The sequence below is a fragment of the Callithrix jacchus genome, chromosome 1 (genome assembly GCF_049354715.1).
Source record: "Callithrix jacchus isolate 240 chromosome 1, calJac240_pri, whole genome shotgun sequence".
Taxonomy (NCBI): Eukaryota; Metazoa; Chordata; class Mammalia; order Primates; family Cebidae; genus Callithrix; species Callithrix jacchus.
This window is the reverse complement of record NC_133502.1, coordinates 31,867,855-31,939,943: the sequence shown is the minus strand read 5'-3', so window position 1 is coordinate 31,939,943 and position 72,089 is coordinate 31,867,855.

The following is a 72,089-nucleotide window of genomic DNA, read 5'->3' as shown; positions in this document are numbered from 1 at the left end:
ATTGCAATATCTAAGTGAGATTATCTTTGTATCTATTTTTCTTATGATGAAGATGTAGTGATTTTTATATCTCTGACAAGATAGCTCATCAATACTTATGAAGTGTTCTTTTTATCTCTTCCCATTCTGGGACTCTAATTAGATAGATATTAGATCTTTGCAGCATAATTTCTATATCTCATAGATTTTTTTCTTCTTTTAAAAATATCTGCTTCAGTCCACTAATGTTTTCCTAGTCAATTAATACTCTGCTCATCTATGTAAAATATTCTATAATTCATGTCAATCACTTTATTTTTAATATCTAGGATTTCAATGACTTTGATTTATTTTCAGATAACTGCCTGTTCTCTGGGAAAATTTTTATACTGTCTTCCATTTCTCCTGAAAATGTTGATCAAAGCTATTTTAAAGTACTTATCTCAGGCTGGGCGCCGTGGCTCACTCCTGTAATTTCAGCGCTTTGGGAGGCCGAGGCGGGTGGATCACGAGGTCAAGAGATAGAGACCATCCTGGTCAACATGGTGAAAACCCATCTCTACTAAAAATACAAAAAATTAGCTGGGCACAGTGGCGTGTGCCTGTAATCCCAGCTACTCAGGAGGCTGAGGCAGGAAAATTGCCTGAACCCGGGAGGCAGAGGTTGCCGTGAGCTGAGATCGCGCCATTGCACTCCAGCCTGGGTAACAAGAGTGAAACTCCGTCTCAAAAAAAAAAAAAAAAAAAAAAAAAAAAAAAGTACTTAACTCTTAAAATGCGGTCTTATACAACTCCGCTTATATTGTCTAATTTGAATTTACTGATTGTTGATGACTTTTTGAATGGAATGCCCAGAAATTTTTTGTAAGAAATTTTAGAGGTAGTAGAGGATATTTTTCTTAAGAACCCCATGCTTTAACAGGTATATAAAATAGGTATATACAATACAATTTCTTAATCTCATGCTTTAATAGGTATATACAATAGCAGGCCGATCTCAATTCAGTCAGAGACTGAACGTGTTTCAATTTTTAAAGACTGATGCTTTTTCTGATTGGCCTTCACTAATAGTATGTAATCTTTAAAGAATCTCAACAGAGAATATATGGTGTTTACCCCTGCTTCTGCTTTTTAGAAGTTTTTGAACTCAATTGTTCTCTCTCCCCAACAAGGTGGGAGACTTCCAAAAATTTCATTACATTTATTTTTACATTTCTTAGCAATCACTTCTGGGAAGATCATGGATACAGAAATAATTGGTATATAAGAGAAGCAAAGAATGGACAACATACTTCTTTTTCCTTTGTTTCTCTTTAAAATATTAGTTCATCAAACCCTTGCTGCTTAACAGGCTCATAGTCAATTTTTTAATGCCTTATCATCTTATGAGTCGCCAGGACTGCCTTTCATTGAATAGCTACTCTCTCAATCTGTAAATTCCCCAATGCCTCCAATCAAATGTGTTTTGTATTAATTCTTCTTGGATAAATACAGATTCAGAAGGATATGTCTTTCATATGGTGAATATCACTGTACTATACTTTCTTCCTTGATATATTACCATATTATAGTTTTGATGTCATGTCATTCCATGATGAAATGGTGCTGAATTTAGGCAATAAGACTATGACAATAATTATGAATTAATATCACAGAGTTGGGAAGAGTTTTATGATGTCTTTGTAATGATAGTCTACCAATGTACCTTAGGAAGTATTATTTTTAGGTTTCAGGACACAGAAATAGTTTAAATTGTTTCTTTTGTACTGGCAAATAGTAAAGAGTGATTAGAAACATCATATTAGTATCTAGTTGCATAATTTATATTTCAAATTAGAAATATAACTGAAAATTTTAAAAAGTAAGTAAAATATTTGTTTTATGTGGGTATAAGTGAGTTTTATAAGTAACAGTTCAGTGAATTCATCTGAAGCTTTAGTTCAGGTTGCTTCTCAGGATGTTGTTGCCTTGACATACTTTTATATTTTATTCCAGAAACCTAGAAACCAGCTTTAAAAATGTACAGGAAGAAGCAAACAGAAATGTTGAACTTCATACTGAAGTTGCTTTTGATATCCAAGTCATTTCCTGGGTGCAGGAAACAGTGCTATCTATAATTAAAGGAATGATGTCCATCACTCCCTCTGACCTGAAAAAAATTCACTGTTAAAAAAATCAAACAGCTACACTTCAAAAAATAACCTGCAACATGTTTTAAGGCAGTTAACAATATTATATTGGTAAAACTTTCACCAATAGGTCCAGTGCATTCAAAGCAACTACCTTCATGCCTCACACTCACCTCACCTCAAAAACTTAACAGAACAGAACAAAACAAAATAAAATTAACCTCAAACCCCATTCTTTTACCCTGCATTCTCCAGGCTGACTTGTAGATGTGATGCATAATAACATTTTATTATGCAGAATCTTAACATCTTATCTGTGCAGAATACAAATCCACATAACTTTCAATGTGCAAAATGCATGCCAACATGTCCTTCAAGGAAATTGTAGGGAGATTCTTGGTGGGAAACAAAACTGATGAGAGAAAGAACAACAAAAAATGTCTGTCTGTAGAGGCTTTATTTCCTCTAGTCTTCCTACTGCTTGGTATGTTATCTGTAAAGAGAATACAACAGAAAGAGAGCATATTTTGACTAGATGCAATGGCTCATTTCTGTAATCTCAGTACTTTTGGGGGCCAAGGCAGGCAGATCACTTGAGGCCAGGAGTTCCAGACCAGCCTGGTCAACATGGTGAAACCCCATCGCTACTATAAATATAAAAAGTTTCCCATTATGGTGGTACATGCATGTAATCCCAGTGACTTGGGTGGCTGAGGCAGGAGAACTGCTTGAACCTGGGAGGCAGAGGTTGTGGTGAACCGAGATCACACCACTCTACTACAGCCTGGGCAACAGAGTGAGACTCTGTCTCAAAAAATGAGAGCATATTTTGTATACATCTAAGTGGTTACACGGGCTCTATTTCCTCCCAGTATTTATTTAAATATTGCTGACATAAGCACTTTATTACTCAACATACTTATTTGAATCCTATTCTATATAATACTACAACACAATGTGTTTTCATTCATTATAGCAGTTATTTTCTTTCCACAGTTTATCTCCTTGTTATGAAATGTTTAATTTCTATAACAATTCTCATTTTTACTTATAATGTCTCTGCTTCTCTGACTGAGCTCACACTGATACATTGATGATGATTTAGAAAATGGTGAAACTTTTGTGGAAGTATAAATAAATAGTAGTAGGATTTGTTGCAAGTTGAGCTGAATATCAACCATTGTGGATCTAGATGTTTTCATATTTTTATTTTTGAGATGGAGTCTTTCTCTGTCACCCAGGCTGGAGTGCAATGGTACGATTTCAACTCACTGCAACCTCTGCCTCCTGGGTTCAAGCTATTTTCCTGCCTCAGCCCCCCGAGTAGCCGAGATTACATGGCATGCCACCAGGCACAGCTAGTTTTTGTATTTTTAGTAGACATGGGTTTCACCATGTTGGCCAGTCTGGTCTCTAACTCCCGACCTCAGGTGATCCCCCCAACTCAGCCTGTCAAAGTACTGAGATTATAGGTGTGAACCACCCACCTAAGCCATGTATAAATTTTTAAATAAAACACATATAAAATAACTTAAAACTGCAACATATAGAATTTAATCTTAAGCAAGAAAACTACCACTAAAGACAGCAGAACAGGAACCTGATCTCCATATAAAAGAACCAATCTCCAATAAGATAAGTGTATCATATATTTGCCCAACAACATTTTAAAACTTAAGTTTCAAAATCACTTTCTAATACCAAGGATGGATTAATTTTTGCTCTGGTTGTTTAATAAGTAAGATTGATTCAAACACCAGTTTTTCAGAGTATGGCTTGATAAAATGCATTATTGGAAAATTATTTTAAAAACTTGAAAAGAGGCCCTGGGAGAAAAAGAAATAGTATTTTAGGTCACATTTTAGATCTAGATTGCTTAATGATAAACTATCTTCCTGTGTGTCTATTAAATATTCAGATGCTAAGGATATACAAAAACAAAATTACATTTCTCTTTGCCAACAAGAATAATGCATGGATCCATAATAGCTTTAGTTACACAATGGTTTCTTTGTGACAATAATTTCAGAAGTTTATGATTCATTGATTTCATTAAAGGTTAATAGAATAAAGCTTAGGACTCACAGTAACTTAGACACATTCTGGGGTTTTCAAAGAACATTGCCGCTGGTTAAGATAAAGGCACAGAATGTGCTGAGATCAATCTGAACCTCACTGGCACAAAATCAACAACATAACATGAACTCTTTCAGTGCAAATGTCCTTTCATGCTGGAAAAGTGAAATGCTGAAGGTTACTGGACCTGTTTTTCTGGCAGAGTATTTACATGAAAAATCCAACCAAATCAAATATATTTTCTTTATGATTATAAATTTCTCTATGCTTTCAGTAAAAGCATAACCAAAATTCATATTATTACATGGGACTTTCTGTGCTGAGGCAGGATCTCTGCTGACCAAGTAGAACTAATGAAGATGATATTCACAGTTGGGAGAATGGGAACTGGTTGCGGTCATTTCCAAACTGGTTCTGACTGTGGACAGAAGAAAGGGTAGGGGAGTCATTTCCTTCCTTAGAAAATCTTACTCATGCCTGTAAACCTAGCAATTTGGAAGGCCGAGATGGGAAGATCACCTGAGGTCAAGAGTTTGAGACCAGCCTGACCAACATTGTGAAACCCTATCTCTACTAAAAATACAAAATTAGCTGAGCATGGTGGCACATGCCTGTAATCTCAGTTACTTGGGAGGCTGAACCAGGAGAATTACTTGAAGCCAGGAGGCAGAGGTTGCAGTGAGCAGACAGAGATCACACCAACCTGGGAAACAAAAGCTAAACCCTCTCTCAAAAAAAAAAAAGAAATAAATAAAAAAGAAAATCTTACTTAACCTAGTAGAAGGAAGTTCTCATTCAAAGGACTCATTATTAACAAAGGATTGCAGTTTTCAAATGAAGGCACTGCTGGCACTCATAAGCAAACACTTTGTTCTCTATGCTATTATTAATAATATAAATAAAGTATTAATATTAATGACTTAGTAATAAATAGAATGCATGCCACGAAGTTGCAAATTATTATTGATCATGATATGGTAATATTTTCTCACATTTTTTCACATTAAAAGTTTAGTGAAGCCATATAAAACTCTAAGCCTCTCTTTACTCCACACAAAATAAAATGTCATAACAAAATGCATTTTGTAAAACTCCTTAGAGGATACATTAACTGGAGAATAGGGACAAATTAGATCTCACAACCTGCTGTATGGCTTATTTAAAGTGAGTCCAGGGTTAGTTTGCATACTGATTTAAAATTATTTTCCTCAAATCCAATGTAGAGACAGGTAATACCAAATCCCAATTTCCCTGTGGATCAAATGAGAAATGTTACTGTGAGAAACCTGTTCCTAGCCTGAAGGAGGAGAAGTGTGGTGAGTGCGTGTATGTGTGCATGTGAGCATGTGTGTGTGTTCCTTCCAATTAGCATTAAAGACAGATTTTAGGTGAGTTTAAACTTGCTTTTTATTCTTAGTTGTTTCCCTGTTCATACGTTCTGTACTTCTAGCCCATTCCCACAGAGCTCTTCCGAACATAGAACTGAGCCACAGGAATTTTTGATTATGTAAATGAAACACTTCATCAAAGCAGCTCCATGGAGAGAGAAAAGAGCAAAGGGGAAGATTCAGACATGAATTCAGCTAATAAAGCCTATGGGGAGTTCTGCTTATAGTTGGTTCTTGTATGGGACTAAAATTATTTCATTGGATGTGGAATATCATGCCTTAGTTGTAAATGAGTTGCACTCAGTTTCATATTTACTAGTGTTTGTATATGTGCATGTGTGTGAGGGTAGGGGTGTGTGGACCTTGGAGCTTAAATAGCTGTGTATTTTTCTTTCTTCTCCAATCATATTTTAGAAATGAAAAGGAGAATGTTTTAAAAAGACTCCTAGTAAAATACCTATTTTAAAATCAGTTATTGCTGTTTTCTATGTTCTGAAAATTCTTATCATTTACTGCATATTTTATAATGCAGAAACTTTTGCAGTAAATACTCACATTCTTTAACAGTTCCAATGTAGCCATATTCTTTCTTCTAGGACACATGCATGTAAGACCCTTTAGATTATATGTGGTAATATAAGACTGTTTCATGTATTTTTTTTTTTACTTTTAAAATTTAATCATTGGGTTCTAAGAAAAGTTAAAGTTAATACAGAATATGACTGATAAAAGTGATGAGATTAGGTATTGTCAGTCACAATGACTACTTTGCAATGTTAGCATGGGAGACCATCACAAGTGAATTTAATATACTTAGCTATCTACCAGGTGAACCATAATAAATAAGGCAAAGGATTCAAAACATTAGTCATTTTTACTTGGGTATTTACCATCATTTTATAAAAATTGTGGATAATGATGCATTAAAAATGGAATCACAAAATGAACATGCCTCATAATCTGTTTTCTTTTTTTTTTTAATTGTACTTCAGGTTCTGGGGTACATTTGCAGATCATGCAGTATTGTTGCATAGGTACATACATGAAAATGTGGATTGTTGCCTCCATGCCCCTGTCACCTATATCTGGCATTTCTCCCTATGTTATCCCTCCCCAACCTCCCCACCTTGCCACTGTCCCTGCCCTGCCTCCCCCAACAGACCCCAGTGTATGATACTCCCTTCCCAGTTTGCATGTGTTCTCCTTGTTCAACACCTTCCTGTGAGTAAGAACATGCAGTATTTGATTTCCTGTTCTTTTGTCACTTTTCTGAGAATCATGGTTTCCATTTCATCCATGTCCCTACAAAGGACACTAACTCATCATTTTTATGGCTGCATAGTATTCCATGGTTTATACATGCCACATTTTCTGGATCCAATCTGTCATTGATTGGCATTTGGATTGGTTCCAAGTCTTTGCTATTGTAAACAGTGCCACAATGAACACACATGTGCATGTGTCTTTATAATAGAACAATTTACAATCCTTTGGGTATATACCCAGTAACACGATTGCTGAGTTAAATGGAATTTCTATTTCTAAGTCCTTGAGCAAGCACCACACTCTCTTCCACAATGGTTGAAATAATTTACACTTCCACTGACAGTGTAAAAGTGTTCCTATTTCTTCACATCCTCTCCAGCATCTGTTGTCTCCAGATTTTTTAGTGATCGCCGTTCTAACTGGCATGAGATGGTATCTCAATGTGGTTTTGATTTGCATTTCTCTAATGACTAGTGATGATGAGCATTTTTTCATATGTTTCTTAGCCTCATATATGTCTTCTTTTGAAAAGTGTCTGTTCATATCCTTTGCCCACTTTTGAATGGGTTTGTATTTTTCTTGTAAAGCTGTTTTAGTTCTTTGTAGATTCTGTATATTAGCCCCTTGTCAGATGGGCAGGTTGCAAAAAAATTTCCCATTCTGTTGGTTGCCGGTTCACTATAATGATTGTTCCTTTAGCTGTACAGAAGCTCTGGAGTTTAATTACGTCCCATTCGTCTATTTTGGCTTTTGTTGCCACTGCTTTTGGTGTTTTAGTCATGAAGTCCTTGCATATGCCTGTGTCCTGAATGGTTTTGCCTGGGTTTTCTTCTAGGGCTTTTATGGTGTTAGGTTTCATGTTTAAGCCTTTAATCCATCTTGAGTTAATTTTAGTGTAAGGTGTCAGGAAGGGGTCCAGTCTCTGCTTTCTGCACATTTCATTCCACTTTGTTGCTACCAGGTATTTCATACTGATTTGGAGCTTTCTTATTCTTTTTTCTAAAGTCCTCTTATAATTAAAAATACTTTTTGAATTTTTTTTAGATGTTAGACTTACTAATGTTTGTTCTATATTTACATTTGTCTCTAGACAGTTGTCTTATAAAGTATTTTGAAATACATTGCATCTTGCAAAGAGGAAAAACCCCACATTTGTCTGACATATTCCATTAGCTTTTATTAATCTACCATGATTGTAAGTATATACACCATGGAATACTAGGGAGCCATAAAACGAAAAAGAGCATGTCCTTTGCAGGTATATGGATAGAGCTGGAAGCCATTGTCCTCAACAAACTAATGCAGGCACAGAAAACCAAACACAGCATGCTCTCACTTATAAGTGGGAACTAAATAATGAGAACACATGAACACATTGAGGGGAACAACACACACTGGGACCTTTGGAGGATGGAGGGTTGGAGGAGATGGAGGATCAGGAAAAATAACTGATGGGTACTAGGCTTAATACTTGAGCGATGAAATAATCTGCAGAACAAACTCCCATGACACAAAATTATGTATGTAACAAACCTGCACGTGTACCCCTAAACTTAAAATAGAAGTTTAAAATAAGGGATTTTGTTAGAGAAAAATTCATAGAATTCTACTGTATTACTTTGTTGTCCCTCCACACAAAAATGGCCCTTTCCCATTTAGCAAATATTACGTATCATGGGGGTGGGTTTGGGAGCCAAGTAAGGACTCAGGAGGAAAAGCCCCTTATTTTATTTCTATATTTAGACATTTGTGTGCCTCCTTGATTTAGAGAATCTAAATTAATTTAATCCCTCAAAATTGACCCTTAAAATCTCACATGCCCACCTCTTTTGCAATTGATTCTGAGAAGTTGCTTATATAGTTTTTGCAGCAGGGCATTAGCAGTGAAAATAGATCAGGCCCAGTGCGATTCTAAATGGTTTTTAAATTTTGACGGTATCAGGTAGAGAGAGAAAGGTAATCTTTGTTGTTTTGTCCAGGTTTTGTAAGCTTCAGACAGAATTACCAATGTTTTAAACAAAAAGGACATAAGCCCTGCCTAGGTCTGACCATGAAAAAAGAAGGAATGTCATAGGTAGCTAAATATTTAAATGATTCAGTATTAAGGCATAGAACAAATTGCATTACTTTATATAGAAGAAAATGTATTAAATTAGTTTTGTTTTTATATGAGGTTTTGCATTTTTGCATAGGCTGGAGTACCATGGCATGATGATGGCTCACTGTAGCCTCAACCTTCTGTGTTCAAGTGATGCTCCCACCTTAGCCCCTCAAGTCACCAGAACTACAGGCACATACAACCACACCTGGGTAATTTTAAAGAAAAAAATTTCATAGAGACATGATCTCATTATGTTGCCAGGGCTGATTCAAACTCCTGGCCTTAAGTAATTTTCCTGCCTCTGCCTCCTAAAGTACTGGGATTATGGGCATCAGGCATTGTACCTGGCCTATTACATGAGTATCTCTTCATACACAGGCCTGATCCAGTGTTCTGTGAAAGCAGTTTACTTTGACTGTCATCTTCCAGGTCTGAAGATGGGGCTTTGGTGAACTTGAATTTGGTGCCAGATACAAATGTTGACATTTAACAGTCAGTAGGAGTCAGTGTTCATTTTTAGATGAGATACGTGTACCCAGGAGTCAAAGCCCTGCAGATTCATAGCACAAGTATTAGTTAACAATATGTGAAACAGACTTTTTTTAAAATGAGGCTGGAGAGAATCTCCCAACTGATGTTTAGTCATCAGGCTGGAGGTGGTGATACTGGAGTTTATGACTTAGTTGGAAGCTGGAACTAACGATTACACAAAGTTTCATGAATAAAAGGAAATGACATATCTGATATTTACACAATATATCATAAAAACAGAAAGGCCTTGATTTCAAGGTCATAAAACTTACTTATAAAATTAAAATAAAAGAAGAAATCTTACTTGTAATTCCTCAGAGTACAGTTTTATATTCAGATAGCCAGTAAAGCAACTATCCATGACTCGATATTTTGTTATGTTGTGGATGAAACTGCAAATTAGAGTTTATTTTCCTTAAAATGAACTTTCCTAAACATTCAATCAATAAAAAATTCCTAATTCATTCACTTCATATAATATTATGATTCCTTTGATGAACTGGGATTAGAATTGTCAAGCAGCTGTACGTGTCAACATTATGAAACCATATGGTATCTAAGTGCTCACTGAGGTAGTCCACCTCACTGAGAGCTCAACAAAGCAAATTCAACAGCAACTTGAATTTCAAGAGATAAACACTTTAGTAAATTTCCACAATTACAGAGGCAATAAGATATTTCTTCTATACACTCTCTCAAGATACAAAAATGTAGCTGTTATATTACCATCACCTTATGTACTTAAAAGCTGAAGATGCCTTGTATGATATAAAATTGTCTAATTCTCTTTAAACTGTAAAATAAAACATTGGGAATACTTTTACTTATTTTAGTAAGATATTTTTAGATATCATTATCTCACTTTTATATGAATTTACTTTTAACAATAAATATTAGCATAATTTTGGATACCTTTCCTATTTCTGCCTATAAATGAGTTTAAGATTTACTCATTTTTAAGCAAAAACAATTCATTCTCTTTATATACACACAGACAAATACCATATCATCTTTAGCAACCCAATTTCTTTTAATTTTCCTTCAGAGGCATTTTCTTAAACATTCTATATGTGCTATGTCTACTCTCCAATGCAATGTTCATTTCTCAACTCATAGCAATATTCCATCTGCCCCTAAACCCAAAACAATTACTCTGCTAAAGGTCTCTAATGATGTATGGTGATCAAACAAGTGACTACATTACTAATCTTATTTTACTTAAACTTGACTTCACATTTAACACTGTTGATTTTTTTTTCTCTACTATCATTTCTTTCCTTTACTTCAAAACTGTGCTCAGCTGTTTCTTCTGTATTGATGGTCAATCCCATGCAAAGTTTTCCACTGGCCACGTTCTTTTTTTGCTGTGTCATAAAATTTTATAGTGCAAATGAATTCTTAGTTACCATTTTTCTCATAATACTCTTTTTTTAGGTTACTACTTATATGGTAGTAATTTCTTAGTTTATGTCTTCTCAGGGATTCAGATTTCATTTTTGTAGTAAAATCAACCATTTTCATAAAACATCTTTGGTCTCTTTGCTTTTCAAACTCTGTAAGTGATATTTAATAGTATTTCCACCAATAGGATGTGCAACTTCCTGTGTTCACTTATTGTTTTTACCCATTTGCACAAAATAGAAACCAAGTAATCATCTTTGTTTTTTTTAATTCTTGAATCTTGCTAGGTTCTGAATTATTTCCTTCTTCATGATAAATTTAATTCAGACTCCTATTACTTAGGTTATTAGAGTAACCTCATGTTTTATCTCCATTTTCTTTCTTCTTGAAGGTATCCCCCATACTTTTATAAAAAAACTGTATTCCCCGTCTTAATACCCTAGTTTAATACAAATTTTGCTCTTCAGAGCCTAATCAATAAACACTGAATTCTTTTTTTTTTTTTTATTTTTTGAGACGGAGTTTCACTTTTGTTACCCAGGCTGGAGTGCAATGGTGCGATCTCGGCTCACCGCAACCTCCGCCTCCTGGGTTCAGGCAATTCTCCTGCCTCAGCCTCCTGAGTAGCAGGGATTACAGGCATGCGCCACCATGCCCAGCTAATTTTTTGTATCTTTAGTAGAGACGGGGTTTCACCATTTTGACCAGGATGGTCTCGGTCTTATGACCTCGTGATCCACCCGCCTTGGCCTCCCAAAGTGCTGGGATTACAGGCTTGAGCCACCGCGCCTGGCCTGAGCCAAGATATTTTTAATCATCTTCAGCAAATTAACCACTACCTCCTCTTTCTGAGGACCATACTGCATATATTCTTAGCTATAAAACTATACTGCCAAAGTCATAGGTTAGACATTTGCAACTTAAGGTCCATGCATTATGCTTACTCATCTTTGTATTCTTCGTGCTTAATATATAACAGCTTCCAGCTGTTTCTTTTTTTTTTAATTGCATTTTAGGTTTTGGGGTACATGTGCAGAACATGCAAGACATTTGCATAGGTACACACATGGCAGTGTGTTTTGCTGCCTTCCTCCCCTTCACCCATATTTGGCATTTCTCCCCAGGCTATCCCTCCCCAGCTACCCCCCTCCACTGCTGTCCTGCCCCTCTTCCCCCCAGTAGATGCCAGTGTTTGGTACTCCCTTCCCTGTGTCCATGTGTTCTCATTTTTCATCACCCACCTATGAGTGAGAATATGCGGTATTTCATTTTCTGTTTTTGTGTCAGTTTGCTGAGAATGATGTTGTCCAGATTCTTCCATGTCCCTACAAACGACACAAACTCATCATTTTTGATTGCTGCATAATATTCCATGGTGTATATGTGCCACATTTTCCCAATCTCCAGTCTATCATTGATGGGCATTTGGGTTGGTTCCAGGTTTTTGCTATTGTAAACAGTGCTGCAATGAACATTCATGTGCATGTGTTCTTCTGGTAGAATGATTTATAGTCCTTTGGATATATACCCAGTAATGGGATTGCTGGGTCAATTGGAATTTCTATTTCTAAGGCCTTGAGGAATCGCCACACTGTCTTCCACAATGGTTGAACTAGTGTACACTCCCACCAACAGTGTAAAATTGTTCCTATTTCTCCACATCCTCTCCAGCATCTCTTGTCTCCAGATTTTTTAGTGATCGCCATTCTAACTGGAGTGAGATGGTATCTCAATGTAGTTTTGATTTGCATCTCTGTAATGACCAGTGATGATGAGCATTTTTTCATATGTTTGTTGGCCTCATGTATGTCTTCTTTTGTAAAGTGTCTGTTCATATCCTTTGCCCATTTTTGAATGGGCTTGTTTGTTTTTATTCTGTAAATCTGTTTGAGTTCTTTGTAAATTCTGGATATCAGCCCTTTGTCAGATGGGTAGACTGAAAAAATTGTTTCCCATTCTGTTGGTAGCCGATTCACTTTAATGACTGTTTCTTTTGCCATGCAGAAGCTGTGGAGTTTCATTAGGTCCCATTTGTCTATTTTGGCTTTTGTTGCCAATGATTTTGGTGTTTTAGTCATGAAGTCCTTGCCTACTCCTATGTCCTGAATGGTTTTGCCTAGATTTTCTTCTAGAGTTTTTATGGTGCCAGGTCTTATGTTTAAGTCTTTAATCCATCTGGAGTTAATTTTAGAGTAAGGTGTCAGGAAGGGGTCCAGTTTCTGCTTTCTGCACATGGCTAGCCAGTTTTCCCAACACCATTTATGAAACAGGGAATGCTTTCCCCATTGCTTGTTTTTGTCAGGTTTATCAAAGATTGTATGGTTGTAGATATGTTGTGTTGCTTCTGATGCCTATGTTCTGTTCCATTGGTCTCTATCTCTGTTTTGTTACCAGTACCATGCTGTTTTGATTACCGTAGCCTTGTAGTATAGTTTGAAATCCAGTAGTGTGATGCCCCCCGCTGTGTTCTTTTTGCTTAGGATTGACTTGGCTATGCGGGCTCTCTTTTGGTTCCATATGAAGTTCATGGTGGTTTTTTTCCATTTCTGTGAAGAAAGTCAATGGTAACTTGATGGGTATAGCATTGATTCTGTAAATTACTTTGGGCAGTATAGCCATTTTCATGATATTAATTCTTCCTAATCATGAACATGGAATGCTTCTCCATCTGTTTGTGTCCTCTCTTATTTCATTGAGCAGTGGTTTGTAGTTTTCCTTGAAGAGTTCCCTTACATTCCTTGTAAGTTTTATTCCTAGGTATTTTATTCTTTTTGTAGCAATCGTGAATGGCAGTTCGTTCTTGATTTGGCTCTCTTTAAGTCTGTTATTGGTGTGTAGGAATGCTTGTAATTTTTTCACATTGATTTTGTATGCTGAGACTGTGCTGAAGTTGCTTATCAGTTTCAGGAGTTTTTGGGCTGAGGCGATGGGGTCTTCTAGGTATACTATCATGTCGTCTGCAAATAGTGACAATTTGGCTTCCACCTTTCCTATTTGAATACCCTTTATTTCTTTTCCTTGCCTGATTGCTCTAGAACTTCCAGTAGTATATTGAATAGGAGTGGTGAAAGAGGGTATCCTTGTCTAGTGCTGGATTTCAAAGGGAATGCTTCCAGTTTTTGCCCATTCAGTATGATATTGGCTGTTGCTTTGTCGTAAATAGCTTTTATTACTTTGAGATACATTCCACCGATACCGAGTTTATTGAGGGTTTTTAGCATAAAGGGCTGTTGAATTTTGTCAAATGCCTTCTCTGCGTCAATTGAGTTAATCATGTGGGTGTTGTTTTTGGTTCTGTTTATGTGGTGAATTACGTTTATAGACTTGCGTATGTTGAACCAGCCTTGCATCCCTGGGATGAATCCTACTTGATCATGATGGATAAGTTTTTTGATGTGCTGTTGCAATTGCCTTGACAGTATTTTATTGAAGATTTTTGCATCTATGTTCATCATGAATATTGGCCTTAGGTTTTCTTTTCTTGTTGGGTCTCTGCCAGGTTTTGGTATCAGAATGATGTTGGTCTCATAAAATGATTTGGGAAGGATTCCCTCTTTTTGGATTATTTGGAATAGTTTCAGAAGGAATGGTACCAGCTCCTCTTTGTGTGTCTTGTAGAATTCGGCTGTGAACCCTTCTGGACCTGGACTTTTGTTGTGTGGTAGTCTCTTAATTTCTGCCTCAACTTCAGACCTTGTTATTGGTCTATTCATAGTTTTAGCTTCCTCCTGGTTTAGGCTTGGGAGAACACAGGAGTCCAGGAATTTATCCATTTCTTCCAGGTTTACTAGTTTATGCGCATAGACTTGTTTGTAATATTCTCTGATGATGGTTTGAATTTCTGTGGAATCTCTGGTGATTTCCCCTTTATCGTTTTTTTTTTTGCATTTATTTAGTTGTTCTCTCTTTTCTTTTTTATCAGTCTGGCTAGTGGTCTGTCTATTTTATTGATCTTTTCAAAAAACCAGCTCTTGGGTTTATTGATTTTTTGAAGGGTTTTTCATGTCTCTATCTCCTTCATTTCTGCTCTGATCTTAGTTATTTCTTGTCTTCTGCTAGGTTTTCAGTTTTTTTTTATCTTGCTCCTCTAGCTCTTTCAATTTTGATAATAGGGTGTCAATTTTCGATCTCTCCACTCTTCTCATATGGGCACTTATTGCTATATATTTTCCTCTAGAGACTGCTTTAAATGTGTCCCAGAGATTCTGGTATGTTGTGTCTTCGTTCTCATTGGTTTCGCAGAACTTCTTTATTTCTGCCTTCATTTCATTGTTTATCCAGTCAACATTCAAGAGTCAGTTGTTTAGTTTCCATGAAGCTGTGCGATTCTGGGTTAGTTTCCTAATTCTGAGTTCTAACTTGATTGCACTATGGTCTGAGAGACTGTTTGTTTTGATTTCAGTTGTTTTGCATTTGCTGAGGAGTGCTTTACTTCCAATTATGTGGTCAATTTTAGAGTAGGTGTGATATGGTGCTGAGAAGAATGTATATTCTGTGGATTTGGGGTGGAGAGTTCTGTATTTCTTGATAAACTAAGGAATACATGTTCTAAATCTTATACTTACAAGGTCTACACTTGATCTTAGCCAAAAGGCAGAGAAGCAATTACTTACATGTTCTAAGTGTATTAAAATATAAAATGCTTTTAAAAATTGACCAATTGTGATGGTTAATATTGAGTGTCAACTTGATCCAATTGATGGAATCAAAGCATTGTTCCTGGGTGTGTCTGTGAGGCTGTTGCCAAAGGAGATTTGAGTCAGTGGAATGGAAAAGGCAGACATACCCTCAATCTGGTGGGCACCATCTAATTAGCTCCCAGTGCAGCCAGAATAAAAGCAGGCAGAAAAATATGCCAAGACTAGATAGACTGGCTTAGTGTTCTGGCCTACACCTTACTCTAGTGTTGGATGCTTTCTGCCTTCAAACATAAGACTCCAAGTTATTAAGCTTTGGGATTTGGACTGGATTCCTTGCTCTTCAGCTTACAGATGGACTTTTGTGAGACCTCACCTTGTGATTATGTGAGTCAACATGCCTTAATTAACTTCCCCATATATATACATATATGAAGTGTTATGATCCAAGTGAATGCATTACTAATCTTATTTTATTCATCTTTGCATTCTCAGTGCTTAGTATATAACAGCTTCCATGATTAAGAAAATAGGATATATATGTTATATCCTGTTATTTCTGTCTTCTAGAAAGCCCTGTCTAATACACCAGTATATTTCAATGCTAAGTAGCAAATAGATTTAACAGCATATCACCGAAAATACAATAAAAGTAAAGTAAAATGGTAATTACGCTTCTCTTTGGAAAATAGGGACACAGACAAAAAACAATTTGACTTACTGTATTACATATACTTTTAAGAGGTATGTATAATATTCAAGTTACTTATTCAGTTAATGACAAAATAAAGTGATAACAAGAAGTCTGTATTTTTATATTTTTATAATTAAAATTATAAATACCTTCTGAATGACAGATGAGGGAGAATTGTGAAAATAGATGTGATAAACACATCATATTGCATGTATTTGCTTAATTTTCCATGTAAAATATTTCTTCTTTAATTAAGGTTATTTAAACTATTCAATTTTTTCTGTCTAAAATATTTTGTATATTTAGCTAAAACCCAAATATCAAATAAATAAAACTGTTAAGAATAATTCAAAAACAATTTCCCAAAATATTATAACAAATGAAGATATTTAAAGTTCTTCTAAAACTAATAAAGTGACTACATAAGAGGTATTGAGATCATTTTAAATCAATATTAAAACTATAGAGTATCATTTGCCTCCCTACTGTGAAAGACAAGAGTATTTACTCAACAACCTCTCTTTCCAATTACTGACAAAATCATTTTCATTTTTATATTGTAAACTTACATGTTATTAATCCCATCAAGACTCTTTGTCTATATGTTACTTTAAGTAAATATCACCTTTTACCTCATACTGTTTTATTTCTCAATTTTGACTCTATATTTTTTATTATACATTCTACCAAATTTAGCAAAGAAATCTAACATAGTGAAAAAATCAATGGTATAATCATTTGTGGTTTTAAAATATTTATCATCTTGTGTTTCTTTCCCTTTGGCTGTCTCTACATGACTGAGGACATTAATAATTATAATTATAATAAAAATTTCATAGCTGTAAAGGGAGTTAAAATCTGCCATTTGGTGGGTAGTGTTCTTGAATGTTAATACAAAATGCTCATTCATATCTTCACTCATTTTTCTTCTGTTAAATAGATCCGGCCTTTCTCCTTTAGGCTTAGCACAAACATCACTGATGATACATAAGCTTCTAAGGCTCTGTCTATAAATGCATTTGTGAGCACACAGACAGGTATCATATCCATATCTTAGGATATCACTCTCTATGCTGAGTCCCAGAATGGTTGCTCTCTTTTATTGATGCTACTAGGAATGAGATTTTATTGAGATATTGAGAAGAAATACTTTAGTCTCAGAAAGTCCAAACCCTGCAATAGGAATTTGTCTTTGATGCAGGCTAGTGGGTAAAATGTTAAATAGATATTTTTAAGAGCTCTTGAGAAAACTTTTACTTCCTGAAAAAAACACAGAATGCCAGAGTACTTCTACTCTTCCTGAGACATCTTTCTCTGTGCTAAATATGGTGTAGATATGTAGCATTTGTAGTTGCTGTAGCCACGCAGCTCTTTTGTGACCTTAAGGGAAAAGCCAAGCTACACACAGAGGGATATTCTGATTATCCCCTTCCTGATCTGCTAGAATACAACTAGCTGTTATCTACTAGCATCTAGCAATGTGAGCAAAGTAAAAATGTTTTGGATAAGTTTGTTGCAGTTTTTGCTACTTGCACATCAAGGTTTCTTTAATATTTAGTCATTCACTAAGCAATGTGATTTTTCCATATTAATCTGTTTATTGAATAACCAGGGAGTGGTACACTGTTGTTCAATTGTTCTATTTTGCCAGCTTAAGAACACAAATATGAAGTTCATGGTGGTTTTTTCCAGTTCTGTGAAGAAAGTCAATGGTAGCTATCCAGGACATAGGAGTAGGCAAGGACTTCATGAACAAAACACCAAAAGCATTGGCAACAAAAGCCAAAATAGACAAATGGGACCTAATGAAACTCCACAGCTTCTGCACGGCAAAAGAAACAGTCACTAGAGTGGATCGGCAACCAACAGAATGGGAAAAAATTTTCGCAGTCTACCCATCTGACAAAGGGCTGATATCCAGAATCTACAAAGAACTCAAACAGATTTACAGGAAAAAAACAAGCCCATTCAAAAGTAGGCAAAGGATATGAACAGATACTTTACGAAAGAAGACATATATGAGGCCAACAATCATATGAATAAATGCTCATCGTCACTGGTCATCAGAGAGATGCAAATCAAAACCACATTGAGATACCATCTCAAGCCAGTTAGAATGGCGATCATTAAAAAATCTGGAGACAACAGATGCTGGAGAGGATGTGGAGAAAAAGGAACACTTTTACACTGTTGGTGGGTGTGTAAATTAGTTCGACCATTGTGGAAGAGAGTGTGGCGATTCCTCAATGCCTTAGAAATAGAAATTCCATTTGACCCAGCAATCCCATTACTGGGTATATATCCAAAAGACTATAAATCGTTCTACTATAAGGACACATGTACACGAATGTTCATTGCAGCACTGTTTACAATAGCAAAGACCTGGAATCAACCCAAATGCCGTGGCACATATACACCATGGAATATTATGCAGCAATCAGAAATGATGAGTTTGTGTCATTTGTAGGGACATGGATGAATCTGGAGAACATCATCCTCAGCAAACTGACACAAGAACAGAAAATGAAACACCGCATATTCTCACTCATAGGCGGGTGATGAAAAATGAGAACACATGGACACAGAAAGGGGAGTACTAAACACTGGGGTCTATTGGGGGGTAAAGGGGAGGGTCAGTGGGAGGGGGAGGTGGGGAGGGATAGCCTGGGGAGAAATGCCAAATGTAGGTGAGGGGGAGAAGAAAAGCAAAGCACACTGCCATGTGTGTACCTACGCAACTGTCTTGCATGCTCTGCTCATGTACCCCAAAACCTAAAATCCAATAAAAAATTAAAAAAAAAAAAGAACACAAATAATGGGATTAAATAGCTAATCAAAAATATCACTATAACTCACATAGATCTCATGTAAAAAGATTAATCTGGCCAGGCATGGTGGCTTATGCCTATAATCCTAGCACTTTGGGAGACGTAGGTGGACTGATCACTTGAGTCCAGGAGTTTGACACCAGCCTGAGCAACAGAATGAGATCCTGTGTCCACATAAATTAGCAAATAAATAAAAGTAAAAATAGCTGGGCATGTTGGAGTGCATCTGTAGTCCAGTCTACTTAGGAGGCCGAGATGAGGGAATCCCCTGAACCCAGGAGGCAAAAGTTGCAGTGGAGTGAGATGGCACCACTGCACCCTAGCCTGGGCAGCAGAGCAAGACCCTTTCTCCAAAAAAATTACAAAATAAATAAAAAAGATCAATTCCATAATTAACTTAAATTTCAAAGGAGCCAAAGGATATAGTTGTGTGTGTGTCATCTGAGTTTATTACTCTAATAATTAAGCACAATTATCTTTCACCCTTTTGGAAATTTTAGAATCATATGTACAGCAACCACATCAGAGGTTAGCTGTGTGAAGCTCACTAAAATAGTACACAATGCATGCAGGGAATGGAAAATAGAATTTGGAATATTTTTGAAAATTCTCAATGATAATGATAATTCATACAGAAAGTCATAAATAATGCACTTTTAAAATAAAGTAGCAATGAATCAGTAGTATTTTTAAATTGTTATTTAAAATATAATGTTTCTTTTTTCTTTCTTATTTCTCCTTTTAATATATTCAAAATTATGCATATGGCATGGCATCATGTTATTCATAACCTGATGAGTTACCACAAATCATGAACAATCTGGAACACAAAGGATGTGGAAAATTCTAAAATGGAGTGATATTTTCAGTTGAATAACTGATTATGAAAGAAATTTGAGATGAATTAGATGAGTTTAATTTCAGATGAATTAGATGGGTTTAACTTCAGTTTAAATTCAGGGCAATTTCCTATTCTCTCCACCAAACACCATCAGTATTACAAAGTCACAGATTATGTATATTCCTGAAACTATCCTATCTCTTTCTTTACATTGGTTTATATCAACGTATATAAGCAGTAGTGACTTTTAATTTATTGTATGAATTATAATAAAATCATTGATGAAAAGTATTATATATATTTTCTTATAAAATGTGTACATCTCGTGTAATGTATGTGTGTGTGTGTGTGCGTGTGTGTAAATATGGTAATAAAAGGAAAACAGTTATATTAGATACTGGCTCTGAAATCACTTATGGTTAAAAAAAAAAACCTAAACCTTAGCATCTTATATCCATATCTGTCTATTTAAAGTTCTTATCCTCTCTGCTATGGTTTGAATGCTTTTCCCCTCCAAAACTTATATTGAAATTTAATTGCCAATGTAATTGTATTGGGAGGTGTGGCCTTAAAGACATTATTAGGCTGTGATGTCTTTGTGCTTACATGTAACTTTAACATCTTTAAAAACAAGTTTTCCTGGCGCAGGTTTTCTCCATATAATGACTTAGTTAGAAGACTTTGCAAGATGCTGGCACCTTGATATTGAGCTTCCTAGCCTCCAGAAATGTGACCCAATACCTTTTTGTGCATTGGAAATTACCCAGTCTGTAGTATTCTCCTATAGCAAACACAAAGTACACTAAACATATATCTAGAACATTCTCCTTGTAATCAATCTAATATTTAAAATTAGTATAGTAATTTAAATTACAGTCATGTACTACAAAATGACATTTTGGTCAATGAAAAAGTGCATATATGATGATGATCCTATAAGATTATAATGAAGTTGAAGGATTTTTATCACCTAGTAATGTCATACCCATCATAATGTCATCATATACATATTATCTAGTGTTTGTGGTGATGCCAGTGTAAACCTACTGTGCTGCCAGTCATGCAAAATTATACACATACAATTATGTCAAGTACATAAATATTGATAAATATGATAAATGACTATGTTACTGGTTTGTGCATTTACTATACTATGATTTTTATGTATGGATTATATATATATATGAATTTACATATACACACACTCATAGAATATCTTTAGGTGGAGATGTATATATATATATATTTAGGAGACTATCCTTACCAGTATGCATTTAATTTACTATACTATACTTTTTATTGTTACTTTAGAGTGTACTCCTTTTATGCACATGCACACACACACACACACACACACACACACTGCTAGAATACCTTCAGACTGTGTTCTACCATATAGTGACATAGTAAGAAGACCTTGCAAGATACTGGCACCTTGATATCAGACTTCCCAGCACCATGCATTTTGTTTCCTCTGAAAACCATCCAGTGGAACAAGGCAAGATGTGGTGACGGAAGACAGTGATATTAATGATCTTGACCCTGTGTAGGCCGCAGCTAATGTGGATGCATATGTCTTAGTTTCTAATAAAAAAGTTTAAAGGGTAAAAGGTTCACCTTATCTTGAATAAAATTATTGGACTATTTTTCATTGAACTATTCATATTTAACTAAATATGAGTAATGACTTGACCTATTTCACCAGCTAATAAGCTATTCCTTTAGGCATTATGTTATACTGCTTATAGCAGTGTGCAAATTTCATGCAGTATTGAAGTCATCTTGGGATGTTTGCAAGTGTCAAGAGTGCACATAGATGCATTAATGTAAATGTTTTCTCTGCTGTAAAGTTTAACTTGAAATTTCTGTAAAATCTTTCAACTCCTTCGTCTGGCAAATAATTAAAAATAAATTAGCACACCTTGTGCATAACTGTTTTTGTGAGATCAAGTTTAATAATGACAGAAACCCGGACATTATAAATTAAGTGCCTAAACCAAATTAAAAATTAAAAATATATAATCTTAACTGTATTTTATCTTACATTTATTCTTTAATCTTATTACCATTTTTATTTATTACAGTTATCTAATATGTAAAAAAAATTGAATATATATTTTTAAGATTGAGATGTTAAAAATGTAAATGATTGGCTGTGCACATTGGTAAAATTAGCCCATCTCACAGTTTCATTGTAAGGTATACCTGAAAAAATATAATTGTAAATATGTCTGTATATTGCTATATGTATAATATATTTATTATGTATTTATGTATTATTATATATATACATATTTATCCTGAAGATAAAGTTCTAAATTAAATAAAAATTTGGGGTCTACAAAAACATTATTTTTAACTTGCTTTTTCTTAAATTTGAAATTTAAGAAATTACACTGTATTATAACCAATTATAATATTGGTTATTACAAATACATATATATATATATATATATATATTTTTTTTTTTTTTTTTGAGATGGAGTTTTGCTTCCTTGCTCAGGCTGGAGTGCAATGGCACAATCTCGGCTCACCACAACCTCCGCCACCCTGGTTCAAGCAATTCTCTGCCTCAGCCTCCTGAGTAGCTGAGATTACAGGCACGCACCACCACACCCTGGCTAATTTTGTATTTTTAGTAGAGACAAGGTTTCTCCATGTTGGTCAGGCTGGTCTCGAGCTTCAACCTCATGGTGACCTGCCTGCCTCAGCCTCCCAAAGTGCTGGGATTACAGGCATGAGCCACCGTGCCTGGTCAGTTACTACAAATATTATAACTGCTGCTTGTATTATGTTATCAATTATGCTGGCTTAATTCTTAGAAGACTCCCCTTTTGCATATTGATTTACAATAAATCATTTTCTTCCCTTTGTAACCATAGACATCTTTCTATAGGAAAATCTTTGTAGACTTCTCCATTTCTGACATAGCTTTTAAGAATGAGATTGCTGGCCGGGTGCGGTGGCTCAAGCCTGTAATCCCAGCACTTTGGGAGGCCGAGGCGGGTGGATCACGAGGTCAACAGATCAAGACCATCCTGGTCAACATGGTGAAACCCCGTCTCTACTAAAAAATACAAAAAATTAGCTGGGCACAGTGGCGCGTGCCTGTAATCCCAGCTACTCAGGAGGCTGAGGCAGGAGAATTGCCTGAACCCAGGGGGCGGAGGTTGCCGTGAGCCGAGATTGCGCCATTGCACTCCAGCCTGGGTAACAAGAGCGAAACTCCGTCTCAAAAAAAAAAAAAAAATGAGATTGTTACCTCAGTAAATGCAAAACTTCTGCCATATATTTCTCCTGTTTATAGCTCTTGTAGAGATACAGAACATATACATCTATGACACATACATATTGAAAATTAGGACACTAATTTAAGTCAAGGATTAAACTATGAGAAAATAAAAAATTTTGTTTTATGTGCAACGATTCCCTTTCATTAGCCAGATATTTTTCTTATAAAATTACACAGCATCAGAGCTCTGAAATACATTTATTTCTTCAATTGACTTTTATATATTTCTCCATTTTCTATGTTGCCAAATGTATCATAGTCACACCCAGCCATTTTATATGACCAAACTTAAAAGGAACCGAAAAAAAATATGAATATAAAACTACTCAAATTCTCAAAAGGGAACTATCATCAGTATGCATCAGACCAACTAGAATTCTTTCTGTTTTTGAAAGAGAGATGAGGACACATAAATGAGTTACCACTTAAAATAAATTAGTATGAATGAAAGAGAAAATATTAAAGAGATTGATTAATAGCTTGCTATCAGGCTGTCTTACTGTTACATGTATGTTGTATGAACATAGAAATAATTACGCAGTAGTATACTAGGTGCTTTTGAACAAAAAGTTTCGCTATACATGGTTCATATTTTAAATTTTTCATTGGTGGGTGACATACGCAAAAATGTTAGTGCACAATTACTTTTAATTACAATCTATGCTACTCCACAAATAATTTACATTGAAAAACACAACTATTATCACACTGACATGCCTTAAATGGAGGAAGGTTTAATATCTTTTTAAAAATATTTTTTATTCCTCACAGGTATACCTATGGTAGATATATGAAATAAGATATAGAGGCTGGGCGTGGTGGCTCACGCCTGTAATCCCAGCACTTTGGGAGGCTGAGGCTGGTGGATCACGAGGTCAAGAGATCGAGGCCATCCTGGTCAGCATGGTGAAACCCTGTCTCTACTAAAAATGCAAAAAATTAGCTGGGCATGGTGGTGCATGCCTGTAATCCCAGCAACTCAGGAGGCTGAGGCAGGAGAATTGCCGGAACCCAGGAGGCGGAGGTTGTGGTGAGCCAAGATCGCGCCATTGCACTCCAGCCTGGGTAGCAAGAGCGAAACTCCGTCTCAATAAAAAAAGTAAATAAATAAAATAAAATAAAAAGAAAAGAAATAAGATATAGAAAATACATATATTTCAATCAAAAGCCTCAAAGAGAAATACAGGATGTGTTTGATGGGCATAATACGAGATAAGATTGCATTTGTTTTCAATGCTATGGGAGAAAAATTACCCCATTTAAAACTTAGGTCAAATATAATACTTATAGGAATAAATATCACAAAAAATATACTGAGCCCATATGAAAAAAATAAAGCAGCTCCCAAGATCTGGAAGAAGCTTAGAGTTAGTAGAGATTCACATCTGGTTTTACAAATATTGAAAATAAATTGACTCAAGAATCAGTGTTTTACTGTGATTCTAACCACATTAAACAATTTATTTTTAATAAAATGAAAGAAACACATATTGATTAAAGTTTTTTTTTAACTCCAAAAATAGGAGCTCTGAAGTTCATTTGTTAGCCCCACGGTCATTATAGATATAGCATCTTTATATAATTTTTCATCATCTTATAGCTTTTCTCTTGAATGGTTCCTCATAATGTAATCAAGGTGCTAAATCCAAGCTATCAAATCTGTATTTTCAGAGCATGAGGTTGAAAATTTTGAGGTCAGAATACACAAGCACACACACACACACACACACTCACATACCCACACACACCCACACCCCAACACACACCATTCCATTGCTCAGGCTTTGTTATTGAGTGGTACATCAAAATGAGTATACGGATGAGCAACTAAAGTCTTTCTAATTACAGATAATAAGAAGAAAATTGAAAGAAGAAGGAAATTCTCTTACTAGATGTTAAATCAGGGTTATGATTTCTGTAATCTAAACTGTGTAGTGTTTATATAAACATTAATAGAAGAATAAACTGAAGAGTATACCCTTGAAGGCTAATATAATACAAATTAGACTTTTCATTAAGAAGCAGAATTAATAAATTTAAAAACTAGTATTTATAATGAGAGTTCGGAGAAAAAAATTACTGAAGAAGCTCTTTCTATGGATAACAAAACTCTTGACCAAATACTAAGGCAGCTGCCTAACTATTTGAAAGATCAGGGGAATGAACAAAGACAGATTGTGGAGGACAGCCAAAATTTGGAACCGGCACATACAGAATAATATTCCTGTCTTTGAGATAATGTTCACAGTAAGGTTATCGTGACCAAAGACCAATAGAAAACGTGCTGTTTTTACAACCTGATACTAACAGATTCTGCACTGGCAATAGCTCCTGGGAAGTGAGGGGAAAATCCCAAAGGATGAGTACCCAAGAAAATGAGCCTCAGTACTATTTATAAACTCTGCAAGATTTCTGTTCATGTCTAAATAATATATGTGTGCAGCAGGGTGCAAACAGGATAGCTCAGGAAAGAGAGAGAAAAAGAAAAAGAATAGAACTGATATCTAAGAAAGATTGTCCTTCTGAAATAAAGAGTAAAACAGTGGTTAGCAGGGTCAGGGAGAAAGTGAAGAAATAAGCAGATGTAGGTCAAACGATACAAAGTAGAAAGTATGTAGAATGAACAAGTCAAAAGGTCCAGTGTAAAACGTAAGGGCTATATTAATAATAGTGTATCATATTCAGAACTTTTGCTAAATGGGTAGATTATAGCTTGTCTTGCCACAGGACAGGGAGTTAGGTGGTGGTGTGGGGATGAATGGGTAACTATGTGAGCTAATGAATATGTTAATTTGGTTTGCTATAGTACCATTTTCCTGTATATATGTATTTTATAACATCATATTATATACCTTCAATATACACAATAAAATTTATTTTATAAAGAAACAGAATTTATGTTTGGGTCTATCCAGGTGCATTGACTTACAGAAAGAAATAATACCCATTAGAGGAAAGTGAGAGAGCGAATTCCATTTCATAGCATTCACAATGTACAGGAGAAAGCACAACATAATAAGGCATGCAAAGACAAGAAACTGTGACTCATTTTAAAGAAAATGACCATAAACATGGTCAAAACATGAAATAACCCACATGCTGACATTTTCAAAAAGAAACCTAATATAGCTATTATAAATATGTTCAATTAGCTAAAGCATATTATTCTCATAATAATTGTAAGCATATGTCTCAGCAGAGAAATAACTGAAACCCTAAAACAGGCCAAAATGGAAATGTTTAAATAAAAAACAAATCTGAAACACAGTTCCTTTGGGATAAAAATGAAAAGCATCAGTGAACATGAAGGTATATATAGATGTAGATATCACCTGAGCCAAGGGAAAGAGAGATAGAAAGAATTGAAAAATAAGAAAAGAGGACTCTGATGATTTGTTGGAAGATATTGTAAAGGAAACATGCCAACCTATACTGTTTTGCGGTTATATTTACTGTTAGTAGACTGAGACATTTAAGAATACATTTTATAATCCTTCATACACCACTAAAAATAAAAATTAAAAAACAAATCGCAATGTAATGAAAGCTAAAATATAATTAAAAGCAAATTCTAAAAACATCAAAGCAATTATTAATAAAAGAGAGCAAGAAAAAAAGGAACAACAAAAGGGACAAAAGACAAAGAGAAAGAGAACACAATAAAAAATGGTAAAATTAAAATACAACTATACAGACGCTACATGTTAATGAACTGAATGCTCTAATGAAAATGCAGAATTATTTAAATAAAAAATAAAACATAACTGAACTCTCTGAGGCTTACAGAGAAGTGCTGTAAATATGAAGACCTCCATAGGTTGAAAGTAAATGCTAATGTGATATAAAGCATTGAACATAAAATCTTTAATATTAATACAGTAAAAGATAATCTTGGGGAAAAGTATTAGAGAAATAGAAGAAGTATACATAATGAGAACATATTCAATTCCTGAGAAAGAAAAAAGTTGCAAATGAGTATTTGTTTAATATCACAGCTGCAAAATACATGGAGTAAAATTAGATTTCGTTGAAGAAACAGAATTTCACAGGCATGATATAAGTGATAGCACCCCTCTCTCATCATTTCATAGAAAAAATAGACAAAAATCAGTGAATACTTGTAGATTCTTAACAACATTCTCAACCACACTGATCTAACTGACAATTTCTGGCACACTACTCCCAATATCTCTAGACTGACCATTCACTCTGGTGTTTATTCACCAAGCTAGAGCTTGCTGAGAAAAATAAAACAAACAAACAAACAAACAAACAAAAACGTTCTTTTATTTTAACTTCTAATGTAATATAAATAACATTTGAGGGAAGAAGATAAAATCTTACAAGAAAATTTTTAGTTTCATTTGCTTATACTAGAACAAGAAAGGTCTCAAATCAGTATCCTTGAAATTAGAAAAAGAGTAAAGGAATCATACACAAAAACAACAAAAAGAAAAGAGTAACGGTAAGAGTGAAAGTCAATGAAATGATAAAGAGACAATAATGTTTCCATGGTAATATTATTAAAATATGCTTCTAAGTTGTTAGCTGTGGGTAGGTCTTAGGTCCTTTTTGCTTGCTGGCTGGAGATATCAGTTTCTTGTTACAGAGGGTTCTACACAGAAGCTTTCCCCCCACAAATTAAGCATTCAAGGAGACAAACAGAGAGATAGAAGAAGAGAGAAGAAAGTTTTGTTGTAGCCTAGTCTCAGAAGTGACATTTTATTATTTTATGTTATTCTTTTCATTGTAAATGACTCACTACGTCCAGCCTACAATTGAGGGAAATGCTTCCTACTAATTCAAGAGTAATAGCAGGCAGAGATCGCTGGGAGCTATTTCAGAGGTTGCCTATCAGTCCATCTTCTGACCTGCCATGATTTATGTATCCCACATACAAAATACACTTCTTCCTTTCCCATGGTCCTAATCATCTTTTCCAATTACACCTGCAGTTTAAAATTGAGGATCGTTACCTCTAAATAAAATCAAGGTGTGGTCAAGCCTCCCTGGACATATTTCTTTTTCTTTTCTCTTTTTTTCTTTTTTTTTGAGACAGAGTGTCAGTCTGTCACCCAGAGCTGGAGTGCAGTGGCATAACCTCAGCTCACTGCAACCTCCACCTCCCAGGTTCAAGAGATTCTCCTGCCTCAGCCTCCTGAGTAGCTGGATCATGGGTGTGCACCATCACACGCAGCTAATTTTTAAGGGTATTTAGTGAGGATGGGGGTTTTACCATGTTGGCCAGGTTGGTCTCGAACTCCTGACCTCAGGTGATTCACCTGCCTCGGCCACCCAAAGTGCTGGGATTACAGGCATAAGACACCATGCTCAGCCACTCTGGGCATGTTTCTTGTGTGTAGTTTTTCAGATACAGTTCCTCTTATCATGAAACCAAAAATACAAATTATCTACCCATCTTCACAACCAAAATACAACGTCAGAACAGACATAGGGTGACCAACATAAGCATTTATTTCCCCAAAGGTGGAAAACTGAAGGCACGAAAGCAACATTGATTCATAGAAATCTTTTCGGGCAAATGTTATAAATATCATGATAAGATCTCAAGGCCTAGTCATGGCACTCCGTGGTTCTGAGCTCTGTTTTCTGCCTTTGGAATAAGTCTTCCTTTTCTATGAAATATAGTATATGTTGCGAGCTAAGTGATTTTCTCAGGCTGCTTTCTGCCAGTAAAATTTCTAGAGCTCAATAGTGTCTTAATTTCACATTGCCTCTGTCACTTTCATGCTAAACGAAGAATCTACTAATTAATATAATGATTACAAACACTTTATAAGGCACCTATGAATCTTACTGAAGTTGAGTCAATTAGGCAAAAGACACTCACACAAACATCTTTGCTTTAAGCCCTTCTTTTACCTTATGCTGCTCCTGAGATGGCTACTGGACAACAGCCTTAAGATTACTAGATGCCTTATTACTGAACTAAGAGTATCTTTGAGGCACATCCTTACTCTTTACAAATGTCTCTTTTTGTAGCAAAGTTATTTGGTAATAAAACCTTTGATTTTTCTGAAAAATAAAAAAAAACTGTAGAGTTATAGAATAACAGTCTTAGCTTCAATATAGAGCTCTTTCTCCAGACCATGACCTGGATTTCAATTTCACTCAGAACCAATTTGTTACTGTTACGATCTCCTGCCTGTTTGAGAGGCTCAACAATTTCAAAACCATCAAGTCCAGGTTCATTTAAAAAAAAAAGTCTTACATCAATGTATCTGTTTCCTTTCACATTTCACTACAAGCAGAAAGAAGAAATCTAATAACAATTTCAAAACTTAGCTAAGAAATCTTCTTAGCTGGATAACAAACTTCATTAAGTATATATGGTTTTCCATGTTACCAAACAAAATAGTATTGGCAAATTTTCTTTTACTATGTAAAAGCATCCCTTCTTCTGTTTCTCAATAACATATTCTTAACTTCCTTTTCAGGGTTTACTGGCAATATCCTCAAAGTCCAGGTTTCTAATAAACAATCCATTCATGGCAATTAAGGATTTTCATTCATTTCTTGGTTTCAAAGTCAGTCACAACTTTCAGATATTTTTATATAAATTTAAAAGGCAGTGGAAAGACAGACAGAAACCAACTCTAACATACATCTGTTGCAAAAGGACATATATCAGATTTTTTGAGTGTTTTATTATTTAATAGAAAAATATTATATATATTTGTAGTTACAGCATGAGGTTTTGAAATATATACATTGAATAATATCTACATTGAGCTAACTAACATATACATTATCTCTGAACGGTGCAAGTTTTGTTGCGAGGACACTTAAAATCTACCCTCAGAATTTTTTTTTTTCTTTTTTTTTTTTTTTGAGATGGAGTTTCACTCTGTCACCCAAGTTTGAGTACAGTGGCTCGATCTCAGCTCACTGCAATCGCTGCCTCCTGGTTTAAGAATTCTCCTGCTACCACCTCTCGAATAGCTGGGATGATAAGCGGGTGCAAGCCACCACACCTGGCTTTTTATTTTATTTTATTTTATTTTTAGAGATGGGGTTTCACCATGTTGCCCAGGCTCCTCTGGAAACTCCTGACCTCAACTGATCTGCCCAACTCAGCCTTCCAGAGTGCTGGGATTATAGGCATAAGTCACCTCCCCTGGACTACCCTAAGTATTTTTTAAGAATATAATACATTATCATTAACAAGGTCATCATATTGTAAATTAGATCTCTTGAATATATTCCTCCTGTCTAACTGAAATTGTGTATCTTTTCACCAACATTTCTCAAACGTCTACATCATCACTGCTGCCTAGCTCCTGATAACTGTAATTCTACTCTCTACATGTCTATGAATTCAACTTTTAAAAATTCTACATGTAAGTGAGATTAAAGTGAGATTATGAGGTATTTTTTTCTATGCCTGGATTATTTTACATAACATAATTCTCTATAGCTTTAAGCATATTGTTGCAAACCACAAGACTTCATTACTTTTTGTGGCTGAATAGTATTTCATTGTGTATACATACCACATTTTTTCATCCACTCATTCATCAGTAGAAATATAGACTGACTCCATATCTTGGTTATTGTGGATAATACTGTAATCAACATAGGAAGGCAAATATCTCAACGTTCTAATATTTTTTCCACTGGATATATACCCCATAGTGGATTTGGATATATATACCCAGTAGTAGATAGTATACCAAGTATAGTATTAAACATTCCAAAATACAATATTTTTACTTTTATTGTTTTCAGGAATTTCCATACTGTTCCACAATAGCTGTACTCATTTACTTTCCCACCAACAGTGTGCAAGGGTTCCCTTTGCTCCACATCCTCACCAACACTGGGTGATCTTCAATCTTTTGCTAATAGCCATTTCATCAGGTGTGAAGTGATATTGCTTTGTGGTTTTCATTTTTATTTTACTGATTATGTCCATTCTTTTGCATAAAACTTTTCAAAATCAATAAGACAAATAACCCAGTTTAAAAACGAGCTATAATTTTGACTAGATACATTACAAATAATATGAAATTGTTCATGAGCACATGGAAATATGTTCTAGATTACTAGACATGACATTATACTCCCATTGAAATAGCTAAGTAAAAACTCTGGTAATAACAACTGTTTGAAATGACATGGAAGATCTGGAACTTTCATAGACAGAGGGCAAAAAATAAGGTCTAGCTACTTCATAAAACCAGTTTGGCAATTTCTTAAATGGTAAAACAACATCTATAGTAAATTCTAACTATTTCACTCATAAGTATTGCTAAATAAAAAAGAAAATATATATCTACAAAAAGACATTTAAACTAATGTTCAGAGTAGAATTATTCATAATAATCAAAACATGGATATAGTCAAATATTTATCAATAGCTAATGGATATACAGAATTTTGTAAATCCATGCATTGGAATACTACTCTTCAATAAAAACATATAAACTAATCACAGCAGAAAAAAAAAAAAACATGGAGTGACCATCCCTCCCTATCCCCAAAAACATTGTTTTGACATCAAATAGACTACATGGGTCTACTGCAGACTACTTTCTGGAGTACCCATGAAACTCTTAAAGGTGATAGAAATGTTCTGTATCTTGATTGTGGTAATGGTCTCAAGCATATGTACATCAGATGTACATATTCTCTGCATTTTACACTCAAATGGATGTATTTTCATAGGTAAATTATACCTTTTTAAAGGTTGATAATTTTTGGAAAAACATTTTAGAAAAATTATTAACAAGGAATAGATGCATAATTTAGCAGCTAGTAGGAAAATTGACTAAATATTTGGAAATTAGTCATGTAATAATCAAGTGTATTACACTAAACTTTATTACAGAAACTTAGATTACAAAGACTAATATAAACATTAATATGTAAGCACAGGAGGGAGTAAGTTAAAAAGTTTGCAATTTCTAAGTTGAGAACAACTCTTCTAAGCATAAATACAGGAAAAAAAAAGAATAAAACCTAGGAATAGTAAACGACATGATAAAAATTTCAAATCACTCAAAATAGTAGAAACTATTTTCATTTATATGGAAAAAGCAGGCAAAGGACATGGCAAAAATAATTACAGTAGTACAATGTTAAACCAATAATCATAAAACAAAATTTCAAAAGCAATTAAGATTAAAATATGCTTTATTAATAATTATATGCTTTTTTAGAAAAATAATTATTTTCTCATAATTTTTAAAACTAATTTATAAATCTAACCAATTATCTTCAGTAAAAGGTATCTTTAAATTAAAAAAAATTAAAGAAACATGCTTAAAGTTGAAAAATTGGGAAAAATAGCATATAGCCTATTTTTCATTTAATCATAATTTGCAAGTAGTTTTTTTGTTTGTATAAATTTAATATAAAATAAATTATAAATAATTTTTTAAAGCTGTTAATACTTTAACAAACAACTTATAGTTTTCATTTGTGAATGGATTAAATTTTAAAATTAACAATTTTATGTTGTGAATTTGAAAATCTAAAGTCTTAGGGACTACTATGACCAAAATTTGATAGATATCCAAACTGTATATTCTACTCTAGTTCAGATTGGTCAATAGATTATCCATCTACTCCTCATTGTTTATTATTTTTACCACCTGTAGAATTTATTTCCATACTGATTATTGATAAGGACCACAGTAGCATCTTTAGCTTCTCAAAAATTATTTCTTCTTTTAGTCTGCAAGTAGAATTACAAAAAATTGAATATAATTATAATCTTATATCCCAAGAATTGTTTATTATTCTCATTCCCAGACCATATTCTAAAAAAGAATACTAAAGACTATACTAAATTCCTTCAGATAACAAAGGTGCAATAAATACCTCAGCTGTGTTGGGTATTGGGATAGGTGCTATGAATTCAGAGGCCCAAACGGAGAATTCTCCTGTAATAATGATTGAGTGCTTCCTGTTGTAGTGTGGACTTTCAGTGTTCTCTTTATATTTTACATCCTAGATCCAAAAACCGGAAGGAGAAATATGCCATTTGATATATTCAGGTTTCCCACGTGCTTACACATATCATGCATATACATACGTAAATATTACTTACATTGATCATGAATCTGAGTTTCCAAAAGTATCATATAAGTATTAATAACTTACGATGCCCAGGAAGAGTGGCGCACTATAGTACCTATCTTTGTACAATATAGCACCAAATGAAATTTAGAGATAACATTTTTACTCATGATTTTAATTTAATAATTACTACTTGTACTTTGGTTTCAAGGGGTACATGTGCAGATGTATTACATGGGTATATTGCATGATGTTAAAATTTGGGATACTATATATCCTATCACACAGCACAGTACCCAATAGTTAGTTTTTCAACCCTTGTCCCCTTCCTTCCCCCACCATGTAGTCCCCAGTGTCTATTGTTCCCATCTCTATGTCTATGTGTACCCATTGTGTAGGTCTCACTTGTAAGTAAGAACATACAATATCTGGTTTTCTGTCCCTGCATTAGTTTGCTTAGGATTATGACCTCCAGGTCCATCCGCGTTGCTGCAAAGGTCACGATCTCACTGCTTTTTATGGCTGCAGAGTACTCCGTGGTGTTTATGTACTACCTTTCCTTAAATTAACAGTGTTTCACGTCCTTCTGGGAATCTTATCCTAAGAGTAGCTTTCATACATAAATATATATAACATAAAGAAGTTGAACTGTTTAAAATTAAAGCTCAATTATTATGATAGTTTTAAAATTTAAAGTACATATAATATCTATTTCTATATCTTAAAGTATACAGGATATACAAAGATATTTTTTCACCTTTAATTTTAAGAAATTTTTCTTTATTTTTCCACTTCCTCTTTACATGTTGGTAAAATGACTATAGCTATATCTCAAGTTTTTAGGTTTAATTTACAAAAAAGACACCAGGATAACCATCTACTTTTCTAAAACTATATGATAGAAAATACAGTATCTTAATAAGATAGATCTTTTTATATAATCAAAAAATAAATGAGCTCCTTTCTCTATCTTGGTCAATATTAAGTCAGGATTTAACACCTTCTTGACTTTGTTCAGGTTTGTAAATCTTGTATTTTCTGACTCTATAGATCAGGACAGGACATGTTGTTACTGACAAGGCTTTAATTAGAATTAGTTTCATGGTCATGCACCTATTACTCAAAAGTGTTGCCTTTTAAAAATTATACCAGTAAGATACTGGCACGACTTCAAGTTCATTTCCCTGCAGTTATTGGAGTGACATAACCCAGAAACTAACCAGAGTGCTTGTCTCAAATCAAAATGCTTAGGCTGAATACCCACATGAAAATAAGGATTTAAGTTTTATTTTACACAGGTAAATATAAATCAGGAAAAGTGCACATTTAGCATATGTCAAAAGAGGTTTGACTTCAGCCAATATTAAAGAAATAATAAAAAACTATGAACGCTTCTTAATGGGTATAGAAATATCTAGTTTTCTTAATGTAAACTAACATATTAACATTTATCTCTAAATACGATAGTTGTAATTATTGATATCATGCTAAAATACTTTAAAATAGGTAAAAAATTGCCTATATATTCTGAACAACTTGAAATTTGGAAATAAATGGTTGGAATGTGCACATAAATCAATGCATCAAATTAAATATGTCTGTGAAAATACTCTAATGCAAGGAATTTTAAAACTCATTTAAAATAAACTCAAAAGATGTTACCTTTTAAAAAATCATTTTATTACATCTTGGTGTCAACTGAAATTTTAGAGACATACTGGTTGTGATGGTTAATTGTATGTGCCAACTTGACTGGACCAAGGGATGCTTGGACAATTGTCCAACATTATTTCTGGGTATGTCTGTATGGGTCTTTCTGTATGAGATTAACATTTCAATTTATAGACTGGTTGCTCTTCTTAATGTGGGTGGGCTCTTCCAGTCCACCAAAGGCCTGAATAGAATATAAACTGAGTAAAATAAAATTACCTTTCTGCCTTTCTGCTTGTCATTGAGCTGAAACATTGGTCTTCTTCTGCCTTCAGACTCTAACTTAGATTGGAATTTACACAATCAGCCTTTTGTTTCTCAGGCCATAGGACTGAGATTGAAAATACAACGTCTGCTCTCCTATTTACTGACTGTAGATCTTGAGACTTCTCAGCCTCCATAATTGCACCAGCCAATTCCTTACAGTAAATCTTTCTCTCCATAGAGAGAGAAAATATATATCGAAAGGAAGAGGACACACACACACACACACACACACCCCTCCTATTTGTCTACTGGTTCTATTTCTCTGAAGAACCTTGACTGACTTACTAGTCTTACCTCTCTTTTGAGGTAGAATGACACCCTACAGCATTTCTGAGAGGTATCTTTCCAGTTTGGCTGAACTTTTCTTCCCTCTTTCAGCATCATGCACACCATAACTCAGCTGGGAAATGTTTTACTTTTATACATCATTGGTTTTACACTCTTCTCTGACATTCCTGCACCCTGGCAGCATTTCACTACAGAGACCTTTGAGAAGAGTGCCTACTGTTTCCTAGCTGTGTATTAATAAACATCTATTCTGATGGCTTTACATATAATTTATTTAATTCTTATAATAAACCCTTGGGTGTATATAATTATAACTCTCATTTTTAAATAAAAGGAAATTGAGCATGGAGATGAGATTTACTCAAGGCACAGAACTAGTAAGTAGCAGACCTGAGATTTAAACTCAGGCACACTGTCTCCAATATCTATGCTAATAACAACTACGAGTTAAGAATCTTATAATTTAAATAAAATGTTTTTTTATCTAGATATTTCTTTCTATTGCCTTGATAAATATTGACCCTTATAAGGAATCTGATATAGTAATGCAAGCTTAAGGGCAAATTATTAATTTGATTATTGCCATGACATTTCTTAGATATAATAACTTTAAAACTTTGATTAATTCTATAGATATCAGAAATTTCAATTTTTTGCTGATATCTGGACACCATTAGAACATTTAAATTCAAATACCAGTAGATTGTGAAGCTCTCATTTTTTAAATAAACATAATATTTGCCATAAAAATTCACATTTGTGTCTATAAGATAGGTTCAATATTCTATGAGAGCCTCTCAGCTTCTACCATTTCAAGGTCACTGAAATATTCACAAAAAAAACTCTGTATTAACACAATGTTAAAAGCTAAATGCAAGATAAATATGACTAAATTTGTGTGAGGATGTGTCAGTAAATATCCTCATCACTTTAAAAATTGGAAAAGCCACATGCTAAAGTCACATTTAAAAAGAAAGTTGAAGAGTGAATCCATAGGAGAGTTGCACTGTGCACAGATGGAAGGGGTGGACCTGACTGCCTTCCAGCCAGTACCTGTTCTGGAAAATATGCAGCTACATCTCCAGAATACCTTTACTATATTAAGTGTTTTCTAGTGGCTGCCAAAATCTACAGATTTTCCCCTTAAAAGAAAATAATACCAAGTACAGCCAGGTTTGGCAGTCACAATTGAACAATACACTGAAAATACCAGAGATGTAATTTACTTAAACTAAATTCTATTATCTGTGAATAGCTAGAAGTTCTGAATGTAAATTGAGCTGAAGAAGAAGCCTGTGCTTTAGGTTGATGGCCAATAGCCCAGAATAGGGAGCAACATGGGAACACAAGCTTCTCTTCCCACTGTTAATTATAATATTTGAGCTGGTCCCCTTTGGTTCAAGGTACAAAAACTCAGTCAGGACTATGTTGGGCCCAGATGGTTGAATGATTGACTGGTTACCATTTTTGTGCCAGATGGCACATCCAGCCACTTTTTCATCCAGGTTTATTTGAACTGGAACATTGTATATGAGAAAATAGACTATATCGCAACATGAGAAATAATAGTATTTATAATATCAAGAAATGGTTCCCACTGAAAACTTTGAAAATAGTTCTTTAATCAAAATTATTAACACAATGCATTTTGTATCTACATCTTTTCCAATCATTAGAGAATATGAAAAAAGTCTAAAATATTTATATGTTAAACTAAGTTATAATGATTACTCTGCATAATGACAAACCAAATATAGTTCCATAATTTTCTTTGGTAAAGTTTAATATTTTAACAAATTCAAGGGCATATAAATAGTTATTATAATATGGCAGAGTAATCATTTCTTAAAGTTTTGTACCCTTTTACCAACATTTTCCATTTTTTTCATCTATGCTTCCCCCCTCAATGCCTGATGGGGGTGGGGTGTTATGTGAGAGATGTGCATTTGCAAAATTATCATGTATAATAATAAAAGGCTGAATAAATAGTTGAATAAGGTAAAAGTCCAATTCCCAGCCTGCAAAATGCCTAGGGGTAAAAAAGGGGATGAGAAGTGTCTATGTTCCAGTGAGCTATTGCACAGCATCATGACTATACTTAATAATAACATGTATTTCTAAATTGCGACAAGAGTAGATTTTAAATGTTCTCACTAAAAAGACATAAGTATCTGAGGCGGTAGATATGCTAATTAGTTTGGTTCGATCATTTCACCCTGTATATACCTGTATCAAAGTATCACGTTGTACCCCATAAATATATACAATTATTATTTGTCAATTAAAATGAAAACCTCTAATTCAGTGAATATTGCATATTTTATTTAAAAATTAACTAAAATAATCCTGTTATCAAGAATTTTTATGATTTCATTTATGACTTTCATATTTCTGTCATTCAGATGTGAAATGTCTCTCTCAAAATGTAGGTATCCCTTTTGCTTGTATTTGATTGAAATTCTGAATTTAATCTCTGCTGTAAGGATATTTATAGCACTCCTCAGAGTGACTGAAACATAGATTGAAAGTCCTGTTGTTCTGTTCAGTCTTATTTACTCCATTATTTATCAGATTCCATTTTACAAACAGGGGAGAAGGTTTTCAATAGTTTTAATAATCTTTTGTCATTTATATGGCAATATAACTTTCAACCACATTCAGACAAAATTAAATCAATAAAAGAAGTACCTCTTAAAGTTTACTTATAACAATTACATTGACTCCAACTCATACTAGATTGAAGTTCTAGTGTATTCTCAAAGCAAGTTAAGTTTCAAAATATTTTAAAATTCAAATACAGTATTTAAAATGCAGTAGTCTAGTTGCTATGTTAGCAAGTAATTGGGTTTTACTTGATTGACATCCTATCTCTTTGAGAGAGAAAATATGTAAGAGAGGAGAAATGGCCTAAGTATCTGGTACTTGAGTTTTATCTTCTGTCTTGATTTAATTTAGTTCCTTTTATACTTTACAAGCCACTTAACCTCTCAAAATATCATTTTAATGCATAAGTTATAAAGATTGCATTAATAATAAAGAAGTTGCATATAACTAAAAATAATTTAATTAAGAGCAATAACCTTTATGTCTTAGAATGATCAGCAGTATTAAAATGATAATATGCTTCCCAGAAATGTCATGGAGTATCCTACTTTAACCATGTGAAATACTTTATAAATTCCAAAATTGGAATAGATATGTACTATAATCTTTAAAAGTAACATTATGAAAATAATATACATTATTTCTAGATAGAAAAAAATTAGAATTGTAACCCTGTCATTATAATAAAAAAGAATGATTATTCTAAAAATAATAATCTCCTACCAAATGTGATACAGATATTTTAAATAGATTTCTACCATATTCCTATCAATAATTATCATTAATATGAAGTATACAACTCAATTGTAATAGTCTTCCCATCGTTAATATTGACTACCAGCATTTATGAAGGTTTCCAATTTTCCTTTTAAATGGCCAAACTGTATTTTAAATAATAAAAACGTATGGGCATGAATAATTCAAAAATAGTCCAGATTTAATACTAAATGCATATAGCATATCTTAAATCATGTAGAATACTTAGATTAACTATGATGTTTATATATGTCAGAAATATAGAACCTGAGTTCTACAAAAATAATTCTAACATAATTTTTTTTTTACTGCATTTTAGGTTTTGGGGTACATGTGCAGAACATGCAAGGTAGTTGCATAGGTACACACATAGCAGTGTGATTTGCTGCCTTCCTCCCCTTCACCCTCATCTGGCATTTCTCCCAAATGGTTTGTTTTGTAGTAGAACATTCTTATCTATCAGGAGATCTGGTGACTTGTTAAAGTAGAGATTTCTTGTAAGGCAAGATAAGCTTTGTAACTATATGTTTGTTTTCAGGGGAAGAGAATTAACTTCCTTGCTATAAATGTATCCACTTGTTAAATAGTGGTGCCTCAAGAAACTCAAAATGCCTTCTATTTAGGAAACAATCTCAAAACTTTGTCTACTGAACATTTGCATCAACTAACCAGATAGATGTTCTGATTCAGATTAGCAAACCTCGTTTTATATGTAGTGAAATAAAATCTACTCAGATTTGAAGAATGACTACACTAAAATAATTCTATCATTGTTGATATACTGTTGTTTGGCTTTATCATACAGAAGAATAAAGATGAAACAAATCAATACTTATATTTAGGAAGGTTTGATAAATCTGCACATTAAGAAACTGAGCTGAAAGAAGTTTGTTGAAAAGATTAAGTGAGTTTTCAGTTGTTACACTTATTAAACATTAAAACAAGTTTTGATTTAAAATTTTCTGTAACATTTGTCAGCTCTCTGCATTGAATTATGTTAGTAACATTTTGTTGTCTTTAAATAGCTCACATCGTTTGACTATCTTCTCACCTGCCTCCCTTTGTTTCTTTCTAAATAAAATTTTGTTATTAAAATTTATCCTAATAAAATCAATTTTTTTTTCCGGAACCACACAGTTTCCTTTTTAGAAGTAAAAACTTCCTTTGATATCTGATCTAAATGTGTTTCATGCTGCATATGACATAATCACTCTAACAATGTTTCATTATAGGAATGTTATATTATTTCCAATTAAGAACTACATGTTGCAAAAATGATTTGGTTCTCTCCAACTGTAACTTCCATTAAATATTCAATTATTAAAAATGGGTTGAAGTTTAATTAAATAAGGTTAATTAAAATTAGATTAACCCTTTTCACAAAGCAGGATCCAAGTTATAGTAAATGAAAGGCAAAAGGAACTTTAAAATCATCCTTACAAGGAGAAACTTGAATAATACATTTAATGAGAGTGTATTATTAAAATTTAAAAGCATTTTGTTACAATAAAAATATATTCAAGCTATTAATGTATATCTCTTCAAAAAATCAGAGCTTCATGTGGCATTATAATTATTTTTAAAAAACTGAAACAATTTATTTTCATGTTAAGCCAGTGCTGATTATTTCAGTAGGGACCATTAAATTAACTGTTGAACAGACTTTAATATTCTTTAATTCAATATTTAATTCAGTAATTTTACATTAAAGAAGAATCCAATTCAGATTTTTAGTCAGTAATGCTGGACTGCCAAAATACAATAAAATAAAAAGGCATATTTCATATCACTATATAGTTATATTCACGTTCACACATCATTTGGGAGAAAGTGAAATATATAGTTTATAGAACAACATTAAATAGAATGTAACTGAAAAGAAAATGTTTAGGTCAAATCAAATCACCTGTATTACATATACACCAATCAACAATCCTCTTTAAGCTCTGAGTATTTGAAATAATATACATTTATTTTATAAAATTCAGTCAAAAACACATAATGAATGATAGATGTTGAATTAGCTATATTATTTTCTATATTAAGAAATAAATACCAACTTATTCCAAATAGACTAAAATACCCAAAAACATTCTAATCGTTTTCCCTAAACAGTTTATACTCACAATCTTTTCAAAGAAGTGTATCTTAGCTAATAGTATCTTTTTCTGCTAGCATTATTCAAATATATTTTAATATATCTCAATATCATTAAGACTTTGAGTAAAATTAGTCAGTATAAAATAAAATGACCAGGCCGGGCATGGTGGCTCAAGCCTGTAATCCCAGCACTTTGGGAGTCCGAGGCAGGTGGATCACGAGGTCAAGAGATCAAGACCATCCTGGTCAACATGGTAAACCCCGTCTCTACTAAAAATACAAAAAATTAGCTGAGCATGGTGGCGCGTGCCTGTAATCCCAGCTACTTAGGAGGCTGAGGCAGGTGAATTGCCTGAACCCAGGAGGCGGAGGTTGCGGTGAGCCGAGATTGCGCCATTGCACTCCAGCCTGGGTAACAAGAGCGAAACTCCGTCTCAAAAATAAAATAAAATAAAATAATCAATTGTTTACATTATTTAACATACACAATATTATGAAAAATACATTTCAGTAATTTTTTTTAACAAGAAAATGTTGAATTCCTTCATTTGCACCATAGATTGATGTCTGCAGCTGTGGTCACCACTATTTCAGATATACAATTCATCTTGTAAACAGATGATGTAAACTTATGATATCAGTAAATACAGTACTCTATATTTTCTCTTCCTTATATTTATTTTAAACTTTTTGATGTTTACTTTAGATATAGGGAGTACAGGTTTGTTACATAGGTATTGTGTAACCAGGTGGCAAGAATACCAAATAGTGTTTTTCTTTTTTAATCATTATTATTATAATACATATTTTATTGCATATACGTTCTGGGGTACATGTGAAGAACGTGCAGGATTGTTGCATAGGTACACATATGGCAATGTAGTTTGTTGCTTCCACCCCCATCGCCTATATCTGGCATTTCTCCCCATGTTATCCCTCCCTAACTCCCTATCCCCCACAGTCCCTCCCCTAGTCCCCCTCAACAGACTCCAGTGTGTGATGGTCCCTTCCCTGTGTCCACATGTTCTCAATGTTCAACACCTGCCTATGAGTGAGAACATGTGGTGTTTGATTTTCTGTTCTTGTGTTGTTTGCTGAGAATGATGGTTTCCAGGTTCATCCATGTCTCTACAAAGGATACGAACTCATTGTTTTTTATGGCTGCATAGTATTCCATGATGTATATGTGCCACATTTTTCTTGTTCAGTCTATTGTCGATGGGCATTTGGGTTGGTTCCAGGTCTTTGCTATTGTAAACAGAGCCGCAATGAACATACATGTGCATGGGTCTTTTTCATAAAATGATTTATAATCCTTTGGATATATACCCAGTAATGAGATTGCTGGGTCAAATGGTACTTCTATTTTTAGGTCCTTGAGGAATCACCACACTATCTTCAACAATGGTTGAACTAATTTACACTCCCAACAACAGTGTAAAAGTGTTCCTATTTCTCCACATCCTCTCCAGCATCTGTTGTCTCCAGACTTTTTAATGATCACCATTTTAACTGATGTGAGATGGTATCTGAATGTGGTTTTGATTTGCATTTCTCTGATGACCAGTGATGATGAGCATTTTTTCATATGTTTGTTGGCCTCATCAATGTCTTCTTTTGAAAAGTGTCTATTCATATCCTTTGCCCACATTTGAATGGGTTTGTTTGTTTTTTTTCTTGTAAATCTGTTTTAGTTATTTGTAGATTCTGGATATTAGCCCTTTGTCAGATGGGTAGATTGCAAAAATTTTTTCCCATTCTGTTGGTTGCCACTTGTCTAGTGCTAGCCTTTGAGTTTTTTTGATCTTGCTTCTCTAGCTCTTTCAATTTTGATGATAGGATGTTAATTTTAGATCTTTCCTTGCTTCTTATGTGGGCATTTATTGCTATAAATTTTCCTCTAGACACTGCTTTAAATGTGTCCCAGAGATTCTGATATGTTGTGTCTTTGTTCTAGTTGATTTCAAAGAACATCTTTATTTCTTCCTTCATTTCATTGTTTATCCAGTTAACATTCAACAGCCAGTTGTTCAGTTTCCATGAAGTTGTGTGGTTCTGAGTTTGTTTCTTAATCCTGAGTTCTAATTTGATTGCACTGTGGTCTGAGAGACTGTTTCTCATGATTTCCCTTCTTTTGCATTTGCCGAGGAGTGATTTACTTCCAATTATGTGGTCAATTTTAGAGTAGGTGCGATGTGGTGTTGAGAAGAATGTATATTCTGTGGATTTGGGGTGGAGAGTTCTGTAAATATCTATTAGGTTTGCTTGGTCCAGATCTGAGTTCAAGTCCTGGATATCCTTGTTAATCTTCTGTCTTGTTGATCTGTCTAATATGGACAGTGGAGTGTTAAAATCTCCCTATAAAGGAGAATTCAGGCTGGCATCTGGCAGGTATCCTCCTGGGACAAATATAACAGAAGAAACTGGCAGCAACTCTTACTGTTCTGCAGCCACCACAGGTGATCCCCAGGCAAGCAGGATCTGGAGAGGACCTCCTGCAGTCCTACAGCAGAGGGGCCTGACTGTTAGAAGGAAAGCTAAAAAACAGAAAGAAATAACTTCATCATCAACAAAAAGGACATTCACTCAGAGACCTCATCTGAAAGTCACCAACTACAAAGACCACAGGTAGATTAATCCATCTGTGGTCTTTGGGTAGATAAAAATGGGAAGAAACCTGTGCAAAACCTATGAAAACACCCAAAACCAGAATGCCTCTCCTCCTCCAAGGGATCACAACTCCTCACCAGCAAGAGAACAAGGCTGGATGGAGAATGAGTCTGATGAATTGTCAGAAATGGGCTTCAAAAAGTGCATAATGACAAACTTCTCTGAGCTAAAAGAACATGTTCTAACCCAATGCAAAGAAACTAAGAACCTTGAAAAAAGGTTTGATGAAATGCTAACAAGAATAAACAGCTTAGAGAAGAATACAAATGAATTGATGGAGCTGAAAAAAACAACATGAGAACTTTCAGAAGCATACACAAGTTTCAATAGCCAAATCGACCAAGCAGAAGAAAGGATATCAGAGATTGAAGATCAACTCAATGAAATAAAATGAGAAGGCAAGATTAGAGAAAAAAAGAGTAATAGGAAATGAACAAAGCCTCCAAGAAATATGGGATTCTGTGTTTGTTAGGTGTAACCTATTCTGTGTTTGATAGGTGTACCTGACTGTGACAGAGAGAATAAATGCAAGCCGGAAAACACACTTCAGGATATTACCCAGGAGAACTTCTCCAACCTAGCAAGTCAGGCCAATATTCAAGTCCAGGAAATACACAGAACACCAAAAGGATATTCCTCAAGAAGAGCAACCCCAAGGCACATAATCATCAGATTCACCAGGGTTGAAATGAAGGTAAAAATGCTAAGGGCAACTAGAGGGAAAGGTCAGGTTACCCACAAAGGGAAGCCCATCAGACTCACAGCAGATCTCTCAGCAGAAGCCCTGCAAGCCAGAAGAGAGTGGGGGCCAATATTCAACATCCTTAAAAAAGAGAACTTTCAACCTAGAATTTCATATCCAGCCAAACAAAGCTTCATAAGCAAAGGAGAAATAAAATATTTATGAACAAGCAATTGCTCAGAGATTTCATCACCACCAGGCCTGCCTTACAAGAGCTCCTGAAAGAAGCACTAAACACAAAGGAACAACCAGTACCAGCCACTCCAAGAATGGTAAAAGACATCAACACAATGAAGAAACTGCATCAACTAATGGCAAAACAACCAGCTAGCATCAAAATGGCAGGATCAAAATCACGCATAACCATATTAACCTTACATGTAAATGGGCTAAATGCCCCAATGAAAAGACTTAGACTGGCAAGTTGGATAAAAAGTCAAAATCTGTCTGTGTGCTGTATCCAGAAAATTCATCTCACATACAAGGATACACATAGGCTCTAAATAAAGGGATGGAGGAAGATTTACCAAGCAAATGGAGAGCAAAAAAAAGCAGGAGTTGCAATCCCAGTCTCTGATAAAATAGACTTTAAATGAACAAATACCAAAAGAGACAAAGAAGGGCATTACATAATGGTAAAAGGATCAATGCAACAAGAGGAGCTAAGGATCCTAAATATATATGGACCCAATACAGTATCACCCAGATGCATAAAGCAAGTTCTTAAGAACCTACAAAGAGAGTTAGACTCCGAAATAGTGTTTTTCAATCCACAACTCACTCCTCCTTTTCAGTCCACAGTTTCTGTTGTTTCTGTGTTTTTATTTAGGTGTACCAATATATAGTTCCCACTTAAAAGTGAGAATATACAGTATTTAGCTTTCTGACCCTGCATTTTTAAGAATTAAGACCTCCTGCTCCAAACATATTGCTGAAAAGGCATAATTGCATTCTTGTTTATGGTTGTGCAGTGTTTCATGGTGTAACCACATATTGTTTATACAATTCACACTTCATGGGCACCTTGGTTGATTCCATGTCTGTGCTGTGTGAAAAGCATGGCACTGAACATACAAGTGCATATATCTTTATGTTATAATGATTTCTTTTTCATTGGGTATATGCCCAGCAATGGTGTTGCTAGTTTAAATGGTAGTTCTGCTTTAAGCTCTTTGAGAAAACTCTGAAAGGCTTTCCACACCTGCTGAGCCAATCTACACTCAACTAACACAATATAAGCATTCTGTTTTGTCCACAGCCTTGCCAGCATCTGTGATTTTTTTCACTTTTTAATAATAGTCATTCTGATTGGTGCAAGATGGTAGCTCATTTGACTTTGATTTCCTTTGCACTGATAATTAGTATTGATAGTATTTTTTATGTTTGTTGACCTCTTGTATATATTAAGAAGTGTCTGCACATGTTCTTTGTCCATTTTTAATGGAGTTATTTATTTTTTAAGTTCCTTATAAATTCTGTATATTAAAACTTTGTCAGACACATAATTTGTGAATATATTCTCTCATTCTAGAGGGTGTCTGTTTACTCTGTTGATAGTTTCTTTTGCTATACGGAAGTGCTTTAGTTTAATTAGTCCCCAGTTGTCAATTTTAATTGTTGTTGAAATTGGTTTTGGAGGCTTACCTGTATTATTCTGTTATCACCCTGCTAATAAAGACATACCTGGGATGGAGAAATTTATAGAAGAAAGAGGTTTAATTGACTCACAGTTCAGCATGGTTGGAAAGGCCTCCAGGAACTTACAATTATGGTGGAAGGGGAAGCAAACATTTCCTTCTTCACATAGTGGCAACAAGGAGAAGTGCCCAGCAAAAAGGGGGAAAAGCCTCTATAAAACCATCAGATCTTGTGAAGATTTACTCATTGTCATGAGAACAACATAAGGGTAACCACCCCATGATTCAATTTCCTCCCACTGGGTCCCTCCCAGGACATGTAGGGATAATATAGGAACTACAATTCAAGATGTGATTTGGGTGGGAAAACAGCCAATCCATATCATTATACCCAAGAATTATTTTTCAAAACTCATTTCAAGAACTGTATTTCCTAGGTTTTCTTCTACAATTTTTATAGTTTGAGGTCTTACATTAAATCTTTAATTCATGTTGAGTTCATTTTTGTACATGGTGAAAGGTAAGGACCAATTTCATTACTCTGCGCATGGCTACACAGTTATCTCACAACCACTTATTGAAAAGGGACTCTTCCTTTCATTGGCCTCCTCAAAGTTCAGTGGGTTATAGATATGCAGATTTATTTCTGTGCTGTCTACTCTGTTCCACTAGTCTGTCTGATCTATGTGTCTGTTTGTGTACTGGCATTACCATGCTGTTTTGGTTACTGTAGTCTTATATTATAGTTTGAAGTGGATAGTATGATATGTTCAGCTTTGCTTTTGTTTTGTGTTTTGGTTGTTTTGTTTTGTGTTTTCTTAGAATTGCTTTGGGTATTCAGGCTCTTTTGGGGTTTCCTTTGAATGTTAGGACTGTTTTTCCTAATTATGTGAAGAATAAAGTTGGTAGGTTGATTGAAATAACATTTAATCTGTAAATGGCAGCATGGCCATTTTAACAATATTAATTATTCCTATGCATGAGTATAGAATGTTTTTCCATTTACTTGTGTCATCTCTAATTTCTTTCAGCAGTATTTTGCAGTTCTCCATGTAGATAATTTTTACCTCTTTGGTTAGATGTCATCCTAGGAATTGTGTGTGTGTGTGTGTGTGTGGTAAATGTTGCATTCTTTACTTATCTCTCACCTTGAACACTATTGGTGTGCAGAAAATGCTACCAATTTTTGTACATTAAATTTTTTATTCTTAATACTTGCTAAAATTGTTTAACAATTCCAGGAGACTTTTTGTGTAGCCCTTAGGGTTTTCTAAGTTTAGAATCATATCATAAGTGAAGTGAGATAGTTTAATTACTTCTTTTCATATTTACATGTATTTACATGCCTTTCCAAACCCCACCACAGGCAAAGATTCTGGTAAATTTGCACAACAGCCAACAATCCACAATTTAAACAAACTACTCAAGAAATTCAAATGTGGATGGTGTGAACAAGGTTTAGAAAAACGGTTTTAAACCTGCCAATTAAATAATATATGTATTAGAAAATAAAATAGTCATCAAGGTAAAGAAAAATAGAAAGCCACAGAAAGGAACATTGAAGGGCCAATCTGTCTAAGAGGAGACTAGATAATCAGATTGCTTGGATTTTTAATTCATATTACACATATTCCTCTTGTTATAATAAATGCAGCAGCCTTTTAGAAACTGGTACTGGTGGATATTCAAACAATACAACTTACTTCAGTTTGATTACATGCCCACCAGCCCATCCTTCAGATAATTTACCTTTACATGTCATGGGCTATGGGGAGATACTAGGCACAAATTCACAAAATTACTATCTACCTAACAACCATATTTCACACAGTAAATTAAACCATAACACTGGTTTTAAATCCATTTTTATGAGCTTTGTTAGTTTTGGATAATATGCCTGAATCCAATTAACTCTGAGGTATTGCAAGTTTGTATTTCTGAACCTATAAGGTCAAAACGTGGACATTGGTGAATTTGATGAATTAGATACTACCTTCTGAGGCTTCTTTTCATTAAACCAGTTGGGCTGAACTAATGACACCCTCACTCTCTTGCTAATCTTTTCTTCCCGACATAGCTTAAAAAAGGTAAATATATGCTCACCAGAATAATCAAGGAAGATCAGAAAGGGGTGGTGGTATATGGGCATGCTTTTGAAAAACATACAGAAATTGTTTAGAATACTTAGAAATATGACAAATGAACATGTAATTATGAAGAAACAATATAAGCAAAGTTGCTGAAGGCAGAAAAAGAAAGCATTAATTTGGTGAACTATAAAGTAAGTGAATTTATTTAGAACATTGGGTTCAGTGAAGGAGAAGGAAGAAGAAACAAAACAATGGGATTTTTGAACTGTGGTTAGTTTATGTTGTTGTCCCTCAAGTGTAATAGTAAGAAACTTAATTTTATTTTCTATAGATAGTATGCAGTACTATCCAATTTAATTGTGGAGAGATGACCCAAGTAGCTATATACATTTTCTAGAGAATTTTATTTGATGAAAAAATACTGGCATGATGAATGATAATTATTTTAAAAGTGTATAGGACAGATTATGAGATAAGAAAAATGTTGATATTATACATAATTTAAATATTTATTGTCATATTCAGTATGCATTCATTATGTATTTATGTCATCTGTTTGGCATTATACAAATGGAGTAATAGTGAATAACAGTCATTTTGAACCTCTGCTGCTCTACTAGATAGGCTGAATGTTACTTAATTACATACTGTAGCTCCTAGTCTAAGCTGTAAGGATTTGCTTTGCCTAAGCCATAGATTATATACTTTTCTAACTTCAAAATCTCAACAAGGATCTGTCAAGGATGATGATTAAATTAATTATCTGATAGTGAATATATCTATCCCAATTCCTCTGTTTGATACATGTTTAAAATTACTCTTCACTTATAAATACAGGAATCCCTTTTTCCAAAATGTGTATGCCACATTTTGGTAACTGAAAATTTTACTTGTAGCTACATCATTGCCATGGCACAATAATTTCATCAGTTGACCACTAGCAATTGTTTACTTTCTTTTAGAGAGTGTAAGCCAACTTTTGCTTTATATTTGAATGATAGTGGAATTCATATCCTAGTGCTATGATATCTTGAGTCCAAGGGTAATAGAAATAATCTTGCATTAACCATTTTCCTATTAAGAAATAAGAGGACAGATATTAGGCTCTTTATCTTCCTCCCAGATGACTTTAGAAATTAAACTCATAAATAAAATGAGGGTAAAAAAAAAAGATCCTCTTTTCTACAAAATCTCCGAACCACTGATATAGAATATTTGATTGAACTTTCTGTGCTTACTATAATGGAGCAATTAATAAAACCATTCCTCATTACTAAAACATGTCAATCCTTTAATACATTCAACTTTTCCATAATATTCTTCTCTGTTTGACTCAACTGACCTTGTAGCAAATGCCCTCTGCATATCTTTTTCTGAATACCAATTACAAATTTAGTAATGTTATTGCAGCCATTGCTCATTTTTTGAATGGTAAAAAAATAACGATTTCTTTAGAATAGCACATAGATGTTGAGATAAATATCATCCATAAACTTCTCTGTAAAGATTTAGATGTAACTGTATTTTTCTAACAGGTCTGTGAGTTGTTTCCACACTGAAATTAAATTCTTAATACTGCTGTGCTTGTAGAGCATGCAATGAAGCAAAGATGTCCTTAGTCATCAGTGGATTATGTTGCCTTTGGAGAAACAAGATCAGAACTGATATCAATATCATTGGATTTTTATAGTTTTTTAATTCTACTCATAATTCTTTACCAATATTTCAACAGATTGGCATCACACTTTTGTAAATAAACATTTATATTTGGCTTTTATTTCCATCAACCTTGGTTATTTTTCAATAGAAAGGACTAGTAGAAACAGGACAAATACTGATTTAATCTATTGCTACAGAAAAACTACACATTAAAATTGGATATATAATTATACTGGTGAGATATGCACATATATATGCATTATACATTCTTATACTATATAATTTCCTACAACAGTAATAAATTACTTTTTAAATATATTTCCAGTGGGTCTTAATCTTTCAACTCTCTAGTTAACAATGCTTTGAATATAGTTTGGATATTACACATCAAGGAACTAGAAAAAGAACAAATCAGGTTGATTCATCGTTCTTCTTACTTGGAAGCCTTATGCTCTTTTTTTAGGGAATCAAATTTTCTCTTATGTTTTTTTCTTCTCATTTAGATGAATTTGTCCACACACACACATCTCTGTTTTCCATCTTTTGGTAATACCGCAGCTTATGTGGCCTCAGAATAATATTTCTCCACTGAAACACACCCTTCATATGTTCAATCATGTAGAAAATTTTTTTATATGTAACTCTGTGTGTGCCTATCAAGTGTTAAGTAACTTTCAACACACTTTAATTTTAAGATATTGACAAAGTTAAAAGAATCCATCTTTTAAAAATATTAAACATATTTATATGTACAATTACATGTATATATAAATTTCTACTTTCATAAACTGTTATACATTCAATTTCTGCCTATCCATCCACTTTCTACGTGACTGTAAGGATGTGGTCCATAAATATCTTTCAGATTTTTGTCCTATCTTAGTCAAGCCTGTCTTTTCTTACAAACGAGACACAAAAATCAGGTTCTGGAAGCAGTAGTAAGAAGACAGCTTATTCCTCTTACTTACGTCTATTCTGACTCCTGCCTGTTTGCCTTGGGAAAAGGAAATTCTCTCAGATGTCTGTCCTCTCCTCAAAGCTGTCAAGGCGAGAAGTCTTCTGTTAGCAACCTGTTTCTGACAAAAGTTCCCCACATTAAAATGAGCAAGTTCTCTATTTCCATTTAGATTCTTTAAGGATCTAACCACTAAAAATCAACTTTGGATGAATTTATAGGATTATGATAGCAACACGAATTTCTAATAACAGCTCTGCTACGTCATTATTCCTGTTTTCAGATTTGATACTTGAAAGACTACAGTCTCATTGTGCTTCTTCAGTACACAAAATGGTTATAAGGACCAGACAATAATAATATATATTTATGATTATATATTTTAATAATTTATAAAATAACAAGTTTAATAAATTAGTGAATATATCAACTAGATAGTAAATTTGATGATTTTTAAAGTATAATTTACTTACTTTTTATTACTATATTGAGTAGATTATGTTTCCTTGTCTTTGTGCTTTCCCAAATAAACTATTGTAAATACTTCATTTGCATTATTTATAAGATTATTAATATATATTCTTTAAATCCTTCATGAACCAAAAAAGCATTGTTATGTATGTCTTTAGGTTGAGAAAGCAACCTCTTAAAATAATTATAGGCATATATATATAAAATAATTATGCTTGTAATTTATAAATAATTATGCATATGTATGTGTAATTGCTGGCTTAGATGATATTTATAAAATAAGCCTGAAGTTCCATGAAAGAAAATGAACAAAAACCATTGCATAGGAGACAGAATTTATACATAAGATACCCACACAAACTTTTACACATATTGCATACACACACACATCATGAAAACAGCCAGAGATAAGATATTTCCACAGCTGTGAGCACGAGTTATCAGCCTCAAAATATTCCTAAGTGACAGTGTGTCAAGGTAGACATAATTGGGCTCTAAGGAATACTTTGGATTAGATAACCTTTGTATATTTTTGATAGATATATTTTAGGTTATAAAACACCAAAATACAACATAATTTTTACATGTTTATGATAGTTCATCACAAAAATAAAAACTAAACATTGTGGCTGTTAATAGTCTCCATTACAGTTGTTAACACCTTATAAATCAATACAAGGGTTTACCTCATTATTGATATAAATATAGAACCTTAAAAATCAAATATAAACTACCTTTTCTGATTTAATTTTATAAGATTAATTACAACTAAGATGGAATACATTTAAGGTAAGCTGAAGTATTCAGTTTCTCAAAGATTGTTTCAACAACATTCTCTGTAAACTTCTGTCTGCAATTTATGTTTTATTCAAATTTTATACCTGTGTTTAGATATAATTTCTGGCCAAAGATGTAGTTAAATATGTCAGAAAGAAATGGTGACTTATTTTTCCTGTTTACTTACTTGTTTATTTACTGTATATCCATGCTATATAAGTAAAAGAGTACTTATAAGAGATTGTAAAAGGTTGTATTTATTTGTATTGTAAATATATATTATATAAATATCGATATTTTACAATTGTTTTAAAGTTATAGTTTTGAGGAGGTTTTTACACTTTTCCTGAATTAAACTCTTCTTTTAAAGTCTATTCAACAGATATTTATTAAATAGCCATTATGCAAAACTTAGTAATATGTTCTCTGAATGATAGAAAATTAGAAATAGAATCCTTAGGCAATGAAGAAAATAAGTTTTAAAACATACAGAATAAAAATAGAATCTTATTTATTTTTAATTCTTAAAAGTCCTTAAGAACATAAAAATTGTTTATTTATTTTTATTTAAATAGGATTTGAGTAAAATTGTACATAAGCATAAAATTTGTGTTTTATTTCAAACCAACAGGCCAGAGTTGTAGAAAGGGGAAGATGCACAGAATCATCAAATGAGAGTGGGTAGGCTGTTCTTGAAGATGAATTTGCTTGGTAGGGAAGCCATACAAAGGTCTGGAAAAAAAAATTGATATCTTGAGGCTGGGTGGCTCACGTCTGTAATCTCAGCACTTTGGGAGGCCGAGGCGGGAGAATCACGAGGTCAGGAGTTCAAGACTAACCTGACCAACATGATGAAATCCCATCTCTACTAAAAAAAAGAAAAAAATTACAGAAAATTAGCTGGGTGTGGCAGCTAGTACCTGTAATTCCAGCTACTTGGGAGGCTGAGGCATGAGACTCCCTTGAACCCGGGAAGCCGGGGTTACAGTGAGCCAGGCTTGAGCCACTGCACTCCACCCTGGATGACAGTGCAAAATTCCGTCTCAAAAAAAAAAAAAAAATTGATATCTTAAAAGCTACATTAATGTTTTTGAGCTTTTGCATTGACAAATAAATGGTTTTCACATGGTAGCAACATTTGGTCTCATAAGAAAACAACCTAAAGAAAACGAAATACTTTTTTCACTAGTAAAGATGTATTGACATATCTCATTTTCTTTCACAGAAAGAGGCATATTCCTTTTTCTTTGCAATTTATGATGTATGTCTTTAATTTTCAAACCAAGGTGCATTTAAAGCATGTATAGAAATGCAATTATGAGGTTGCCAAAATTTTTCATAATATATTCATTTTCTCCATAACTGATGGGCCTTTCATGGTATCTTAAAACAGGCAACGGCAAAAAAATTTTAAATATGCTGGCCTTTCATAAAATTGTAACTTTTTATTACTCCAGTTTTGTGTTTCGTGGGTAATTAATGCATGAGGGCAGAACTCTCGTAAATGAGATTAGTGTCCTTATTAAAAAACAAGACCCCAGAGAGCTACCTTGTTCCTTCCACCCTACACGAACTCAGTAATAAGATGCAATCTATGAATCAGGAAACAGGCTCTCACCAGATATGGAACTGCTGCCTCCTTAAACTTGGACTTCCCTGCTTCTGAGGGGTCAGAAATACATTTCTGTTTATAAGCCACCAAATATATGGTATTTTCTTATAGCAAACTGAACAGACTAAGACAAAAGTCTAGTACTAACAACTTCTCACAGTGCCAATTTCTTAGTATTAGTCACCAAAGAAAGAAATCTTTAAGTTATTAATCAGAATGCATTTCTGGATTTGGGAGGAATCAGGAGACAGCAGTATCTTATTTTCTATGAAACAAAAATACAAGGCCTGAAATGCTTTATTTTCTTTTCCTTCAGTTATGTAAAATTGGAAAATTAATGAAGAATTTGTGTATTTTTAGATAAGCTCTCTTTCTATCCCTTATTATATCTGTTCATATAGTAGACAGTACTTTTTAATAGTTGATCTCTTTTAGTTCATCCACTCGCTTCGTTTCTAAAAACTTTATTTATTTTTTCATATGTATTAAATTTTTTCTCTATCCATTTGGCACATTATTCTGAACCTTCAAACATGCTTAATTCAACCTCATATTAAATTTTAAAAGAAGTGAAATAGAATATAGATGTCTTCCATAATTTAATTTTTCTATCACAGATATAGTATTCCATACAAATACAAGCAAAGATTGGTTCACTTTAAAACCTAAGAAATTTTAAAAGTATGAAATGAGTGAGTAGCAGAACTTTATTCATACACAGTGTGGGAGGCATATGAATCAGAAACAAAACCTCATATTGACAACTTTTTCCAAAAATTGTTTATATAAATAAAATTGTGTTTTGCTCTTTTCATATCACAATAAAGCAAATCATCTTAGTTCAATGTGTAGACATACTCTGTTTTGAGTGAGATATCAACATATAAGATTTACTTTGAAAAGATAAATCAAATGCTTCTCTCTCTCTCTGTGTGTGTGTGTGTATAAAAGCAGCAGCATATTAAAAGTTTATTTTAAAATTATAGTCTATAACTGATATGTACCTATACTTCAACTCAGAAGCTTGAAGATAGGGGTGCACACAGAAGGTCTCAGAATTTCCCACAATTAGTGTAGAAAGAACCAGGTACAAAGAACTGTCCACCATAAAACATTCTTGCTGAACCTTTACCTTAAAATAGAGAAAACAGTAGAAGAACTTTACATAGGGTTTGTATGTAATATGTGTAGTACATATTTATTAAACCACTTACACACAATTTTAACTCACAAATTTTATTTTAAATTATGCATTTAATTGTTAGCTGACGTTTTTATTTTTTCTTGGTTATTGAAGTCCTCAAGTAAAACAACTAATTCAGGTTTATTAAATAGAGGAATTTAAAGAGCTAAATTGCAGGTAAAAATGTCAGCTATGTCACAGAGTAATCAGCACCCCTTCCATGCCAATTCTCTCTTTTCAGGTCATATTTCTTAAAGAGTCATCTACATTTTCTCCTTTCACTTTATCTGTTTATTACTGTCTACTCAACACCACATTCTGACTAAACGCATCAGTGGCTCTTGTCAACCACAATCATACCTCTACTGGTCTCATCCTATTTTAACTTTCCAGAGCATTTGTATCACTCCTCAAACCTTGAGACCATCTCCTGGAACACCTGGGGCTACATAGAATTTATTCCTACATAGAATTTACTCTTCTGTTTTCCTTATATGCATATCAATGCTCATTTACCAAATCTTTAGTTTTCTAGTTTTTCTCAACTTTTCCTCTTAAGATTTCAAATTTTCTACCCGTCTTTGACCTGATACATTTATTGGGCCTCACAGCTTTAAATTCTATGTATAAATCCATGATTCTTAAATATACAGCTTGACCACATTTATCTCCTGACTTATATTTTTAACTTACAACTAGTTATCTCAAGTAGTGGCCCATTAGACAACTCAAACCTGCTGTTTTTAGAATGTGCCTAATTATTACTTCCTTACTCTCTTCCCTGATTATTGGACCTTGATTTTAAATTTCCCTGAGTTGTTGGCCTTTATCAAGAGAAACAAAATGACTGTTGCAAAGCATTCAGAAACATTTTCTGGGTCTCCAGAAGTAGATTTAGTAATAAAAAACAATAAGATATATTGGTCTTATTGGGTTTTTTGTTCTAACCGTAATTAATTTAGTGAATGTGCATATTCCTCACAAATGAAAATATAGTTAACACTACTCATTCTTGTCATAGTATTAAAAAACAGTAAACTGCAAAAAATACAGATCGAAATATAAATTATCATCTTATTAAATATGTGCTTTAATTTTAGAAAAGTTCTCTCCAAAAATGTCTAATTTTAAAGAATTTTTAGAAAATTTTTGAAGAAACAGACCCAGTTTGCTGTCACAGGAATGAGGGGAAGATTTGAAATCAGAAATAGAATATAGTCTCAGTTGGAAATGTTCAAAATTTGCAAATTCACTCTAAAGATGTATGGCTCCTGGATTTGAGGAACACTGAAAATGTTCCTGATTACTTACTATATAGAAAAAAATTTCAGTTTTCTTAGTAACCTTGAATTAGTATCTATTCTGTTTTAACTATTATAATGGTAAGGTATAGAATGAGTTCAGAGTTTGGTTGAAATGGAGCAAGGAGAGCTGTGTTAGCATGAAGGGATCATATGACAATGCGGCCAATGGTGACTGAGGAGAATCCTGGAATTCACATCACCAGTAGGGGTCAAAAATGACACACAACATGTGAAAATTATCACTGAATGTCCTTAGACTTTTTCAAGGGAGTGCTGGACTTACTGCAAACAGGATGAAACATTGAATTATTTCATTAAGGTGTTAATGAAAGTGGTATGAGAAGTTCCACCAAGTAAATGAACAGCAAGCCTGGACCACTACTCATTCCCACACCAATTTTTCCCATTTAACTGTTCAAATCCTTTAAATTTAAACTTCTCTTTTCATGCCACAGCCTGGCTGTAGTAACAGCATTTCTAACTAGAGCTGTATGCATTGTCGAGCTATTCGCCCTGTCTTCATTCTCTCTCCTCTTCAGTATATTCTCCACATTGCCAAACACAATTCTAATCTTTTACATCTTATACTCACAGCCCTGTTTAGAGAAATGTTTCCTAAAAGCTAAACCCCCAACAAACACATGTACACACACACACACACACACACACACCAAATGCACACAAAAAATTATACATATACACATAAACACATACCCTTTATCTCATCTGTCTTGGATCACTCATCATCCATGGATGTATCTTGGGCTTTTCACATGTCAATTTCTCCGCCAGGAAATTGATTTCTGATTTCCTTTTTTTTCTGAATTCCTCATCTCTTAGTCTCTATCCAGTAAGGCTAATGGCAAATCTCACCTTTGCTTTGAATGCTTTCTTTGTCTCTGTGGGATATTTAATAATATATTTTTAGATGATTCTAGAATGATATGTATTATTATACCCATGCTCATTTCCTTATGTCTGGCTTTTCTTTTGCATAAATGTAAATCTCTGCTTTTCAAAAGGCAGAGACCATATTTTACTCATAGCTATTCCTTCAAAGTTAAGCAAATAGTAGATTCCCAGTAAATATATTGGAAACATAAATAAATTACTGAATGAAAAAGTCTGTGGAGAAAATAATATATTTTTGTATAATTTCATAGACAGAAAGCCTTTTATTTTCTTCTCTAGTAAAAGGTGACATTAAATATGTATCCTCTTTTTATATACTATAGAGTATTTCCCTATATGAGATTGTACCTGCCTGAGTTCCCACATGGGAATAAAAGAATAAGCTGCTTGAATTTAAAAGACCAAGATAATTAGCATTTCATTTGCCCAGAGAGGAAATAAAGGTCCCAGTTCATTCACTGCAACACTGCTTTGGCATTCTCCTTGTCTCAGGAGTTAATAACAGAAGGGCATAGATTATTAAACAGTGCTCTCTACCATGTTTCTTCAATTCTATAGCATTTATTTCCACATTAATTCTAAAACATAGTTTCTTTCTCAAAAATACAATGAAGCTTCTGTCTAAATAAATTGTGTATAAGTCAGAACTCTTAATTGGAAAATACAGCAGACATCAGCTAGTTCAAATGAATTTTTAAAGGCTATATGGCAGTCAAAGAATATCTATGCGAGATAGCAAGTTGGGCTTTGGGGCTTTAGAGGTTCTACTGCCTCAAGGAAAATCGCTGGAACCCAGGTGGAGGTTGCAGTGAGCCAAGATCATGCCACTGCACTCCAGCTTGGAGACAGAGTGAGACTCCATCTCAAAAAAAAAAAAAAAAAAAAAAAAAAAAAAAAAAGTTCTACTACCTCTAAATGCCCAAACTCATCAAAAGACTGTTCTCCAAGGGATCACACGGTTCTGAAACTGGGCATAGGTGCTCTGCCTCTCAATACTGGGGTTGGGCATGGCACCATAGTCTTCACTACCTCTGATTCTGAAGGCCAAAGCCTCCTTTCTCTTCCAACCTTATCAGAAAATAGACTCTGAACACGACTTGCCTCTTCACCTTGCTTGCCTTCAAATTGAAGTCTTAATGGAGTTTATCTGCTTGCTGAAGCCTACATTACATTCCTGATCCCTAGCTCCAGGCCAGGCTGTCTATACCACTTTCCGATAGCTACTAGAAAATTTTATCACAAACTTAAATAACACAAATTTATGATCTTATGATTCTAGATGTGAGGAGTCTAAAACGGTCTTACTGGGCTAATATCAAAGTGTCTTTAGGGCTCCATTTCTTGAGGTTCTAATGGAGAATCCATGTTCCTGTATTTTCTAGCTTCTAGAAACCATGCACATTTCTTGTCTTGAGATTTTTTTTTGTTTGTGGCCCAGTAAGTTTGGCCAAGTTCTTCTTATATTGCCATCCCTCCAGTCCTTTTTTTGTTGTTGTTGTTTTTTTTTTTTTTTTTTTTTTTGAGACAGAGTTTCGCTCTTGTTACCCAGGCGGGAGTGCAATGGTGCGAACTCGGCTCACCGCAACCTCCACCTCCTGGGTTCAGGCAATTCTCCTGCCTCAGCCTCCCGAGTAGCTGGGATTACAGGCACACGCCACCATGCCCAGCTAATTTTTTGTATTTTTAGTAGAGACGGGGTTTCACCATGTTGACCAAGATGGTCTCGATCTCTTGACCTCGTGATCCACCCGCCTCGGCCTCCCAAAGTGCTGGGATTATAGGCTTGAGCCACCGTGCCCCACCTCCCTCCAGTCCTTTTGCAATCTTCTTGCCTAGTTTTAATGACCCTTGTGATTATAATGGGTCCAATTGGATAATTGAGGTTTATATCTCTATTTCAAAGTCAACTGATTAGCAACTTAAACTCCACTTGCAATTTAATTACTCATTGTTAAATAATTCAACATATTCACAGATTTTAAGAATTAAGGCATAAACATCTTTGGATAGCTATTATTTTGATTCCCATAATTCACACACTGCACTGCCCCTCACCCAAAATCCATGTTCCTTCCACATACCAAATAAATTAGCTCTATTGCAATGTCTGCAAAAGCCCCAACTTATTGCAGTATCAACTCAAATTTCAAAATCTTATCCAGTCAAATCTCAAAAACTATACCACCTTTATTGGGTATAAGTGAAGCTCTGGGTATAAACCATACTGTAGACAATACCTCTACATTTATGAACCTATGAAACTCAAGCAACAAGTTACTTGCTACCAAAATTAAATGGTGGGATAAGCATAGAATAACAGTTACAAACATTCTTTTTCAACATGAGATAAAAGAAAAGGAAAATGGAGTCACAAGTCAAAAATAATTTCAAAATTGAACTAAGAAATTTCCATTTGTTTTCAAGGTTTAGAAATGTCTCCTGAGATTCTTAGATTATTCTCTGAGCCATTTTTCTTTTTCACTAATGATTGCTGTGTTTGCAGATGAGTAATTTTATTCAGCCTATTTCTTCTATGATAAGTTTGAGGATCCAATAGGTTGCTTTTATTCTGTCCTTTCATTGCCCTCATTAAAGCAAGCTGGCCACATCTCTGTTGGTATGAGTCTAAGGAATTCTGGGAATCTCCCAAAAATGTCCTGTCATGTCATCCTATGTTTTCTCACATTATAGTATATGTGTACACATGGATGGATGCATACATACATGGATGTGTTATTAGATGAGAGGTTATTTGACAAGTCATTCCTACATACTCTCACTTCTGCTTTTTGATTCCATTTAGATGACTGTGAACTATGAGTAACATATTTAATCTTTTCAAAAAACATTTTTTTGTGTGACTGAGTACTCTGACCTTTTGATCTTTCTTAGGTAATATCAAGTCCCTACTAACAGCACATGCTCAGTACTTTTTTCATTACAGTACACTTTAACAAAAATAAATTGAGTAGTTTTAGCAATTTTTGCAGTCAGAATAAGCTGGGAACTTGCAAATGGTAGTCCTGATTAACTTTTGTTTACAATTGTTTCCTCAATTTATTTCTTTTAGTTTACATTTTTACTGTAAATAGCAAGAATAGATCAGTCCATAGGCTCAAAATTTTGGGAATCTCCTCCACTAAATACTCAATTTCACACTTGTAAGATTTGTTTCCCTTATAACTGCAAGACACAATCCTGCTAAAATTTCTGCCATGGTATCATAGGGCTCTCTTTTTCCTAAACTTCCAGTAACATGTTCCTCATCTCTTTCCAAGCCATCAACATTAGCACCGTTGGCCTCCATATTTTTACTAGCAATCTGTTTCTAATTATTTATATATTCTCTGTGCTTTAGGCTGTCTTTACCATGCTTTTAACTTCCTCTGAGTGCTCAGCAGCAGGGTCATTAGGATCCATTATTTCCACTTTAGTCCGTTAAAGACAATCTAAAATTTTTCTACCATGCTCTTCAAAACATTTTCAGCCTCTGTGCACGGCCCTATACTGAAGCCACTTCCACATTTTTAAGGTACTTGTTAGAGCAGCAGCCCACTTTTAGGAAAGAAAATCTGTAACAGTTGAGTTCAGCCAGAGGGTAGAAGCAGGAGATATATACTAAGAGATTTGTTATGAAGAATTGGCTTACGTGCTTTTGAGAGAGGGCTGGACAAGTCCAAAGTCTATGAGGCAGGCTGCCAGGAGGAACAAGCAGAAATTCTAGAACACAGGCTTAAACTGCTGTCCATAGGTAGAATTTTTCTTTTTTTTTTTTTTTTTTTTTTTTTGCATAAGATTCAGATCAGCTCTTAAAGTTTTATATTGGATTAAACTGCGCTATACAAATTAATATACTCTTTCTTAAAATTAAGGTCTTACATAATATAATAATAGCTGTAAAATAGTTTCACTGTAACAACTAGATTAGTATTTGATTGAATAACTGGAGACTGTAGCCTTCCTAAGTTGATACATTAAAAGGGCAATCATACCGGGCAAGCATGTTTTTCTGGTTTATATCTACGGTAGCCACGTCTCATAAGAGAAGAAGACTCCCAAGCACAGGAAAAAGGTACAAAAGGGGTTGTACAAGCAGGGAGCATGAAGAATGATGGCTGCATAAATTCACATGATTTTCCCCAGGGTTCTTTGAGGCTGTGAATAACACATTTTTTCCCTTTCTGGTGTTGGCTTTTTTTTTTTTTTGGCAATATTAACTTCATAGTGATTTTCACTTTTAATTTTACCTTTCCTCCATTTTATTACTTTTTAGTCTTGCTCAATTCCTCTCTCCAGTATGCTTTCAAAAGTGCTATCTTTCTGTTGGCTAAAGGGTATGAGGTTTTAGTTGAATAAGATGAATTCGTTCTGGAGGTATGTTGTACAGCATGATGATTATAGTTAATAATAATGGATTGAATACTTAAAATTTGCTAAGAGACTAGATCTTAATCATTCTCACCACACACACAAAATAATGGTAAGTATGTAAGGTGATGGATATGTTAATTAACTTGATTAAATAATTTGTCATTGTGAAATGATTAAATGAAAACATCACATAGTATACTGTAAATATATACATTTTTGCTTTTTACTTCCAGCTTTCTAAAGCTGGGGAAATAATGCTATCTTCCTCTCAAAGTTTATATTCTAGAAGCGGCATTTCTTTTTTCTTTTTTTATCTGCCCTCTGCCCCATATCAGAAGTCCCAAACTTCCTTTTTATCATGGATTGTAAAGAGTCCATGTGATGTTGCGTTTTATAACTTTGGAATCAATAGAGTCAAATATCATACAAATGACCTCTGCATATCAAGATGGAAGTGGTCACAGTAGATGAGACAGTAATAGACAGGACCCTGACGACTAGAATTAGGTTTAATTTAAGAAGAAACAAGCATGAGTGAAAGCAGAACAAAAAATATTTGATCTTATATTGTTCTTCAATCCAAGCATGTCCAGCATTGAAAAAGTGGTTGAGATCAATGTAACACTTTATAAAATAATTACATCTTTCTTCAAAGACAAAATACTATTATTTTCGAACATTGCCAAAGTATATCTTTATTAGAGACCTTCATAACTTTCTGTACAGGGCATCAATGTAACTATATTGAATATTTTGTTCTAAATGGCTTATGTATGTTCAGCTTCATTATTCTCAAGGTCAAATGTGATATGGTTTCCTTTATGCTTTCTTGAAACCAGAGTATATGTAATTTTTAACATCTATTTTGGTGGTACACTTTGGAGAAATGGATTTTTAAATTACTGTTCTCTGGAAAGGAAGAGTGTAAAATGAATAAAAATTATTTCGGTGAATTTCTTTTATTATTCAATACTGTTAGAGTCTAGTAGTGAATCTGAAATTGTATTTTATGGGACTTAGGCTTTCTAATTTTAGAGATAAGAAATTATATTTTAAAGTATCTTTAGCAAATGTCTAGCATAGTTTCAATTCTGAAGGGAAATGTGGGTAATTACACAAAATATTAAGGAGAAAAATAAAGCAACACAAAATTAAAAGTGTGCACTTTTAAGAAAACTAGTTCAAGAGGTCAGAAATCACTAAGGTTACAGTAACACCAAACCCAATGGAATGAAAAATATTAAATTATATATATAAGGTTGGGTTTCCTTACTGTGCAATTAAAAACATGACTGAGATCCAAATACACAGTGGTTAGTTGAATATTACAAAGCCTGGACAAGCAATGTGAATCCAATATGGTTCAGGTGGTTTTCAGAATCATGCGATGGTTAGTGTCTATTCTGTTATAAATATTGATAGGGAAAATTCCAGAATGTCAATTATCTCAGGAATCTTTCTAGTTAGTTGATACCCATTCTTTATAGCTACATTGGAAAATAAAACTAGCAATGTATTTGGACTGTGGCTACATACGCTTCACCACCCATGTTTTCTGACAGTTAGTGTCAATATTCTCTATGTCCTCCATGTTTACCTTCCTTTTCACCTGAAAGGAGATCAAATGTTATTGTGCCTCAAAATCAGAATAGAATTCCACAGAGAAAGGAGCTAATAGTCACATTATATTATAATTCACATTACCAGTGCATATTATTGCAAGGCTTTATCATATTGCTCCCAGTAGAAGAGGATTTCACCAAAAGATGATCATCAAAATAGAAGCAATATTGGAGAGAGTTAATTTCTAGGACAGCAAAGAGAGAAGAGTTGGAAAGTGGGATGAATTTTATTTCCTAGAATTAGCAGATTTGAGGAGTTTTGGCAAATAGAATTCTTATAAATGAAGACATAACTTGTAAGGCAAAAATCATGAGATATAGAAAGGCTAAAACTGTTGTTATAGATTCTTTTGAAAAGATCTCTGAGAATAAAATGTGCTGTGTTTTTAAGATTTTTGCAGAAACAAAAAGGAAATCTCTAACCTAGGAAGCTTGGAGAACCACCCTGGATCACTCCTACAACTGCTTCTCTGGAATCTAAAATGTATTAAATGTAAATATAACTATCAAAACTAAGGAACAAACTGTCTATATGTAAAGATGGGATAAGGAAGAGGATGAGAAAAGTCACATTGTTTCACATAGTTGATGAGAAGTGTAATCTAATATTCCAAAATGAAGTAAAAACTTAAGTATTTGTTTAGGAAATATGGTAAGAACTAAAGAACAATTCAGAAATACATGAATGCAGAGACAAGATGTGCTATAAGACTAGAACGTGATGCTGGAACTGTCAAAAACATGAGAGAGGTATAAAAAACTTTATAATAAATGAAAAAATACATTAATGTACATTGATTAAATACTGTAGCTAGGTCAAAAGTTTAATGTTAAAATTATATTCTGTACATACTAAAAAATATGGGTGAATACTTATAAACTTGGAGCAGGAACGTCTTTACAGCAGTGACTGTCTAGAAATCATAAATGAACACACTAATAAATCAAAATCATCTGCAGAAGCTTTGAAACAAAAGCAAAACACAGATGAACAGTAATGGCACATCCTCATATGAGGGGATAGAAAAACTTGCTGACCCATGGAGAAATTCAATGGCTATGGTACCTTAGAACTGCTGCTGCCATCCTCAGAGAGGAAGGAGCAATCCAGGCTTGAGTGTGGCTCTAGGAAGGAATTAGAAGGTAGAGTGTGAGCTGACAGCTCCTGCCAGGGAAACTGGAATACCTAAAGTTCATCATTGGGTTGGAAGAGACCCGTGGCAAAGAAACCAACAACACAAGGTTAACTTGTTTACAATCTCAGAGGCAAATTGTTACTAAATAAGTTCCAAACTTCACCTAACTGAAATATGTAAACTATGTTTCAGCCCTAGGAGTTCTGTCACAGGTAAAACACAGATTTAAATTTTACAACAAAGAATGTCCAAATTCATATCCCACAAAAACTAATTACTTAATATATAAAGAACTATGGAGAAGGAAAAAACCAATAACCCTCTAAAAATAGGCTAGTGATGTATTTAAAAAATCGGAGAAAAACACATGTAAATAGCTCTTAAATACATGAAAACCTGCTCAAACCGGCTTCGAAACTTTAAAGTGACAAATATAGAATACTATTTTTTACTTATTAGATTTATAAGAACCTAAAAATGTGACCACATGTTCTTCAGAGAGACTTCAGGAAGTTCATTTTTTGCTCATAATGATTTTTAAAAGTCACCATAATAGAGACAAATTTGGCAATATCTTAAAATTTACCATCAGATATGCCAAAACCATTGTGGAAATAAATTAACTACAGCAATACCTATAATCACAATAGAAGTGAAATAATTTAAATTTCCATCAGAAGAGCTGGTGGGTGAAATCACAGTTATGCATTAGTCCATTCTCACACTTCTATAAAAACATACTTGAGACTAGGTGATTTATAAAGAAAAGAGATTGAACCAGTTCACAGTTCTGTGGGATGAACAAGCTTCTGCTTCTGGGGAGGCCACGGGAAACTTAAAATCATAGCAAAAGGCAAGGAGGAAACAAGCACATATGTATATGGCAAGCAGGGGAGAGAAGATGAAGGGGGAAGTGCTACACACTTTTAAAAAACTAGATCTCGGGAGAACTCACTCATTATCACGAGAAGAGCAAGGGGAAAATTCACCCCCATGACCCAGTCACCTCTCACCAGATCCTTTCCCCAACACTGGGGATTACAATTCTATGTGAGATTTGTGTGAGGACACAGAACCAAAGCATATCACAGTACATCTACAAAATACAATAATTTTGTCTAAGAAGTGAAATTCACAAAGATAAAACTTCATGAGGTAGGAATTAAGGAATTGTGACTCCATAATAACTGTTTATAAATCAAAGAAAACACATGTGTCTAAGCATACAAGAAAATTTTTCCACATGCATATCTACTTGTGAATATAATAGACATTTACATCTTAAACTTTTCCAAACATAAATAAGTGTGAAATCCAAAAACTGGTTTTATAAGGCATTATTTTTGTTGTTGCTTTTATATCTCAGTACAAAAATGTATTTATAAATTGGTAATTTTTATATAATTTAAGAATGGTGAAGCCTAACATTGGGAATACTACGAGTTGGGATTGATATGTTAAAAGAAAGGTAAAAGGTAAAGAAAAGTCAGAGCTTTCTTCATTCCTCCAGCTCAGGGTGTGGAACATGTCTAACTCATTCAGACATGTAGGCTCCACATCAATGGTCAAGCCAATGATATACAAAGATGAATATCTGTTGTTTGGCAAAATATTAATGAAAAAAATCAAGATTATTTTTTCTAAGCATTTCTTTCAGAATAACTGAGGGTATTCTCTGTTTAAACAAAGCTTGGGATAACAAGAGAAAATCACTAACAAAAATATTTGTTACTAATAAATCTCTATAAACCTTGTCATGCAAATAAATATTGTTATTTGGTATATTTTATCTATGTTTAAAACATTTTAATTTATATATACTATATCTATGGTACATTATTCTTTATTGTTCATACCATTCTGGAGATAAAATGTAAGTGCTTGTTCTACTAACTTCAGACTGGCCCTGTAATGGGTTATGGCCAATACGAGACTGTAGGTATTATACGTTTATGCCAGCTCTTTTTCTTTTATTTTACTGCAAAATGTTTATCTAATGCACAGGTGCTGCTTCTTTATCCTGTGTTCTGGAACAAAGGCATATGTCACTCAACCCAATAATGGAGCAAAGCTGCAGCCTGTAACAATCTTAGCCTGAAGCCCAGCCATTGCCTAGAGGAAAGCTACAGCCAACACATAACTACATAGTGCACAGTGATAATTAAATACTTATTTTAAGCCACCATAATTGTAGGATTCTTCTCTATTACAGCAAAGCTGAGTAATACTATAATTGCATTCCATTAAAATAACCCCATTAAATACTCTTTACTATTTTTGAAAATGCTTTCAACTTGAGTCCTATTTTGCCATAATTATAATCATATACATATTCTTATGAATAATTTTTTTCATTTATCTTAAATTTGGAACAGATTTCATAAGTATCAATCAGTATTTATTTCTGATATGTAGGCACTGTGCATTTTCTGCATGGGGTTTTTTACTGTCTTCTTAATTATATTATTTGGAAAATAAAACAATAGTCATAATAATAGTTTTGTGCACTAAAAAAAAAAGAGACATTGTATTAAATAATGAATAAGATATCAACTAATTAATAAATTCAATTGAGTACACTTAACCACCATGCAAAGCTTGAACTAACAAAATTTAATAATGTTTCTAAAAGAACACAGTCAACTAGAAAAATGTACTTGTATTTGTTATTACTGGTAGGAAAGTGATTTATAGAAGAGAATTACTAGTGAACATACTTTCAAACTCTGCCTAGAGAGAAAAAACACTACCTGATGGGCATTTCATATTTTATTCAATAATTTAATCGATGTTTGTTGTGGAATCAAATATATTATGTCATTGTATCTCAAAACCATTAAACATTTAATTAATCTAATTTGCCTATCAAGGGCTCTGATTACCACAGACACAAAAAATCACTTGGGCAAAATTATCGGAATCCCATGGACGTCTACTTATAGGTAGGGAATTCACTGTACATGTGTTTTCTGGTCCTTGTCCCAGTTATTGACTGTTTTCAGTTTTATTTTTTTTTAACAAAATAAGACTGATCTTGGTTATCTTGTTTTTTTTCTCTCGTAAATGGAGCTATTCTCAGTGGTTAATTCTGAACTCAATAAAGTCAGTAACACAGTTACTGACTTTATTGAGGGTCTTGAACAAAACACGAACAGGCACCAAGGTATTGCCATATACTTTAAATGGACTTGGACATAGCCTGTTGGACCTTCCTATTTGGCATATCTCTACAATTTCCATCTGCTACAATTCCCATCTCTTTTGTCAGTGGAAAGATGTTTTTAATCATCCAAGTCATATCATGCAGGGAAACCTGCTGGAAAGAATCAATGGATATGCACTTTTCTGAGATCATAAATGTGGTTTAGTAGTAGTGAAACACTTTAAGGTTTGAATTCAGATAATAAGCACTCATTTGGGAATTATCTTTAAAATTGTGTTCCGTATAAACAAATTTGTTCTCGTATTTTCCACAATATCCCTAGATTTAAGAGTTCTTCCTTCTTGAAGTCAACACAGAAAAGTGATAGCGTAAATGCAACATTTACCTGATAATCTTCAGTTTGGATTTTAGTTGGGTTAGTTTTTAATTACCTTCAGGATCCTTGGAAAAACCCAACATGAAAGAGCCATCACTCTACAGTTATTTATTTATTACTTGTTAAAAGTATTTATTATGTAAACCTTACCAAGTATCCAAATTGAACAGATGCCATCACAGGTATGATGATAAATTAATCTGAGAAGAAAAATGGGCTGAACTACAGCAAAGTTTATGTTAAATGGGTTGCAGAAATGGAAAGACTTGTCTGGAATCCTGGCTCTGACATATAATAGCTTTCTAAATTTGTAAAACACATCAAATTTCCAGGTTTTATTTTCTTATTCAAATAATGAGGCATTAATTATCTCTAATCCTAAAAATTTGGATTTAAAAATGTGTTTGAAGTTCTAGTACACAATAGCTGTTTAATAATTTTAAAGAGCAGTTACTACTATTGAAACAAAAATATCTCCTGCCTCCTTATTACATATTTACAAAAGCAGCTGTGTGTGTGTATGTGTGTGTAGGTATATATGTACACAAAGGCATCTAAATCTTAAAACCAGAAAACAAGAGACTTCAGTACCATCAATGTCCAGGAAAGAAATCTAAAATGAAAGAATGAGATAGTCAATGAAAATCCAAGAAGTACAGTGTTAGAATATGAAAAGACATGATTTTCAGGTGGAGGTGTGTGACTGGTAACTGTCAGTTCCAGTTTTAATAAGATGGCTATCTTAATACAGCTATCGATTCAGAAATAATGTGGAAAGTATAAGATAAGAATTGCTGCCTGAATTGTCTTAAATGAGGAGTTCAAATTTCCCTGCTCTGTCCTGATGATGTCAAGGATCACCAGTGATTTTTAAATTTGGAAAGTCATGATAGAATTCTTGACTTCAGAACAAAATATACACCTACCTTGTTGCCCGGAGGATGATTTCTACTGGTAGCATGATTTACCTTGCTGTTTTTGAATGTTCTCAGCTTCTTTAGAGGTCATGCCTTCAGCCACATATGATTCATCTGAGAAATCTTTGAAGAAACACAATGAGGCAGGGAGTGATAAAAGACATCTGAAATTCTTATATTACTCACCAATATAATGTATTTTGAAGTGTTTAAATACCTCTAACAATCAAATATGCTTCTGCTCCTCCTTCAAAGAGCATTGCAAGACTAGCAGGAGAAGTTTCACTTTGGCTTTTTATGATAAACGGCAACAAAGACAGACATGATTAAGTAGATCCTCCAGCTTTACACATTTTCTACTGACAAGAACAAGGGTGAGATCCTAGACCTCCTACTGCCTGGGTTAACATAGCAGGTGAAAGGCCTCTCCCTGAAGGTGGAAATTAATTGTATTGCTCCTAAAGATGAGCCTCCTGAGCGAGTGCCTTAAAGGCTGGCAACAAAGCTCAATTCCCACATCCCATTTCACTCTACAGTGAGGCAGATCCCTTTGGGCCGAGGACAGCATACTACTCACAGTTTGAAGCTTCCTTCACTATTATTATAACCAGAAAGTATTTGTGAATGAAGTATACGCTCTAATAGATCAGTTTTTGACTTTAAAACCTGTTATTATTCTTAGTTTATATTTGCATGTTTTTTCCAAAAGGAAATCCATAATTTCAAATGCAGAGATTCCAGAAAATAATAACTGCGCTGGTACTTCTGAAGGTACTTATTTTTCTTTTTAAATAACTCTGCCACCTCCAAACAAGTTGTAGGAAAACATACACACAACGTAAGCTCTTTCGTGTGCGTGTGTGTTTTTGTGTGTCTGTGCATGATTGTTTTGTTTTGTTTTGTTTTGTTTTGCTTGAGGCATGCTCTCTCTCGATTGCCCAGGATGGAGGGCAGTGGCACAATCATACCTCACTGCAGCCTTGAATTTCTGGACTCAAGCACTCCTCTTCCATCGCCCTCCCAAGAAGCTGAAACTACAGATGCATGCCACCATGCTCTGGTAATTTTTTTTAAATTTTTTAATTTTTGGTAAGGACAGGATCTCACTCTGTTGCCAGAGCTTGTCACTATCTTTCACATTATTTGTAATTTAGCGTGGGGCAAGGAATATTTTTACATACCATTTGTGTAGTGTATTCTTTCCAATGTATAGATTTAATAAAACATATAATTTATTGCAATACTCATATAAATAATTTTGAGGGAGAAAATCAATTGGACATTTGATATGGTGGTTTTTTTTTTTTTTTTTTGTCTCCACTAGCTAATTGTTCTCCTTTTAGTAACTTAAGGTAATGTAAATTTCAGAATGCAAAAAAAAATGGATTTGGGGAGATCATCTTTGATTAACATATGGATGGATATAGGAGATCCGTTTCCTGTGGGATAACAGGAAATCACTGAATTAACAACAACAGAAAATAACTTTTCTTTCAAATTAGTGAAGAATAGTGGATACAAGAAAAATTGAGAGTAAGAAACTCCAAACTTCAGATGATTAACGCTTCCTAGGTAAGCAAGCAATGGGAAACTTTTACATTTTATACATACATATATAAATACATAGATAAAATTTATTTTAGTTTTTAAATTTTATTTTATTTGATAATACACAATTTTATATATCTACGGGGTACCATGTGGTGTTTTGACACATGTATCAAAACATGTCAGGCTAATTACCATATCCATTTTCTCAAAAATTTATAATTTATTTGTGGTGAAAACTAATAAAAGCCCTTTTGGGTGTTTTGAAATAATTAATACAATACTATTAACTGTACTCACCATGCTGTGCAACAGATCATCAAATGGTATTCCTCCTATCTAATCAAACCATTGTCCCTTTCATGAAAGGTTCCCCTTCCCCCATCCACTCTGCCCTTCACCAGCCTCTACCAGGGACTGTTTGTAACCAGGCTAGCAAGCCCAACAAAAATTAAAAAAAAAAAAAAAAGAGAAAAGAAAAACAAGAAAGAACAATGCTAAGATCACAAGAACCAGCCAAACTTTTGATGATTGGATGGGCTGATGTCCTATTTGATATTTGATTCTGAAGGAGCTCCAGTTAATTCATAGTAGTGACAGCTGTAGCGCCCCCTATAGAGTTGCCACTGCAGGAATGCCAGCTGCAGTGGGAGATGTGCAGTCCGGGTCTATGTGCTCCGTGGCGTTGGTGTGGCCTGGGTAGAGCCTATCCCAGAAAGGGTCCCGTGCCCTACTGAGTTGGCTGTGCTCCTGGGTGCAGCTGCAGCCACCCATCTGTGACTCTGGGCAGAGGCATCCCTGCACTCTTGGGGGCCAGGAAGCTCGCTGCCTCCACAGGCTCAAAAGTGCCTGCTCCTGCTCCCTGGCCACTACCTGCTCCCAACCCCCAACTTTGGTGTAAAGCAAAGTTGTAGCCAAGAGGAGGCGCTGTCCCGAACTGGCCAGGTGTGCGCTTGCTCAAGGTGGTGCTGAGATGCCAGAGCATGTTGAGGGAATGTGTTCTCTTCCTGGGTCCACAAGAGGGCGTAGTTTCAAGGACAAGAATCTTCCCAGCGCCGTGCTCCCCACCCGACCTCCGTCCAGGGATTAAAGGTCTTGGTTTAACTTTGGTGGAAAGGATCAAAGATCAATCACTCCAGAGGAAGTTTAAAGGAACTCTTCATTGGCCAGGGACTTGGAGAAGATGGGAATTCCTCCCAGGTTAAAAGTTTCTCTCTTCCACACCTCCTTGGATTCCATACTTGGGTCCCCTTCCACTACTTCGTGGAAGCTGCTTTCTCTCCTCTGGTTTCCATCTTTCTAGAAAGCCTCACTCAGTGTGAAAGGAGTTTTACTTCCCTGATTTTTCCCCTCTGGGAACCCATCTCACTCCGTGTGAGACTGAGAGTGGCTTTTCTTTCTCCTCGCTCAATGTGAGAGCTAGCAGTTTCTCTGTCACCCTTCTCCTTTTTTTTCTCTCTCTCTGCCTAAATAAATCACTTTCTGCAAAAACTTTCTGGGTCCGTTATTTACTCCAAAGTGCTCACCATGGCTGGTAAGGTGTCCCCTTTCCCATTCCTGGGTAAGAGAAGGACAAGAACCTGGGGTGCACCTGATCAGAAAGGCAATAGGGCCAGTGTCCCTTTCCCCTCTGGCAACGATATAGAATCTTGGCCACAATCAATGTAATGGAAATTTTCATCACCCATAGGTTTATTCAGGCCTCTCTGACTTGTCATAGGATAAGTGTAAGAGTCTCCTTATAAGTAACTGTCAATCTCACAGAATGGTATGCCATAAAATGCCAAAATGCCAGTATGGAAAAGATATCCACCAGTAACTTATGGGGTTCTGATTTCTCCAAAACCTTACCCATACCTTGTAATATTAGGCTATTTGATTTTACTCCTTCTGATAGATATGCAGTGGAAGATCATTGTGGCTTTAAATTTTATTTCTGTGTTGACTCATGTTTATAGGTAATCTTTCCTGTGCTTATTTGGCATTTCTAGTCCTTTTCTGGTAGAGTCCTT